This window comes from Octopus sinensis, linkage group LG15 (genome assembly GCF_006345805.1).
Source record: "Octopus sinensis linkage group LG15, ASM634580v1, whole genome shotgun sequence".
Taxonomy (NCBI): domain Eukaryota; kingdom Metazoa; phylum Mollusca; class Cephalopoda; order Octopoda; family Octopodidae; genus Octopus; species Octopus sinensis.
In genome coordinates, this window is record NC_043011.1 from 7,145,660 (window position 1) to 7,207,841 (window position 62,182).

Consider the following 62,182-nt stretch of genomic DNA (forward strand, 5'->3'; position numbering starts at 1 on the left):
ACTCGTGGCCGTGGCACGTAAAATACTCCAATGCGACCGTACGACAGGCACCCATGCCAACCCCCTTTGCTTGTGAAGACATGTTGGGGCAAGCGAAATCGAAATCGAATTGAACCAGCCAGGATCCCTGGTCTGGTGGTACGTAAAAAGCACTATCCGACTCGTGGCCGTGGCACGTAAAATACTGCAATGCGACCGTACGACAGGCACCCATGCCAACCCCCTTTACATGTGAAGACATGTTGGGGAAATCGAAATCGAATTGAACCAGCCAGGATCCCTGGTCTGGTGGTACGTAAAAAGCACTATCTGACTCGTGGCCGATGCCAGCACCGCCTCGACTGGCTTCCGTGCCGGTGGCACATAAAATACACCAATCTGACCGTGGCCGTTGCCAGCCTCGCCTGGCACTTGTGCAGGTGGCACGTAAAAAGCACCCACTACACTCACGGAGTGGTTGGCGTTAGGAAGGGCATCCAGCTGTAGAAACATTGCCAGATTAGACTGGAGCCTGGTGCAGCCTTCTGGCTCCCCAGAACCCCGGTCGAACCGTCCAACCCATGCTAGCATGGAGAACGGACGTTAAACGATGATGATGATGATGATGATATATATATATATATATATGTGGAGGCGCAATGGCCTAGTGGTTAGGGCAGCGGATTCGCGGTCGCAGGATCGCGGATTCGCAGTCGCAGGATCGCGGCTTCGATTCCCAGATCGGGCGTTGTGAGTGTTTATTGAGCGAAAACACCTAAAAGCCCCACGTGGCTCCGGCAGGGGGTGGTGATCCCTGCTGTACTTTTTCACCACAACTTTCTCTCACTCTTTCTTCTGTTGGCCTGCTCGCTTAGCCAGCAGGGTGGCGTCATTCGAAGGCTAAAACAATGCGAACGCATTGTGACCAGCGGTGTGTAACAACATCTGATGGTCTGGTCGGTCACATGATATATATATATATAGGTATGATGATGTAAATGGGAAAACAGAACTCAAAATATGAGTCTATGTATATTTTTATTAATATTTAACAGAATTAACAGAGTCACAAAACTCTCTGACCTTGAGTCACTGTTACTTCTGCTAAATATTAATTATATACTAGACTACTCGTGACCTTTTGGGTCACCTGGAAAGTCAGAGTTTCCCAGCAACAGAGTTTTGTTTCATGGGTCCTTTTTTTTTTCTTTTCCAGGTTATTTCGCATACTTTCAATGAATGTGACATCGAAATCACGTGCAAATGGCTCCTTTCCCCAGAAAAGGAAAGATTTGGCTGCTATTTCTTGCACGCCATGAAATACGTTGAATGCACTCAAAAAAATGTTTATAAGGCTATTCCCTTGGGGTGGTCTTTCGCTTTGACTCTCAGAACTGTCGTCTGGATCAGCTGGTTTTGTTCATTTGTGTACATAAAAATTTTTTATCTACTTTTATTTTAAAGTGAAAAAAAGGAGAAAGTGAAAGATGAACGTGCTCCAGCATGGCCGCAGTCAAATGACTGAAACGAGTAAAAGAGTAAAAGAGTATGTATATGAAATGGACATGTGAGAGAGAGAGAGAGAGAGTGCCACTTACACATACATGAGAACACACATATTCACTCAATCACTCTCCTCCCTCACACACATGCACATACAAGAAAGATGTATGCATATGTATTGATGTATGTACGTATACATGACAACACACCCCTTCATTCACTCACTCTTTCTCTCTCTCTCTCTCACACACACCACACATCCATTTCATATACACGTACATACATCTTTCACTTTCTCCTCTCACATTAAAACAAAAGTAAATAAATAAAATAATTTTATGGAAGTTAATAACCTGAAAAATATTTTTAAAAAAACAAATGTCTGTTTAAAGAAAGCTAAAATATAAGTACTTACTGTACAAACAACTTACATTTTTGAAATCACATTCAATTAAAAATATTGCCTTAATAATTAAAATATTGTGTACATCAAAAAGTTGACATTTTTTTCCTTAGAGAGTGCAAAAACTATGTGTGTGTAAATGTCACAAATAGCAGACGTGTTTGTGTTGACTGAAATGCCATGACATTCATTGTGTGTTGAGATCATGGAAGCCATATTCTTTTTTACACCAAGAAATAACAAACAAAAATTGTGTTTACTCATTTTCATTAAATAGAAGTCCAAATGTCACAAAAATTTGTACTGTACTGCATAAGATAAGTATGAAAATAAATATACAAAAACAATTGAGATAAAATATATTATTTCTGAGATATTTCAGGTACACACAAACATCCCTAGAATTTTAGTATTATTAAGATATATATATTGTTTGTTTCTATGTTTAGTTATAACAAAACCAAATTTACATTAATCTGATCTCTATAATTTTGTAGAGTACAAATTTATCATATGACAATGACTTAGCTGGTTGAAACTTCGAAGTCCCTGTCAACAACATTCATCATCATCATTTAACATCCGTTTTCCATGCTGGCATGGGTTGGACGGTTTGACTGGAGACTGGCAAGCCAGGAGGTCGCACCAGGCTCCAATCTGGTAATGTTTCTACAGCTGGATGCCCTTCCTAACACCAACCACTCTGAGAGTGTAGTGGGTGCATTTTACATGCCACTGGCACAGGAGCCAGTTGAGGCGCAAGAGGCTGGCATCGACCACGTTCGGATGGTGCTTTTTACATGTCACCAGCACAGGGAGCCAGTCGAGTGGCTCTGGCAGCGACCCATGCATGAATGAATGGTGCTTATCGTGTGCCACCAGCACAGGTAACGGCCACAATTACATTTTCCATTGGATTATGATTTGATTAATTTACAAATAATAAATACATGTGTGTTTGTGTGTGTGTGTGTGTGTGTGTGTGTAATCATCATCATTATTCGATGTCCGTCTTCCACGCTGGTATGGGTTTGACGGTATGACAAAAGGCGGTGAGCTGGCAGAATCGTTAGCACGCCGGGCGAAATGCTTAGCAGTATTTCGTCTGCCGTTATGTTCTGAGTTCAAATTCCGCCGAGGCTGACTTTGCTTTTCATCCTTTCGGGGTCGATTAAATAAAGTACTAGTTTCGCACTGGGGTCGATGTAATCGACTTAATACCTATGTCTGTCCTTGTTTGTCCCCTCTATGTCTATCCCCTTGTGGGTAATAAAAGAAATAGGTATTTCGTCTATCCTTACGTTCTGAGTTCAAATTCCACCAAGGCTGACTTTGCCTTTCATCCTTTCGGGGTCGATATATTAAGTACCAGTTACGCACTGGGGTCAATGTAATCGACTTAATCTGTTTGTCTGTCCTTGTTTGTCCCCTCTATGTTTAGCCCCTTGTGGGTAGTAAAGAAACAGGTATATCGTCTGCCGTTACGTTCTGAGTTCAAATTCCGCCGAGGTCGACTTTGCCTTTCATCCTTTCTGGGTCGATAAATTAAGTACCAGTTACGCACTGGGGTCGATGTAATCAACTTAATACCTATGTCTGTCCTTGTTTGTCCCCTCTATGTCTAGCCCCTTGTGGGTACTAAAAGAAATAGGTATGACAAGAGCTAGCAAGCTAGAGGACTACACTAAGCCGCAGTGTCCACTTCGGCATGGTTTCTATGGCTGGACGGTCTTCGTAGCTATTGACTACTCTTACTCTCTTTTACTCTTTTACTTATTTCAGTCATTTGACTGCGGCCATGCTGGAGCACCGCCTTTAATCAAGCGACTTGACCCCGGGACTTATTCTTTTTGTAAGCCCAGTACTTATTCTATCGGTCTCTTTTGCCGAACCACTAAGTAATGGGGACATAAACACACCAGCATCGGTTGTCAAGCAATGCTAGGGGGACAAACACAGACACACAAACAAAGACACATACATATATATACGACAGGCTTCTTTCAGTTTCCGTCTACCAAATCCACTCACAAGGCATTGGTTGGCCCGGGGCTATAGCAGAAAACACTTGCCCAAGATGCCATGCAGTGGGACTGAACCTGGAACCATGTGGCAAGCTACTTACCACACAGCCACTCCTGCGCCTACGTTTCAGAATTTTTAACAATTTTATTCCATGTTTTATAAATGAATTTAGTGAAATCCTAAAACCATTATCTCTTCACTAACGATGTGCCATAAAGCAAACTCAGCCACATGCATAACAGCTTCTAATAAATTGGGTTAAAAGCCTTGAACTGAAGGGGGGGAGGAGAAAACTTCTGGTTGTTAAACAGGAATTTTCCGGATTTGTTGTTTTGAATGTTTAAATAATTCCCTGCCACCAGAATCGCTCAGTTCAATGAGTAATGTCAGAAAAAAAAGTAACAGCTTGTATTTTTTGAAGTTAATTGCATTAATTAATTATAATAGGCCCAGGTGTGGCTGTGTGGTAAGTTAGTTTGCTTCCCAACCACATGGTCCTGGGTTCAGTCCCTCTGTGTGGCACCCTGGGCAAAGGTCTTCTACTATAGCCCTGGGTCAACTAAAGCCTTCTGAATGTATTTGGTAGATGGAAACTGAAAGAAGCCCATCGTGTGTGTGTGTGTGTGTGTGTAATCATCATCATTATTCGATGTCCGTCTTCCACGCTGGTATGGGTTTGACGGTATGACAAAAGGCGGTGAGCTGGCAGAATCGTTAGCACGCCGGGCGAAATGCTTAGCAGTATTTCGTCTGCCGTTATGTTCTGAGTTCAAATTCCACCAAGGCTGACTTTGCCTTTCATCCTTTCGGGGTCGATTAAATAAAGTACTAGTTTCGCACTGGGGTCGATGTAATCGACTTAATCTGTTTGTCTGTCCTTGTTCGTCTCCTTGTTGTCCCCTCTATGTTTAGCCCCTTGTGGGTAGTAAAGAAACAGGTATATCGTCTGCCGTTACGTTCTGAGTTCAAATTCCGCCGAGGTCGACTTTGCCTTTCATCCTTTCTGGGTCGATAAATTAAGTACCAGTTACGCACTGGGGTCGATGTAATCAACTTAATACCTATGTCTGTCCTTGTTTGTCCCCTCTATGTCTAGCCCCTTGTGGGTACTAAAAGAAATAGGTATGACAAGAGCTAGCAAGCTAGAGGACTACACTAAGCCGCAGTGTCCACTTCGGCATGGTTTCTATGGCTGGACGGTCTTCGTAGCTATTGACTACTCTTACTCTCTTTTACTCTTTTACTTATTTCAGTCATTTGACTGCGGCCATGCTGGAGCACCGCCTTTAATCAAGCGACTTGACCCCGGGACTTATTCTTTTTGTAAGCCCAGTACTTATTCTATCGGTCTCTTTTGCCGAACCACTAAGTAATGGGGACATAAACACACCAGCATCGGTTGTCAAGCAATGCTAGGGGGACAAACACAGACACACAAACAAAGACACATACATATATATACGACAGGCTTCTTTCAGTTTCCGTCTACCAAATCCACTCACAAGGCATTGGTTGGCCCGGGGCTATAGCAGAAAACACTTGCCCAAGATGCCATGCAGTGGGACTGAACCTGGAACCATGTGGCAAGCTACTTACCACACAGCCACTCCTGCGCCTACGTTTCAGAATTTTTAACAATTTTATTCCATGTTTTATAAATGAATTTAGTGAAATCCTAAAACCATTATCTCTTCACTAACGATGTGCCATAAAGCAAACTCAGCCACATGCATAACAGCTTCTAATAAATTGGGTTAAAAGCCTTGAACTGAAGGGGGGGAGGAGAAAACTTCTGGTTGTTAAACAGGAATTTTCCGGATTTGTTGTTTTGAATGTTTAAATAATTCCCTGCCACCAGAATCGCTCAGTTCAATGAGTAATGTCAGAAAAAAAAGTAACAGCTTGTATTTTTGAAGTTAATTGCATTAATTAATTATAATAGGCCCAGGTGTGGCTGTGTGGTAAGTTAGTTTGCTTCCCAACCACATGGTCCTGGGTTCAGTCCCTCTGTGTGGCACCCTGGGCAAAGGTCTTCTACTATAGCCCTGGGTCAACTAAAGCCTTCTGAATGTATTTGGTAGATGGAAACTGAAAGAAGCCCATCGTGTGTGTGTGTGTGTATCCATCCGTGTTTGTTCTCTACCATTGCTTGATAACCAGTTTTGGTGTTTACAGTAAAAGAGACCAATGGAATAAGTAAAAGAAATATTGGGATTGATTCTTTTAACAAAAAATTCCACAAGGTGGAGCTGCAGCATGGCCACAGTCTAATGACTGAAACAAGTAAAAGATAAAAGACCGTTTTTGTTAATTTGCTGCAGACCTTGGAATAACCTCCCACCCACACAGCGCCATCTCAAAGAGTGGAGGGGGGGAGTCTAATGGCATTGAATGCAACTGAGCGGCTGTCCACCCCCAGACCAGTTTGTAATAAGGAAGAATGTCTACCTATCAACATAAAAAAAAAGAAACAAACAAAAACGACTAAAAGTCTAACATTCACATAATTCTGTTCTGGGTTCCGGTCCATCTTAACTGGTTTAACTTAGTTGACAAGATCTAAACATAAAAAAAAATTTAATGAAATCACTGCCACTGGTATGGCATACAGTGCCATTCCACATGATGTCGCACAATTCTTCTATGGCACAGCACATCCTGCTACTCCTAATATACACTGGATCTTTGGGACTACCTCAGCCAAGGAGCAGGAATTCATCTCAAATTGCATCATTAAACTTCCACTGAGACACAACAACATCAATAAGAGTGGTAACTGTTTGTAACATCAGCAGGAGGTTACAGTACCAGAGGCAGGAATATACATACACACACATATATATATTCTCATTTTAATATATAAAATTCAAGTTGTGTGTGTGAGACTCTGTCTCCTCCAATTTAGATTCCTAACTACTCCCACATTTTGCGGTGCAGTTTAACCAAAACCGGGTATCTTATAGTCGTCGTTCATATCGAGCCCTTCTGGGTATTAGTGCACGTCTACGATGAGTCTATGATTTAAAAAAAAATTTACCATCACTTTTCTGCATTTTTAATGATTTTTGTTCGGGTTATATAAGGGAAGTAACTCTCTAAAAATGCTTATATAGTTATTTCCCTTACAAACCCGAGCAACGCCGGGTGATACTGCTAGTATTAATATATATACATATGCATTAACACACACCCACATTAACATGTATACTCGCACACATACATTAACATATACACACAGACACACATTTAACATGTATATACAAAGGCAGATATACATTAACATATATATATAGAACAAACTTAGAAATGGATGATTGTGTTCTATCGTGTAATAATAAATTAATAAATAAAACATACGCATATATACATACATGTATGTATGTACCTACCTCTACATGTATATATACATGCATATATGGGTACAGGACACAAAAAAAACGTCGAACACAATGAGAAACGAAAACATAAACACAAACCCAAGGAACTGGACATTTTTCTTAAACAACGAAAAAATAGAGTACAGGACAAATAACACAAGGAAAATTCCCCTTCTTCAGTCGCCATGGTTTCATCTACTCTGCGTTTCAAAGGTGAAGGCGATACGCATCTTCGATAGAAACTTTCCTTCCCACGAAAAGCAAATTAAACAAAATTTGAGATTTTTTTGCAGAGGGGTAAAAATGGTAACAAAACCAGGACAGTAACGACAGTACAAAATATAAGCAGTAAAAGACAGGACAAGGAGAATAACAGTAACACAGACAAGAAGGGCTGTTAAGCCGAACAAGATAAAATATTACGAATGCTATTTTTGAGAATGGCGAAGGAGCCACAGAAAATCCATTTCTAAGTAAGTTTGTTCTTAATATTAATAATGATGCGCACTCTTAACCTTTCTGTCCCCCTCCCTTTCTCAGCCTTCCTTCTTTCTGGTTTCCTTTTCTTCTACCTTACTGTCTCTCCCTCTCTCTCATTCTTCATTCTTTCTGGTTTTCTCTACAACATTCCCTTTTTTTTCTCTTCCCTTCCCTTTCTCTTACTTCTCCTCCCCTGTCCCATCGCTGGTCAGCGATGAGGAAACTACTGTCTTTTCTGACCTTGCTTCACTCGAGTGTAGACAGCATTTTCTGTGGCTCCTTCACCATTCTCAAAAATAGCGTTCGTAATATTTTATATATATATATATACGGCATGTGGAAGACCCTGTGTCTGGCAACAGGACTCTGCACCATGCCACACAAGCAGGAGAATCCAGTCATGGCTGTCAGACAATTTCTACGCCCACATCACCCCTAATATCTGGCCACCTAACTCCCAACACTGCAACCCCCTTGATTATTATGTGTGGGGTGCAGTTGAGCGAGAACCCAACAAAACTTTGTAACACCAAAGATGAACTTCTGAAGGCAAGGATCATTCATACTGCATCATTCACCAACATAAACAAGGAGACTGTCCTGAAGATTTGCAAGAGATTCCAAAGTCATCTGGAAGGCCATGGTTGAAAGCAATGGAGATTTTATTGAATAAATTTACTCTTCAGCATTTCAAGGTATTTTAATGTAATTTTGGAAAATATATCTGTTAAAATGAAATGTCAGAGTTATTTTCAATTTTGCATAATTTAGATGACAATATATTCACCGCACCCGACACACACACACAAACACACGTACATAATTCTTCCTTTGTTTTTGCGGTAGTAAATGGGGGGGGGGCTTGAAAAGAGGAAGAAATGTGCTACTTACTGACTAAATTAGAATTTGGGTTGTCATCAGTGTAGAGGTTCAGTAAATTGATGCAGATCTGTTTGCGGGCTTCCAAACATGGCACCCTCATCAGATAACCTACAACACAAAGAAAGCAAAATAGGGGTTGAGGTCTTCAGCTTCCTTTTTTGTTTTATTGTAGTTTGTGTTCCATTTGTTTTTGTTTTCTTTTTACTGTAAACCTAGATACTTCCTGATCAAACCAAACCGGTTTCAAACAACACTTTATCATCCACAAATCCCACCAGAGCCATCACTCAAGAGAAAGTATAACCTGGTACATGTATCATACTTCGGCTAATCACTTTAGGTACCTACATACTAATGAGCAGATATAGACACCTGGGTATGACTATAAACTGCATCCAGGCTCTGGTTCAGGGGCTCCAGTGAATTAAGGAGTCATCATCATCATCCTCGTTTAATGTCCGCTTTCCATGCTGGCATGGGTTGGACGATTTTGACTGAGGACTGGTGAACCAGATGGCTGCACCAGGCTCCAATCTGATCTTGCAGAGTTTCTACAGCTGGATGCCCTTCCTAACACCAACCACTCTGAGAGTGTAGTTGGGTGCTTTTAAGTGCCACCGGCATGATGGCCAATCAGGTGGTACTGGCAACAACCATGCTCAAAAGGTGTTTTTTACGTGCCACCTGCACGGGAGCCAGTCCGGTGTCACTGGCAACGACATGGAACACTTTCCATAGGCACTAGTGTTTCCAAACCCTGGGTAGTAGCATGTATCAGGGTCCCAGTTATGGGTGAATTAACATGCAAATAGAGATTGGCTGTGAATGTAGGAATAAACAGATCCAGACCAAATTACAGGTGGCCCCTTTTCAAGGCCTAGCATTTGGTAACCACACAAGCCAGAGGTGAAATCATAAAATGCATCATGATTGTGAATTCTTTCAGCAGATGAACTCATTGAGTAAATCTTTTATGTTTTGTCTCTTACTCGTTTGAGTCATTAGACTGCGGCCATGCTGGGGCACCACCTTGAAGAATTTTTAGTCTAACAAATCAACCTAAGTACTGCTAAGCTGATACTTATTCTATCAGTTTGTTTTGCCAAACATCTAAGTTACAGGGACATAAACACACCAACACTGGTTGTCAAGCGATGGTGGGGAGACAAACACAGACACACACATATACAACGGGCTTCTTCCAGTTTCCCTCTACCAAATCTACTCACAAGGCTTTAATCCAAGTATAACCTGGTACACTGGTATAACCAAGTATAACTCTGGCTTGTGTGGTTACCAAATGCTAGGCCTTGCCAAGGGGCCATCTGTAATTTGGTCTGGAGCTGTTTATTCCAACATTCACAGCCAATCTCTATTTGCATGTTAATTCACCCATAACTGGGACCCTGATACATGCTACTACCCAGGGTTTGGAAACACTAGTGGCTATGAAAAGTGTTCCATGTCATTGCCAGTGCCACCGGACTGGCTCCTGTGCAGGTGGCACATAAAAAACACCTTTTGAGCATGGTCGTTGCCAGTACCACCTGATTGGCCATCGTGTGTTGCTAAATGCTTGTAGCGGTCTTATTTCCTCTAAAAGCCACAGAATAATTCAAAGCTAGGTGAAACAAAAATCACACCAGAAACGAACAAGAAGACATACATCAATATTTTGCAGTTTTGCTTCTCATTGGTGTTGTCTAAGTGCAGCTAGATGCGTTTAACCACACACCAACATTAAGTATGTGATACTGGGCATGTTTACAGTATCAAGCTATTTTAACACAAACTTTGAATTTTGTTCTAATTGTGCAGCACTTTTTCACATCAGCAGATAGATTTTTATGCTTCTGGTTGACAATTCAAATTCATTTCAGAAATGAAATAAGACTATGGCACTGATGAGCAGGAAATACCATGAAATATCAATATATGTTGTTCTTGTTCACTTCCAGAGCAGTCTTTTTTTTTTTTGCCTAACTTGAAGTATCCTGTGCGTTTTAACACAATATGTTTTTAAAGGAGCCTCACTGAGACAAAATACTGCAGATACAAGTGTTTAACAACACACATTAAATATATCATTTTGATAAGGCTTACATTATTGAGCTGCTTCTAACACAAAATTTGGAAAATGTTTTCATATTTTTCATCTAAAAAAACAAGGAAGACAATGCAAATGAAAGATGCCAACCACATCAATTTACCAATGGCACCAAGATTGTAAAAGAAAGAACCAAACACAAACACAGGGTATAAGATGATGTTCTCTTACCGATTTGACAAAACGCCATCATAGCTAGATCTTTGTGTGTTATTTCGTCTGATGTTTTCTCCTTCAAGAACGGCAAACCGCACACACTCAAAATTTGCTGCAGTGGTTTTTTATAAACGTCATTTTCTTCGAATCGATCACAGCATATATTCAATATATTGACAACTTCAAGTAAATCTTTGAGGAGCTAAAATGGTTTAAGGTTTCATATCAATGTGCAGTGGAACTCAGTTTACCAATGCCTTGTTCTATCAGTCTCTTTTGCCAAATCGCTAAGTTACAGGGACATAAACACACCAACATCGGTTGTCAAGCAATGGTGGGGAGACAAACACAGATACACAAATACATACATACATATATATATATATATATATATATATATATACATATATATACGACAGGTTTCTTTCAGTTTCCATCCACCAAATCCACTCACAAGGCTTTGGTCGGCTTGATGCCATAGTAAAAGACACTTGCCCAAGGTGTCACGTAGTGGGACTGAACCCGAAACCATGTGGTTGGGAAGCAAGCTTCTTACCACACAGCCACTCCCGTGCCTCCAATTTCAGCAGCACATATTTAGGGAAATGTTTTTGATGCATCAAAGCATGGAATCTAGACCCATCCTCTCATACAGAATCCAGAGGTAATTTTTTTTTCTATTCAGACATTTTCTTAGAGAAAAATATGTATCTTATATGCCATGAAATACAGTAACTGAAAATGACAAGTGTGTAACACCCAGGTGGAATGGCCAAATGATTGACATTTGACTTGGTTCCAGAATATGAAATTATCCAAATTACTAAATAGCTATCCCACACAGCTGATTGGTATCTAGTTTTGAAATGTGGAAAACAGGGTATCCCCATTATATAATAGGACAATGTAATACCCAGGTAGAATATTGAGGCTTGTATGTTTAACAATCTAGAAATAATTACTCATCATTTATTCTTTTAATGGTTTCAGCTATAGGGTTGCAGCCAGTTTTGTTATCCTTTTATGACTGGAGGTTGGTCTACAATCAAGTTTGCAGCAGCTGATCATCCCTGGAGTGTATCCTTGAATGATCAGCTGGTCCAGCATCACCGTTAGGGGTTTATCCTTAAATGTTTCAGGAGAGATTCCTATTTACATTTCTGATTTCTTTAAACGACAAAGTTGAACAATTAAGGAATTCTGAATATCAGACTCATACGATATAATGGGTTTTTTTCCCAAATAATATCAGACAATATTTTTGCTTTGAGTTTTTATCTACCAAATCCACCGACAAAGCTTAGTCAACCCGGGGCTGTAGAAGACATATTCCCCAAGTGACACATAATGGGACTAAACCTAAAACCATGGGGTTATGAAGTAAAAGTCTTAGCTACACCTAGAAACACCAGTACCTTATTGTGTGCATACACACACACACACATTCTCTTTCATTTTATTGGCCACTGTGAGCCCAACACAGAGGGTACGAACAAGGACCTACAACACAAAGTGGGGACATCATCATCATCATCGTTTAACGTCCATTTTCTATGCTGGCATGGGTTGGATGATTTTACTGAGGTCTGACGCCCCAGATGGCTGCACCAGGCTCCAATCTTGATCTGACAGAGTTTCTACAGCTGGATGCTCTTCCTAACGCCAACCACTCAGAGAGTGTAGTGGGTGCTTTTACATGCCACCGGCATGAAGGCCAGTCAGGCGGTACTGGCAATGGCCACGCTCAAGTGGTGTCTTTTATGTGCCACCAACACAAGTGCCAGGAAGGCAATGCAGGTAACGATCACACTCGAATGGTGCTTTTTACGTGCCACCGGCATGGAGGCCAGATTTTTGCTCTGGCAACAATCACGCCTCGTATGGTACTCTTAGTGCTCTACTAGCATGGATGCTGGTCATCGAATTTGATTTTGATTTCGATTTCACTTGCTTCAACAGGTCTTCGTAAGTAGAGCTTAGTGTCCAATAAAGGAAAGGTACGCATATGAGGGCATAGGCCACAAGGTTATGGTCTCACTTGAGCTTGCTGAGTCTTCTCAAGCACAGCATATTTCCAAAGGTCCTGGTCACTAGTCATTACCTCAGTGAGGCCAAATGTTTGACGGTCATGCTTCACCATCTCATCCCAGGTCTTCCTGGGTCTACCTCTTCCACAGGTTCCCTCAACCACTAGGGTGTGGCACTTTTTCACACAGCTATCCACATCCATTCTCTCCACATGGCCATACCAGCACAGTTGTCTCTCTTGCACACCACATCTGATGTTTCTTAGGTCCAACTTTTCTCTCAAGGTATTTACACTCTGTCGAGTATGCACACTGACATTACACATCCATCAGAGCATACTGGCTTCATTCCTTGTGAGCTTACGCATGTCCTCAGCAGTCACGGCCCATGTTTCACTGCCATGTAGCATGGCTGTTCGTACACATACGTCATACAGTCTGCCTTTTACTCTGAGCGAGAGGCCCTTTGTCACCAGCTGGGGTAAGAGCTCTCTGAACTTTGCCCAGGCTATTCTTATTCTAGCAGCCAGACTTAGAGTGCACCCTCCCCACTACTGACTTGGTCACCTAGGTAACGAAAGCTATCAATTACTTCTAGTTTTTCTCCCTGGAACATGGTAGACGTTGGTCTCTGCACATTTTCAGTGTTATTTATTGCTCCCGAGCATCTGCCACATATAAAAACTATCTTCCCAGTTAGCCTTCCTTTGATATTGCTGCACCTTTTATGTGTCCATAGCTTACACTGGGTACATCTTATAGAGTTTCTGCCTATGCCTATTCTACAGATCAAGCAGGGCCATCTACCTGAAGGGATTTGTGGTTTGCGTGCCTTCCTACTTATTAGGATTTGGATTTAGCTAGGTTGACTCTAAGGCCCTTCGATTCTAATCCTTGTTTCCACACTTGAAACTTCTCTTCTAGTTCTGATAGTGACTCAGCAATTAGAACAAGGTCGTCAGCATAGAGTAGCTCCCAGGGGCATCCTGTCTTGAATTCTCCGTTATTGCCTGGAGGGCTATGATAAATAGGAGGGTCTGAGGACTGAACCTTGGTGGACCCTACCTCTACCCGGAATTCTTCACTGTACTTGTTGCCAACCCTCACCTTACACAGCTCTCACTAACCATTCATCTATCCCTAGCTTCCTCATTGACCACCAGATAAGTGATCAGGGGGACCCTATCAAAGGCTTTCTCCATGTCAACAAAAGCCAGGTACAGAGGTTTATCTTTGGTTAGGTATTTCTCCCGCAGCTGTCTTACCAGGAATATAGCATCAGTGGTGCTTTTCCCCGGCACGAACCCAAACTGCATCTCATCTAAACTGACTCTTTCCCTAATTAGTTGGGCTATGACCCTCTCCATGACCTTCATTACCTGATCCAACAACTTGATACCTCCCATGAAACATAAACGAATGAATGAAATGAATTTATATAATATATCAGGGTGTAATGGCTATGCGAGACCCGCTCTCAAGTAGTACCATTTAACTATTTTTTACCCCAATATTTATCAAATTAAAATTACTTTATTAGATCATATATTTCCCAACCTTATACAGTGTCTCCTAGTGAGACACACTGTAGAATTTACAAAACTCTCAATATTCGCCCCTACTTGTTCCGATCTTAGTTCCTGGTGTTTAAAATATGTCCCAATGTTATGACACACCCTGTATAAAAGGTATAACTCTTTTATTGGTCGTTGCCAGTACCGCCTGACTGGCTCCCATACCAGTGGCACATAAAAAGCACCATTTGAGCATGGCTGTTGCCAGTGCCGCCTGACTGGCTCCTGTGCTGGTGGCACGTAAAAAGCACCCACTACACTCTCGGAGTGGTTGGCGTTAGGAAGGACATCCAGATGTAGAAACTCTGCCAGATCAGATTGGAGCCTGACACAGCCTCCTGGCTCGCCAGTCCTCAGTCAAACTGCCAACCCATGACAGCATGGAAAGCGGACATTAAACGATGATGATGATGATGATTAAAACAAAGGAAGTTCTTTCCAGAAATATAATCAAATAAAAACAAAAGATTCCCGTGGAAAGGATACAAATCCATCTTTGTAGTCTCGGACTATTTTCTGTAAAGACCGAGCATGGCGCTGGTAGAGTTCTCTCTAAAAAAAAAAAAGAAAAAAATATTCATCATTTGAACTACATTTCAAATTTAACATTGATTTACTGAACATTTATTTGTATCTAGTCTGGCTGATTGCATATATTTAATTTGGGCACAGGTGTTAAATTAATGAGTCATCGTGCCAACAGCCACCTTGAGCACCTTTCTGAGCTCCATATGGGAACACCTGCTCGTGGACACACCTACAAAGTCAGAAAACAGCACAGCTCCCATGACTTTCAGAAACATTTTTTTCACACCCAGAGTTGCTGAAACATGGAACAAACTACTTGCATCAGTTGTTAGTTGCTGAGACATTGCTTCCTTTAAAACCTCCATGCTTCCTGAAATTCGCCAACACTACACCTGATATCCTCCATACGCATGCACCCATGTATATCACGACTCATACACTGATCACTTTTCTGACTTTTGTACATAATTATATGTACTGTACATGCACCTTTAATGAGTTGTAGTGCACCTGAGCACCATACACAATAATTTCATTCATTATTATTATATCTGAGTCTGATGAGCTAAGTTCTTGTAACAAGCCTACAGAGCTTAAAGTTGCACGAGGCCGAATCAAACTGTTTGAAATAATAATAATAATAATAATAATAATAATAATAATAATAATAATAATAATAAAAAATGAACGAACTAGTGAGTTTAGCTTAATGGCCTACCAATGTATACTATGAGTTTCTTTGCCCTAGGAGTCAGGAAGACACTTGGCAAGAAATGGAAGCAAATTTGAAAGAAGAAGAAAAACCCATAAATAATAATAATAATAATAATAATAATAATAATAATAATAGTAATAATAATAATAATCCTTTCTACTATAAGTACAAGACCTGGAATTTGTGGGGAGGGGATAAGTTGATTTCATCAAACCCAATACTTAACTGGTACTTAATTTATCAACCCCGAAAGGATGAAAGGCAAAGTCGACCACAGTGGAATTTGAACTCATAACAAGCATTTTTCTCCACATGTTAACAGTTCTGCCAGCTTGCTGCCATAATAATAGTATTATTGTTGTTATTATTATTATTATTATTATTATTATAACAACTGGTATAAAAATTGGTTGATTGATTTTCTCCAGTCATGTGTTACATCGTATACGGAGAGAGTAAAAAAGAGATACAGAGTCAAGAGGTGCAGGATGAATGCACATACTAGGCTTGGTGGCAGGCAATGATTAAAAGAACAGTATACACTCACACACGTCACTTATACATGCTTAAAATATGTGCCTGTATGGAACAACAGCCTGGATGCTGACCAAAAAATCTGGAATCCAAGCTAGATGGAACTTACACCCAAATGTTAAAAGCGTTTTTAAATGTATTCTGGAAGAACTCGTCCCACCAAGAAACAGCTGTATGGAAAATTCCTGTCTCTTTCCCCCATCATAAGGGAAATGCACTCGTGTTTTGCAGAACAAGCTAAACAAGAGCTAACAAACGACCTACTGCTATGGATGCCAGAGCATGGCAACCAAGTACAACATATGTAGATGAACTCAGCAGAGACCCTGGATGCCCCTCTGAAAGACCTCCCTCAACTAACGCAGAACTGAAATGGACGGCGTACATGGAAGTCAACATTGTCCGAGCAAGCTCAACCAGATGCTCATTGATTTACTAAGCACCTATACCTAACCTCCTGGCTGTTTGCATATTTCTAACTTGGGCACAGATGTTTAATTTGTTTAATTAATGAGTATCTCTCTCTATATATATATATATATTCTCTTTTACTCTTTTACTTGTTTCAGCCATTTGACTGTGGCCATGCTGGAGCACCGCCTTTAGTTGAGCAAATCGACCCTGGGACTCATTCTTTGTAAGCCCGGTACTTATTCTATCGGTCTCTTTTGCCGAACCGCTAAGTGACGGGGACGTAAACACACCAGCATCGGTTGTCAAGCAATGCTAGGGGGACAAACACAGACACACAAACACACACATGCATATATATACATATATACGACAGGCTTCTTTCAGTTTCCGTCTACCAAATCCACTCACAAGGAATTGGTCGGCCCGGGGCTATAGCAGAAGACACTTGCCCAAGATGCCACGCAGTGGGACTGAACCCGGAACCATGTGGTTGGTAAGCAAGCTACTTACCACACAGCCACTCCTGCGCCTATATATATATTTTTTTAATCTTTTACTTGTTTCAGTCATTAAGACTGCAGTGATTCTGCAGCAATGCCCTGAAGAATTTATGCTTTTAAGTCTGGTACTTCATCGATCCCCTTTGTCAAGCTGCTAAGTTAGAGGGATGTAAACACACCAACACTGGTTGTCGAGTGGTGGGGAAGGAGATAAAACAAAGCTATATATATATATATTCTTTTATTTGTTTCAGTCATTTGACTGCAGCCATGTTGGAGCACTACATTTAGTCGAACAAATCGACCCCAGGACTAATTCTTTGTAAGCCTAGTACTTAATCTATCAGTTTCTTTTGCCAAACCACAAAGTTAGGGGACGGGAACACACCAAGATCGGTTGTCAAGTGATGGTGGGAAGACAAACACACACATATATACGATGGGCTTCTTTCAGTTTCCATCTACCAAATCCACTCACAAGGCTTTGGTCAGCCTGAGGCTACAGTAAAAGACACTTGCCCAAGGTACCATGCAGTAGGACTGAACCCGGAACCATGTGGTTGGTAAGTAAGCTACTTACCACACACCTACATCTATATACTCTTTTACTCTTACTTGTTTCAGTCATTTGACTGCAGCCATGCTGGAGCACCACCTTTAGTCAAGCAAATCGACCAGTATTTATTTTATCGGTCTCTTTTGCTGAACCGCTAATTGATGGGGACATAAACACACCAGCATCGGTTGTCAAGCAATACTAGGGGGACAAACACAGAAACACAAACATACATACACACATATATATACATCTATACGACGGGCTTCTTTGAGTTTTCGCCTAACAAATCCACTCACAAGGCTTTGGTTGGCCAGAGACTATAGTAGAAGACGCTTGCCCAAGATGCCACGCTGTGGGACTGAACCCATAACCATGTGGTTGGTAAGCAAGCTACTTACCACACAGCCATGCTTAGCGGTATTTCGTCTGCCATTACATTCTGAGTTCAAATTCTGCCAAGTCAACTTTGTCTTTCATCCTTTTGGGGGTCGATAAATTAAGTACTAGTTACGCACTGGGGTCGATGTAATCGACTTAATCCCTTTGTTTGTCCCCTCTATGTTTAGCCCCTTGTGGGCAATAAAGAAATATATACATATATATATGTGACCTCGTGCGTACCAAAATGTGAACAAAATGTGTACCAAAATGTGACCTCGTGTGTACCGTTGGCAATTTTATTTCCTCTGTCTTCCCTTCTCTGGATCTTTCCTTCTCCTATGTTTCTGACAAAGAGCTCCGCTCGAAACGTTAAATCCTCCTTCTTTCCTGAGCGTCCAATAATACTATATTTGTTCCACGTCCTTGCGTTGTTGTGTTTTTTTGTGCTTTCTTGTTTGGATTAACTATGTGTATATATATATACTTACATACATATATACATACATACATACATACATACATACACAATGGTTCTTTCACTGCCTGTCCAACAAATCTACTCGCAAGGTTTTGGTCAGCCTGAGGCTATTGTAAAAACACTTGCCCAAGGTGTTGCACAGTGCAATTGAACCTAGAACCATGTGGTTAGGAAGCAAGTTTCCTACCACACAGCCATGCCTGCACCTATTAATTAATGCATGTCTATGTTTATCTATTTTAAAATGTATTTTTAATCTAAATGTTAATATTAAGGGTTGTCCAGAAGTCACCCGACAGTCAATCAAAATTCCATAAATGCTATCTGTAATTCTGTATTGACCGGAATGGAAAAACGTGTCACTCAAGAAGGATTTCAGTTTCAACAATTTTCATAGTGTTTCATATTTAGATGCTTTTATTAAGTTCATTCAGTTCATCATCATCATCATCATCATCGTTTAACATCCGTTTTCCATGCTAGCACCGGTTGGACGGTTCAACCAGGATCTGGGAAGCCCGGAGGCTGCACCAGGCTCCAGTCTGATCTGGCAGTGTTTCTAAAGCTGGATGCCCTTCCTAACGCCAACCACTCCGTGAGTGTAGTGGGTGCTTTTTACGTGCCAGGGGAGTCCGGCATCGGCCACGATCGGTTGGTGCTTTTAACGTGCCAGGCGGCGCTGGCATCGGTCATGTTCGGATGGTGCATTTTATGTGCCACCGGCACAGAAGCCAGTTGAGGCGGTGCTGGCATCTTTAATTCTGTATTGACTCGAATGGGAAAATGTGTCGCTCAAGAAGGACTTCAGTTTGAACAATTTTCATGATGTTTCATATTTAGATGCTTTTTATTAAATTTATTCAGTTGTTAAACATAAATAAATCTTGGAATCAAATGGTTTTGTTTTACTGTCAGGTGAGTTTTGGCCAACCCGATGGCTATCAATGTAATTTATTAAAATAACTTAAAAGAAAATTCAATTAACCAGCAAATTAGTTTCAATTTAATACAGGAATTAATTTCTTGTGTATGAGATTAGTTTCAGAGATTAACACTGAGAGGAGATAAACTTTCTTTAATCTGAGAGAAGAAGTTGACTACAATCCAGAGAAGAGATCAAATAATTTAACCCAGATGAAGATTATAATAATAATAATAATAATAATAATAATAATAACTGTGTACAGTGCTCAGGTGCACTACAACTCATCTGTGTAGTTTCAGCAGATTTCGGAAAGCATGAGGGCCTTAAAGGATGCAGTGTCATGGCAGTCAACAACTGACGCAGGCAGTTTATTCCATGTTTCAGCAACTCTGAGCGTGAAAAATGTTTCCGAAAGTCATGGGAGCTGTGTTGTTTTCTGACTTTGTAGGCATGTCCACGTGTGTTAGACACATGGAGATCAAAAAGGTGTTCAGTGTTGTTGTTGGTGAGGTGGTTGATAACTTTGTGGGTGTTTACCAAGTCCGTCGCCAGATGCCGGAGCTTCAGTGAATCCATGCCCAGGGAAACAAGGCGCTCAGAATATGGTAGGTGTCTGATGGAGGGTATGCGTTTGGTTGCACGTCTCTGGACAGATTCCAGGAGGTCAATGTTATGAAGATAAAAGATAATGAATAGCTGATACTCACTGAATAAGGATCCTTTAAAAGCGTTATCACTTTCTTTAGGTTGACTGGTCCCAAAAGGGCACTCTGAAAGAGACAAAGGGTATGTATATAATGTGTATGTATAATGTATTTGTGCATAATGTACACATGTACACATTTGTATATGTATGTATGCATGCATGTATATATATATATACATGTATGCAGTGGTGAACTGGGGCTAAAAATATTGGTTGCCAGGAGACTAAGGGGGCTCCACCCACAAATACAATGCTATCATTTTGATTTACTCTCTCTCTCTCTCTTTTACTTGTTTCAGTCATTTGACTGCGGCCATACTGGAGCACCGCCTTTAGTCGAGAAAATCAACCCCGGGAATTATTCTTTTTGTAAGCCAAGTACTTATTCTATCGGTCTCTTTTGCCGAACCGCTAAGTAACGGGGACGTAAACACACCAGCATCAATTGTCAAGCAATGCTAAGGGGGACAAACACAGACACACAAACATATACACACACATCATCATCATCATCATCATCGTTTAGCGTCCGTTTTCCATGCTAGCATGGGTTAGACGGGTCAACTGGGGTCTGTGAAGCTGGAAGGCTTCGTCAGGCCCAGTCAGATCTGGCAGTGTTTCTACGGCTGGATGCCCTTCCTAACGCCAACCACTCCGCGAGTGTAGTGGGTGTTTTTTACGTGCCACCTGCACAGGTGCCAGACAGAGCTGGTGAACGGCCACGAACGGATGGTGCTTTTACGTGTCACCGGCACGGGGCCAGGCGATGCTGGCAACGGACACGAACGGATGGTGCTTTTACGTGCCACCAACACGGGACCAGACAGAGCTGGCAACCGGCCACGAACGGACGGTGCTTTTACGTGTCACCGGCACTGGGGTCAGCCGAGGCTGGCAACGGACGCGAACGGATGGTGCTTTTACGTGCCACCGACACGGTTGCCAGACAGAGCTGGCAAACGGCCACGAGCGGACGGTGCATACATATATATATACATATATATGACAGGCTTCTTTCAGTTTCCATCTACGAAATCCACTCACAAGGCATCGGTTGGCCCAGGGCTATAGCAGAAGATATTTGCCCAAGATGCCACGCAGTGGGACTGAACCCGGAACCATGTGGTTGGTTAGCAAGCTACTTACCACACAGCCACTCTTTTTTTTTCTTTTTTTTTTGTTAAAAGTATTCTTTTCGACTGTCTACAAACATAGTCAGGCTGAAATAATTAATGCATTCTTCAAGGAGTGAAGAAAAAATTCTCAAACTTGAGGGGATGGGCCCCACCATACATGGATTCTAATGGTGCAGGGGCCAACTTGCCAACGAACAAGCTGGCAACTCCATCATTGCATGTATGAGTGTATACACAAATGTATACACCACACATACACGTATGTACATGTGATGAAGGTGCATGGCTCATGAGGTAGTGAGTTCAATTCCTGGGACTGGGCAGTGTGTTGTGTTCTTAAGCAAGATCCCCATTTCATGTTATTCCATGTCACTGGTTCCAAGCTGTATCGGCCCCTTTGCTTTTCCCTTGGATAACATCAGTGGCATGGAGAGGCGAGGCTGGTATGCATGAGTGACTGCTGGTCTTCCATAAACCACCTAGACTGGACTTGTGCCTCGGAGGGTAACCTTCTAGGTGCAATCCCATGGTCAGTCATGACTGAAGGTGTTTTTTTACCCTTTATGCAAATGTGTATGTCTATATCACCGTGATCACCGTGACTGACCAGGCTATCAGATGTTGCTACACATCGCTGGTCACAATGCACTTCGCATTGCTTTAGCCTTCAAATGACGCCACCCTACTGGCTAAGCAGGTAGGCCAACAGAAGAAAGAGTGAGAGAAAGTTGTGGCAAAAGAGTACAGCAGGGATCACCACCATCCCCTGCCAAAGCCTCGTGGAGCTTTAGGTGTTTTCACTCAATAAACACTCACAATGCCCGGCCTGGGAATCGAAACCGCAATCCTACGACCGCGAGTCCGCTGCCCTAACCACTGGGCCATTGCGCCTCCACGTATGTCTATATATATGTGTGTAAATGCATATGTATATATGTATGCGTGTATCAAACAAAGACTCAAAGCCAAAACGTCACATTTGGAATACATGGAAAGTTCTAGAAAGAAAGTTTCAGGAGTTTTGCTTCAATAAAATTTAATCAAGATGTTGTTGTTGTTGTTGTTTGTTCCATCCAAGCCATGCCTGGCTCATAAGGGCCAGTTTCCTGGATTGACATAGATATTCCCCACCTGGATGGGACCCTGGTCAGTTGCAGATGAGCTGTGAGATGCAGGAGGAAAGAGTGAGGGAAAGTTGTGGTGAAAGAGTCAGCAGAGGTTTGCCATTACCTTCTGCCAGAGCCACGGGGAGCTTAGGTGTTTCACTCATAAACAAACACAACGCCAGGTCTGGGATTCGAACTCACAATGTAATGTTTAGTTAATCACATTGTTATAAATTAATTGAGCATTATCCTGTAGTTTCAAGATTTCAATGGTATGATTGTATATACAAAGCGTAGGAGTGGCTGTGTGGTAAGTAGCTTGCTTCCCAACCATATGGTTCCAGGTTCAGTCCTACTGCAGGGCACCTTAGGCAAGTGCCTTCTACTATAGCCTCGGGCTGACCAAAGCCTTGCGAGTGGACTTGGTAGATGGAAAGTGAAAGAAGCCCATTGTGTATGTGTGTATATGTATGTATATGTGTGTGTGTGTGTGTGTGTTTGTGTTTCTGTTTTTGTCCCCCCCCCCAACATCGCTTGACAACTGATTCTGGTGTGTTTACGTTCCCGTAACTTGGCAGTTCGACAAAAGAGACCGATAGAATATAGTACTAGGCTTACAAACTGCCATTTTCTCTAGCGGTGTCATATGAAATTGTCACCCATAATTATGACCCTAGTATCGATCTATTGCATTTCAATCTATTTTAGATTTAGAGTTGGTTAGGGGTGGGGGAAGGGTATCTTTTTTTCTTCACAAATGTAAATAAACCCAATCTGTTTCTCAAACGAGGGACATATTCATACGGCACAGAATGCTTTTTAACTCAATAGACGCCAGTGATTGGTTAAAATTGCCGAAATTCAAGAAATTAAAGACGAAATATGTTACAAACTACAGAATTTTCTCAAGAAAGCCAAGAGTATACGAAGTTTAAAATGTTTTAGTTACCTAGAAATGATGTTAAAAACTGCCGTTCAAACCGAAAAGATCCTAGTCCTTAGCTAAACAATGCTTTTTGAATGGTACACGAAATGTGTGGAAGCTCAGTGTGTGTGTGTGTGTGAGAGAGAGAGAGAGAGAGAGAGAGAGAGAGAGAGAGAGAGAGAGAGAGAGAGAGAGAGAGAGAGAGAGAGAGAGAGAGTGAGAGAGAGAGTGAGAGAGAGACCTCGACAACAGACAGTGTTGATCTGTTTTCGTCCCAGTAACTAAGCGGTTCGACAAAAGTATCGGACTTAAAGAAAAATAAGTTTTGGAGTTTGATCTGTTTGACTAAAACCCTTCAAGGCAAATGCCCCAGCATGGTGGCTACCCAACAAGTAAACGAAGGTAAAAGCTAGAAAAGCTATCACCAGATTCAGGCCTTAGAAACATGAACTAGGCCCGAAGAGAATAAAATGGAAACAAGAGTTAATTGTAATTAGGTTAAACGAAGCAATAATGACAACACAGTGGCTTCAATGAGTCATCGTTGGAGCATCTTTCTAAAGTTGTGAAAAGTTCAAAATTAAGGACACATAAGTCTTATGACTGCCAATAACACTCACACGTTCGTTCATTCATTCAGTTTTGATCTTCCATAGTTTGAACAAAGACACATGATGTGTCCTGTAAACGTTTCTATTGTGGAAAGCCAATGGCTTAGTGGATAGGGGTATTCGGTTCGCAAACGTGATGTCGCTAGTTCGATTCCTGGCGGCGCGTTGTGTCCTTCAACATGACATTTTTTTATTTCATTTTGTTCCAGTTCGCTCAGCTGGTAAAAATTGAGATGTAACTGTATTTCAAAGGGCAAATCTTGTCACATTCCCTGAATTTCCCTGGCAGCTACGTTAATGGTAACGCGTTTGTGGAATACTCATACACTAGCACGTTAATTTCATGAGTATGCTCATAGGATCAATTGGAGGTTCTCGTTATCGTAACCAAGGAAAAGCCAGTTGGGTTATGTCGGATGAATGAGAGAAGGGTGCTCGGCATAACTACAGACTTGTACCCCTGCCAACTTTGTTGCTCTATAACTTCCAGAAAAATGGATACTTTTTAACGAAATCTTCAACAAATAACGCTTAGATGCCTTGGATTCAGATTATATAAGGATTTAGAGGAAAGAATTTTTTTCGAGGGGATAGGGAGGGGAGTTTCGGAAAATTCACACGATCCGGATTTTTTCCCCTCATTACTTTCAGGAGAATGGTTATCTTTTAATGAAATTTTATACAAATACTTTTCAAACGGTATAGATTACGATTATAAAGAAATTTGTGGGGTAAATTTTTTCCGAAGGTATGGGGAGAGGAAATTCGAAAAAACGGAGTCTCGGATCAAGAAGACCAAATAAGTTGGAACAATTCCGTTTTGAAGACGATTCCCACTCCCTTTTTTTTTAACCACAGCCTTTGTCTTTTAATGACAAAAAAAGTTTTGAAAATTTTTTGTAGAACCCCACCCACCTCTTCTCCCATCATCCCATTTCGGACCGATTTTGACCATTTTTTTTGCACTTCCAAACCACTTGAGGAGCCTTTTGGGTAAAAAAAATAAATAAATAATTGTTAATATTTTCAGAGGAAAAAGTGTGATTTAAGAGAGATTTGGCTGTTATTTCTAGTACATCCGAAGGCAACCCTCCTCGTTTCATTCTCACTCTCGAATGTATTAGACGTGTGAGAGTGAGAAGGGAGGGTGGTTTGGGATGTGTTAGAAACAACAGCGAAATCTCCCTTGAATCGTACACCAATTGACAATTTTTTTTTTTCTTTTTACCGCAAAGGCTCCTCCCATGGGTTTTAAGTTGGAAAAAAAATTGGCGAAAATCAGTCCAGAGTGGGATGGTGAGGAATGAGGAGGGGGGATTAAAATTTTCAAAACTTTTTTTCATAAACAGATGCACACACCCACCCCGGCCACCATTTCGAAGGCAGTGGTGAAATTTTAAAAAATGGGAAAAATTTCCGTCAAAACAGAGTTCCAACTTATTTGGTCTTCCTGATCCGAAACTCCGTTTTTCGAAATTCCTCTCCCCACACTTTCGGAAAAAATTTTCTCCACAGATTTCTTTATAATCGTAATCTTTACCGTTTGAAAGGTATTTCTATAAAATTTCATTAAAAGATAACCATTCTCCTGAAAGTTATGATGGAAAAAAAATTCGGATCGTGTGGATTTTTTTAAACTCTTCTCCCTACCTCTTTAGAAAAATTCTTTCCCATAAATCCCTATATATTTCTTTATTGCCCACAAGGGGCTAAACATAGAGGGGACAAACAAGGACTGACAAAGGGATTAAGTCAATTACATCAACCCCAGTGCGTAACTGGTATTTAATTTATCGACCCCGAAAGGATGAAAGCAAAGTCGACCTCGACAGACGAAATACCGCTAAGCATTTCGCCCAGCGTGCTACCGTTTCTGCCAGCTCGCCGCCTTTGTACATCCCTATATAATCTGAAAATTTCGTTCAAAAAGCATCTATTTTTCTCGAAGTTATAAGGCAACAAAGTCTGTATTTACATCGAGTGCTCAATATATCTTGTAGAACAGAGGTCCTCTAACTTTATTGCACAGAGTAACTTGTTTCGTATCGTATGATGTGAGATGCCATAGGGACATTTTCCTAAGTGTGTTAGATAGTGAAATCCTTCATGTGAGACCCCTTACAGCCTCATGTGGGTCAGATGTGACGAAGAACTGTAAATATTGGCGAATTAACCAACTAGTACCGTTTCTAACTTCTCTACTTTTAGACCAGGCACACGCAACCTTTCTTGAGAAGCAGGCCGCATGAGATACGGTTCATCATTTGGCGGGCTGCAAGACTAAAAAAAAAATCAAGTTAATTTTCCGTTCAGAAAGTGCCGCGGGCTGCAGTTTGCTTCAGACTTTAACATACACAGTCCTTCAACTGTTGTTTACTTAAAAATAACAGAGTCGATGCCTCTTTCACATGTGCAACGATAAAAGCGAGCGAAAACTTGCTGAGAAATCCTCAGAGGAAGAACTTTCGTCAAATGTTTGGTTCGTTAGTTCCGGACACTCTAAAGGGAACTGTGACCCACATAGGTAGGGAGACTCCGGCTCTCTTAGAGCGCATCCTTTGCAATTGTAATGATAAAAAAAACGCTCCAATAAACTTATTATTATCACACCCGTGTCCAAACTGAAAGGCGGACTTTCGGAATAGCCATTCAGGACAAGGAACTGTGAAAGAATTTTTTGTCAAAAACGTAATTTCATTCATTTCTGTACCCATCCCACAATTCACAAGATAGGTATAATAGTAAAAAAAAATGGTAAAATTACCAATTTTAATTAGAATTGTATGTGGAAATACCTCCAGTGTTATGGCTTGACCTTTCTGTTACTGAGGAGGGAATGGCAGCACCCATGACCCATTATGGCCTCCGAGAGTGATGGGAAGGAGAGATGAAGGGATCTTTAACCGTAGGCCTTGTTCGAATGTAGCAAACAGTGGACACTGCTAAAAGAACAAAGTGTGAAGTGGTTAGGGCGACGGGCTGAGCCTACAACCTAAGTAAGTCGCGAAGGTATTTCAACGCAAAAAGCCGGAATACGGCAAAGATCACCTAATTAAAATTCGGGCGAAAGTAAAGAATACGTACACCCGGGGTTTAGGGTTACGGAATGGTTTTTGTAACGCCGAAAACGGGTGGTGTACGTATTCTTTACCTCCGCCAAAATTCGTACAATTTCGCCAATCCACCGCCCTAAATTGGTTCATTTACCCATTTTTTTAATCGACTTCGAAAGGATAAAAAGCAGTTTCCCATAGCAGGCGTGGGGTTACTTAAGACCTGATGTTTAACAAGTCAAATCCCGCCAGGGTCATAACAAGTGGACCCAGCTTAAACTAATGGGACCCATGACCGATAAAATATCTATATAGAAAAGAATGCCAACTAATGCTTCTCATTAAGGTCTCCGCTTACTGTGTTCCCTCTAAGTTACGCAGTTTTGTGTGCGGGTGCTCCCATGTGCTTTACAACTGGGAAAGGGAATAAAAATTGTGCCCACGCAAGATTTTCGGAATAAAACGGGATGTTTTGAATTGAAGACATTTGACTTTATGTTTACTCGCATGGAAGCACGTATTTTGCAAGGAATTACAAAATCTACACATGCAAATTTCTGCGTACACCAACAGCTAAAACTTAGAGACTAGACCAAGAGCCCCAAACGACACAAAGATAAATGTTTACGTTTAGGAATAGTTGTCTTTCGAGGTCTTCGCATACCTTGTGGGAAACGAAAACAGATATTACCATGACCAAAAAAACAAAACGAAATTGGTTCTCTGCACACTTACTTCATCATAGGTAACACTTCTAATAAGAGGTATTTGACTTCTCCTTTGAATTGACGACTCTGAAATCTTCCTGTCCGTTGTTGAAGTCACTGCCATGTTGCCTGTCTCCAAGGACCTCTCTTTATTCATACAGGTAAAAAAAATATATATATATATTTACAAAAATTGCCGCAAAAGAAATTTACTGTTTTGAAAGGGCTGGCATTATTTCGAATTATTGAACACACAATTATTCATCCTTCTGTTAGTGCTGCAGGCTTGAGATAGTTTTTTGTTCCATTTCATACATATACATACATACACACATATATACGTATCTGCATATATATATGTATGTATATATATATATATTGTTATAAGGCTTTCGTGTTCTCTACTAAAGTTGGTAAAAATACCTTCTCTTCGCTACAAACAGCTTTAATTATGCCGTTGCTAGGCAACACACCTACCGCATTTACCTTTATTTTCTCGCGCGCAATTTTCCCTCCCACTTCCACGAGCTTTTGTTCTCCCTCTCTCTCTGTCTTTTATACGCTCTTTCTCTCACTCTATCTCTCTCTCTCTCACACACACACACATTCTTTCTTTCAATCTTCATTTCTCTCTTTTACTCTTTGTTTCTCTCATTCACTCATTTACTCTTTCAATCTCTCTCCGTCTCACTCTCTGACAGTTTTTTCTTTATTAGTCTCTCTCTCTCTATCTCTGTCACTCTTTTTCTTTCACTCTCTCTATCTCAATAACCTGATCTCTCTTTTGCACACCTGGGGCCGAGAGTTACAAATAAAGGTACCAATGCCTAGAAGAGCTGGAGTTGCTGAAGAAATGCGATAACATCTAAGAAGACGTCTACAAAGGCTTTGGTCTGGACCCATTAACGGTGTCTGCCTTGAAGAAGCAAAGAAGGATTTGAAAGTTTAAATTGGAAAAGAATAAATTTCTTCTATTAAACCCGTTTTCTTCCGTCACTCGTTCATTATTCCTAATTAGTGGAGGCGCAATGGCCCAGTGGTCAGGGCAGCGGACTCGCGGTCGTAGGATCGCGGTTTCGATTCCCAGACCGGGCGTTGTGAGTGTTTATTGAGCGAAAACACCTAAAAAGCTCCACGAGGCTCCGGCAGGGGATGGTGGTGATCCCTGCTGTACTCTTTCACCACAACTTTCTCTCACTCTTACTTTCTGTTTCTGTTGTACCTGTATTTCAAGGGGCCGGCCTTGTCACTCTCTGTGTCACGCTGCCCCGAGAACTACGTTAAGGGTACACGTGTCTGTGGAGTGCTCGGCCACTTACACGTTAATTTCACGAGCAGGCTGTTCCGTTGATTCGGATCAACCGGAACCCTCATCGTCGTAACCGACGGAGTGATTCCATTCCTAATTAACATGAAATGTACAAAAAAATCATGAGTATGTAACCGGTTTTAATTAAAAAGACTTGCCAGCCTCTTTCATGGGTCAAAGGAATATTGGTGGAACTTAAAGATTAATACAGCCTCCAAGTTAAAACACAACTGGCCAAATATTGATGTGCGGGAATACAAAAAAGGGATCTTTTCCTTTTGAACGGCGTATGTCAACACAATTTCTAGTTAACTAAACACTTTTAAACTTCGTATACTGGTAGAATGTGTTTATAAAACATCATTTTTTCTTGGCTTTATTGAGAAAATTCTATAGTTTGTAAGATATTTCGTCTGAAATTTCGAGCATTTCGGTAATTTTAACCAATCGCTGACCTCCATTTGGGGTGAAAACATTCCGTGCTGTATGAATATGTCCCTCGTTTAAGAAACAGATTGGGTTTATTTACATTTGCGAAGAAAAAAAAATACCCTTCCCCCACCCCTAACTCTAAAATAGATTGAAATGCAATAGATCGATACTAGGGTTATAATTATGGGTGACATTTTCATTTGACACCGCTAGAGAAAATGGCAGTATTTTCTAGCGGTGTCGTATGAAATTGTCACCCATAATTATAACCCTAGTATCGATCTATTGCATTTCAATCTATTTTAGATTTAGGGTTAGAGTTAGGGTTTGAGGTGGGGGAAGGGTATCTTTTTTTCTTCGCAAATGTAAATAAACCCAATCTGTTTCTTAAACGAGGGACATATTCATACAGAACGGAATGTTTTCGCCCCAAATGGAGGTCAGCGATTGGTTAAAATTGCCGAAATGCTCGAAATTTCAGACGAAATATCTTACAAACTATAGAATTTTCTCAATAAAGCCAAGAAAAAAATGATGTTTCATAAACACATTCTACCAGTATACGAAGTTTAAAAGTGTTTAGTTAACTAGAAATTGTGTTGACATGTGCCGTTCAAAAGGAAAAGATCCCAAATAGGAAATATCAGCTGGTCAGAAAAATACGGGGGAAAGAAAACATCAAAGGATCATTGATAAGGAGTTTGTAAATCCAATATCCCGCGATACACTTTCAGCCTCATATCTATTATTACTGGGGCAACGGGATATCTATTAATCCTTCTGGATCAAATCTTAGCCGAACTTGGGTTCTCAGGGAAAGAACGCAACTCCTTAATTCATATGCTGCAAATGATCACAATATCATCATCATCATCATGGATTGGACAGTTTACCCAGGGCTGGTAAATTACTGAGGGGCTGCACCAGATTCCAGTCTGATTTGGCATGGTCTCTACGGCTGGATGCTCTTCCTGACGCCAACAACTCCGAGGGTTTAGCGGCTGCTTTTACGTGCCACCGGCACAGGTGTCATTTGTGTGACACCAGTATCTGCCATGACTATGATTTCACTCGGCTTGATGGACCTTCCTTCTCAAGCACAGCATATTGCCAAGGGTCTCAGTCATTTGTCATTGTCTCCACAGGGCCCAGCACTCGAAAGGTGTTTTTTTACGTGCCACCAGCACGCAAGCCCTTCTTAAGGTGTAAAAGATGATGAACAAAACAAGGCTTTTTCTTTCGCAACCTTGCTAACTCATACCAGTTATGTCTTGGTGTAAAAGATGGGCTACAACAAATATTCTGCTCAATACCACAGATTTGCTTGTCAGTTGTTTGACCATAACCAGTTGAGCATGTAACTCAATGGCTGACGATATGTGCATCTCTGATCACGAGCAGAAGTAGTGGGGGAGCATCATAGCCATGTGTTGAGAGGGAATTTCTTCAAGGCGGTGCCCCAACGTCGCCGCTGTCTAATCACTGGAACAAATAATAGATAAAACATACATACATTTAGATTAACACAAAGATAGATAGATAGATAGAGAGAGAGAGAGAGACAGAGACAGAGAGAGAGAGACAGAGACAGACAGACAGACAGACAGAAAGAAAGACAGAAAGACAGACAGATAGATAGATAGATAGATAGATAGAGAGAGAGACAGACAGACAGACAGACAGACAGACAGACAGACAGACAGATAGATAGATAGATAGAAAGAAAGATAGATAGACAGATAAACAGATAGACAGATAGATAGATAGATAGATAGATGATAGATAGATAGATAGATAGATAGATAGATAGAGAGAGAGAGAGACAGAGAGACAGACAGACAGAAAGACAGACAGATAGATAGATAGATAGATAGAAAGAAAAAAAGAAAGAAAGAAAGATAGATAGAAAGATAGATAGAACAAAAAAATAATTTTGGCAACTAGGGGTAGGTAACCGAAAAGTAACCGACAGCGTTGCGCCGCCGCCGAACGAGGGCGCTAGTTGTCAGAACAGGAAGTTTACAGACTTCATTCTTCCTCTTGCCTTGTTTACATCTCCGTCTTTTGTCTCTGTTTCCTCCGTTCCTCCCTCTTTTGTCTCGTCTCTTGTTTACATAACAAGCGACATTGCCGTTGTGGTCGTTCCCTGCCAAGGCACTCATCAAACATGACTGCTTACAGGAAGCTCAATTCCTCCGTCGTCAAGCCCAACAGACGTTACGGCTTCAAAAGACGCTGTCTCTCCCTCTTCGGACGATTCATCTTCCTCTCCGTCATCGCCATAACGCTGATCTTGACCGTCGGCCTCCTCTACATCTACGCCACTTATCCACCGCACGCTTCTTGCACAATCAAATGGTGAGTAAACTTCTTTATTTATCTAGTCTTTCTTCCGTCTCCTTCTCCGTTCAAATCCTGCCCAGGTCGGTACAACTAGCAGCGAACAGTGGTCCCGGTGCGCGCACTCGCGCTAGCTAGTCGTAAGTAGTCGATCCTACAACGACATTTTAACCCTAACCCTGGTACTACTTGAGAACAGTGGTTCCGGTGCGTGCACTCGCGTAGTCGCGCATCCGCGCTCCTACAACGACTACCGAGCAAAGTAAATAAAAACCCTAACCCTGAACCTAATTTTTTAACCCTGACCCTAGTTTTGTTTATGAAAATAATTTATTTACTTAGTTTAAAAAATTATTTACTTTGTTCGAAAAATATTATTTAATTTCCTTTGATCTGTATTCAGCCTTGAAATACAAACATACGCGCAAGTCGTTGTAGGATCGACTACTTACGACTAGCTAGCGCGAGTGCGCGCACCGAGACCACTGTTCGCTAGTAGTACCCCGAGGTCATCTTCGCTTTCCAGGGTCAATAAAATAAAGTACCAGATATAATCAACCAGTTCCCCCCACTCTCCCTACCTCATAGTGTCGTAGTTCGCTAAACTATCCATCGTGGGGCAAAGTAATGCACTGAGGTCCCAACATACGCAGTGACACCCCGTATAGATTAGATCGAAACCACTAAACTCGTGGGGCCCTTCTGGGCTACTTCCCTGTCTGATTATGTCTTAACTTGGCCCTGTCTCTCAACTTAAAATTCTTAGCCTTATACCTAATTAAAAATTGCTATTTGGTGCTGTTCTACCATATTAAATTCCCTTCCATCGCAGTCTCCCCGATTTTCATTGTTTGTACGCTCCTCCCCGTTATCCTCTCCCTCATCTCGAACCCCGATCCGCGAGTACCCGATCTGCCGCCTCTCACCCATCCGCAAACTATGTTCCTTACTGGGTTTGTTTTTGTTTTTGCTTCGTGTGTACTTTTACAAGCAGACAGAAAGCATTGGTTGTATTCTCATCTGCAACTTTGTCTGAATTAGAAGTAAAGAAACGAAAAAGCTAAACCGGGTTAGTCACAACTGGAACGTCTTATGATCCTACCAGGTCCACTTGTTTAGAACTGACCTGGAGATAAAAAACACGTTATCGTCCCCTCCCCTTGTGCAAGGTTCCCTAAGGGGTCAAATACCAGCCAAGCCCGAAGAAAAAGATAAAATGTTAAGCTCCCACCCCGATATTACCGAAAATTCCCCACACCCCCTATTAATGAAAGGACAAAAAAGGAGTTCGATTCCATATAATGCTTTTATTCTATCTTGGTGTCAGATTTGAAAAGTTTAACAGGGGTAATTTACCTGTTCCCTATTTTGACCAACAAAGCTTTACCAGTTTACACTCACCCACCCCTCTTACGAGAAACACTACCTTAGCGTGCATTTGACTTCATATCGGGACAGACCTGGGCCTATACTGGATAATACTTAAGAAATTGATAATATTGGTAATTCATTCATACATTTAAGAGATACTCGCAGTCATGTTATCTGTGACAGATCAGTAAAATTAGACACTTGTATATGTGTGGGTATATTAATCAAATTAATATTACTCGTTTGGTAAGATTGGCTGTAATGATGTGTGTGTGTGGTTATATATATATATCTCTATTTATAAATCTATATATATATAAAATAGTGTACATTTACACACAAGAGAAAACTACCTTTAACGGGTAACTTTTACACGCTAGAAGAAGCAGTCAAAACGACCAAAACCTTCTAGCGTATAAAAATTACCTGTTAAAGGTAGTTTTCTCCTGTGTTTAAATGTACACTATTTTATATTTAGAATATGTTGTCTATTGACTTTCTATACATGCTAGGCCACTGGTGGTGAAATTTCTAAAAGTATTCGCCATCCTATTTATATATATATATATATATATATATATATATATATATATATACATGAAGTCTCCTGAGGAACTCGTATACACAAAAATTACTAATGTTTCTAGGTTTTTCTCTCAAAAGAAAACTTTAGAATTGGACTTCCCAGAATACGCATCTCTCTTGTTTAGTTTCAGCATCCGTTTTATATACAATATTTTGTTGTGTATACACAAAGCTTTGTGCGTATATGTACAAATATATACATAATCAGTAGATGGAACGTAACGCTATATAAGCATATATACAGCAATGTTCTCTCTCTCTCTCTCTCTCTCTCTCTCTCTATATATATATTATATATATATATATATATATATATATATATATTATATATATATATGTATGTATATATTTGTTTGTTTATGTGAGTTTGTATCTGTATGTGTATATTATGATTGCATCATTACAGTGTGTTCATATGTGTGTATGTGTACGTGTCGTGTGTGTGTGTTTACTTATGTATATGTGTTAGTTTTTTCCTGTCAGTAAATCTTCCAGTTACCCCCATAAATTCAAAGCTTTGTAAAATACGAAATCCCTTGAAAAAAAAAAAAAAAAACAGGTGAGGGTTAACAACATTTTGCTGTAAAACAATGCCTTCGATATCATATTCGTCCAACCCATGCAAGTACGGAAAAACGAACGTAAAACGAACGAACAAATACTTGCAGAAATAAAGGTTTTGTTATTGTTTTTATTATTAATTTTGGCTGTGTTCTCCATTAATAATACCCTATTAGCATTGCATGTAAGAGTACACTATCATTCTCATTAAGTCCCTGTGGCAACCCCCCATCCACACAACCTGTCATGAAAATCTTAAACATGTGACTCGATTCTGTGTCACGTTGTAGAACTAGGGATAGGCACCAGACATTTTGGAATGTTAGCGAAATTATTTCTGACCTACATTCACTGGTTTATGTAATCTATGGAACATTATTGTCTTTTATTCTGGCATAGTGTATCTGGGACTGTATTAACCAATGTGTTCCTTGTATTTATATTTTCATTTTTTTTTTAAAGATTAGGGTGTGAAATGACAGATTTAGTTGCTATTTCTAGCATGGTGAGTAACCATACAGGAGCTCTGTATTGCTGTGCTATATAGAGCTTCTGTTGTTGAGCTATTTGGTATTTGTATAGCAGTATGCATACATTCAGGAGTGGCTGTGTGGTAAGTAGCTTGCTTACCAACCACATGGTTCCGGGTTCAGTCCCATGCGTGGCACCTTGGGCAAGTGTCTTCCACTATAGCCTCGGGCCGACCAAAGCCTTGTGAGTGGATTTGGTAGATGGAAACTGAAAGAAGCCCGTCGTATATATGTATATGTATATATATATATATATATATATATATGTTTGTGTGTCTGTGTTTGTCCCCCTAGCATTGCTTGACAACCGATGCTGGTGTGTTTATGTCCCCGTTACTTAGCGGTTCGGCAAAAGAGACCGATAGAATAAGTACTGGGCTTACAAAAGAATAAGTCCCAGGGTCAAGTTGCTCGATTAAAGGCGTTGCTCCAGCATGGCCGCAGTCAAATGACTGAAACAAGTAAAAGAGAGTATACATATATACATACATACACACGTATAGGCATGTATTTATATATTTTAAAGAGGTCTTAGGCCATCAGGCAATGGGGTCTGCCGACACACCATAAAGTTGAACCTTTTATGGACAGGAAACCCAGGGAAGCCCCATAAACCAGCCTTCGCCAGATGATAATATGGACTGCTCTTTCTTAGAGTGTACTTCTTCTCCAGATTTACGTTTTTCTAATGATGATGTGGGGTGTAACCAGCCCTCATTCACTGGACAATAAACCTTGCTTGGGAAGACCTATTGAGGCAAGTGAAATCGAATCAAAATTGCTGTTTATGTAATCTATGGAACATTATTGAACAGGGTGTCTTTTATTCTGGCATAGGTGTATCTGGGACTGTATTAACTGATGTGTTCCTTGTATTTACATAAATCGCTGATGTGGCCGATGACAGTACTGCCCAATTGGCGCTCGTGCCAGTGAAATGTTAGAAGCACTATTTGAGTGTGATTGTTGCCGGGGCACAGATTGGTCCCATCCCAGTGGCACTTAAAAAGCACCATTCGACCGTGATCGGTGCCAGCGTCACCTTAATGGTACATTCGCCGGTGGCACATGAAAAACAACATTCAAGCATGGCCGTTGCTATTGCCACCAGACTGGCTCCCATGCAGGTAGCACTTAAAAAAAACACCTTTTGAGTGTTGTCGGTGACATGTAAAAAGCACCCACTACACTCTCGGAGTGGTTAGCATTAGGAAGGGCATCCAGCTGTAGAAACTTTGCCAGATCAGATTGAGCCTGGTGCTTTAGTCTTATATTTATGGACTACCATATTAGCTTGGCAATAACTATTAATATCCAGTACCGCTGCCGTAGTCTCCTTTAGAGAAACTTAGAAATTTTAATATTTATATATATATATATATATATATATATATCGAACTGCCATGCTACATGGCAGTGAAACATGGGCCGTGACTGCTGAGGACATGCGTAAGCTCATGAGGAATGAAGCCAGTATGCTTTGATGGATGTGTAATGTCTGTGTACTTACTCGACAGAGTGTTAGTTCCCTAAGAGAAATGTTGTACCTAAGAAGCATCAGTTGTTGCGTGCAAGAGAGACGATTGCGATGGTATGGTCATGTGGCGAGAATGGATGAAGATAGGTGTGTGAGAAAGTGCCAATCCCTAGCAGTTGAGGGAACCCGTGGAAGAGGTAGACCCAGGAAAACCTGGGACGAGGTGGTGAAGCACGACCTTCGAACATTAGGTCTCACCATGGAAATGACCAGAGACCGAGACCTATGGAAGTATGCTGTGCGTGAGAAGACCCGGCAAGACTAGTGAAGCCATAACCCGTGGCCCCTACCTGGGACGTAGTCAGTCCGCCTGTGCATACCTTCCTGCTTGTGACACTTGTGAAGACCTGTTGAGGCAAGTCAAATCAAAGTCAAATCGAATCAAAATAGATGAACATCAATGGAATTTGTATCCTTGTGGTACCAGTGCCGGTGGCACATAAGAAAACCATCCGAACGGGACCGTAGCCAGTACCGCATCGACTGGCCTCCGTGCTGTGGGCACGTAACAAACACCGTCCGAGCGTGGCCGTCTGCCAGCCTCGTCTGGCACCTGTGTCGGTGGCACATAAAAACACCATCCGAGCGTGGCCGTTTGCCAGCCTCGTCTGGCACCTGTGTCGGTGGCACATAAAATCACCCACTACACTCTCGGAGTGGTTGGCGTTAGGAAGGGCATCCAGCTGTAGAAACACTGCCAGATCTGACTGGCCTGGTACAGCCTTCGGGCTCCCCAGACCCCAGTTGAACCGTCCAACCCATGCTAGCATGGAAAGCGGACGTTAAACGATGATGATGATGATGATATATATATATATATATATATACATATAGCACGAACATTTGATCATCACTATAAACAAGTCATTTGTACAAGGGCTGTGGAGTCAAAACAAAAAAACTTTGACTCCGACTCCTCTATTAATGGCACCTCTGACTCTTCTTGTGGTCTACATCACTCATAAACGCATATGCATATGCTTGTACTCTGAGTAGGCCTACATGTTATAACTGGTTTATATTAAAGAATAAAGATGTTGTGAGTCGGAGTCAGTCAGTATAGTTTTACTGACTCCAACTCCAGCTACCCCTTAACTATTTCCGACTCCAAGACTCTGACTCCACAGCCCTGATTTGTACAGATTATTGAACAAGAATTTGCTGGACCTTCTTTCTCTGTCTACAAGTGACTCCCACCATATATGTATGTATGTGTGTGTGTTTATATATATATACATATGGTGGTTGTTTACTCCTTATGCAGAGTCTGACCACCTTAGAACCATCATGGTACCTGATGTGGCATTTTAAACCAGACAATGTTTTGCAAAGACACCCACATAGATTGCGTATCCAATTTGAACCAGCAAAAGCTGCAGTTAAATTCTGATCTTTATGGATCTAGCCGTAGAAACATTGCCAGATCAAACTGGGCCTGGTGCAGCCTTCTGGCTTCCCAGACCCCAGTTGAACCGTCCAACCCATGCTAGCATGGAAAGCAGACGCTAAACGATGATGATGATATGTATGTATGTATCTACGTAGAGTACATGGCTTAATGGTTAAGGCATTGCATTCATGACCGCAAGATCGTGGTTGAAATTCCTGGACCCCTAGGCTATGCATCTTCGTTTACATGTGTGTAAAGGGTGCATGGCGTAGTGGTTAAGTTGTTGCATTCACAACCATGGGATTGTGATTTCAATTCCAGGACTGGGTGAGGCATTGTGCTCTTGAGCGAAACACTTCATTTCTTATTGCTCTGCAATCACTTTGACACCTAACATGTGGGGTACACCATGGCCCCTGTTCAGGAAACATCGATTTGATGGAGAGAGAGTGAGGTTTATGTACAACACAAACGTTTGATCGCTGTAAGCGAATCATTTGTGGAGATTGTTCAGCAAGAAACTGCAGCACCGTCTACCTTGGACTACAAGAGACAACCACCATCCACTGCTTCCATTCCTGATATCTGTGACATTCAACAGTTTTTAGATGTGACCATCCCTGTCTGCTCTTGGGCCCTCCTCCCCCCTTGACTGGCACAACTTCAGACAAACAATTGACATGAATATGCAATAATTATATAAAACAGACAATATGTCATATCTCATTGACTGAGGATATTCTATCAACATGCTGTTGTTAGTATTGCCATTGTTATTGTCAGTCAAAGCGTATTCCAAGTGGCCTCCTCCAAAGAGAAGTGGAATATCAATTTTTGGTGAGAAATACAAGTTGCCTTATCCTCTTTCCCGACTCTGATCCAGCTGACGTTTTCCCACAGGAAACGGGCCGCACGTGAAATGGTAATGAGCTCCAAATAACCAGTGGACGACATGGCATGCACAACGACAAACAATATGGCTGACTGACGTAAATGCTACAGGGTGGGGGTGGGAGGTAAGATGTAGTGGCGGCAGTGAAGGAGGAGGAGGAAGGAAAGCAGAAGAACATCATCATCATCATCATCATCATTATTATTATTATTATTATTTATGTTTATGTTTTCCAGTTTCAGCTCTTGAGCTGTGACCATGCTGGGGCACCGCCATTTATTGTTATTATTGTTATTATTATTATTATCATTATTATTATTATTGTTATTATTATTATTATCATTATTATTATTATTATTATTATTATTATTATTATTATCATTATTATTATTATTGTTATTATTATTATTATCATTATTATTATTATTATTATCATTATTATTATTTCAGACTGCTGCCAGCTACATAGTTTATTTCTCAGAGCAGCAACTCAGATCTGTTAGAATCATTTGGTTCCATTTTCTAAGACAAGCTTTGAATTTTAATTCATTTAACTTCAGTGATGGTTACCAGTTTGTGTGTGTGTGTGATGATGATGATGATAGCATTATATATATTATGCTTGTCTAATTATAGGACTGTCAGATAAATTCGTTTGTTTTCTTTTCCTCCTCTCTTGACACACCATAATCATCATCATCATCATCATTGTTTAACGTCCATCTTCCATTCATGGAAGCCGACCAAGTAGAAAAAGTACCCTAGGCTACTGTGTCATCATTGAGTATCTGAAAAGTGGGGAAATTTATTTGAGTTTCAAAAACGATAGATGAAAGCTAAGGAGGAAGAATAAAACTACCAAAACAAAACAAAAAAAAAAACAACAGAAAAATACATAAAACAGTATGATAAAATATAATTTTCTCGTATTAATTAAAATATTGGCATTAGGAAGGTTATCCAGCTGTAGAAACCTTGCCAGATCAGACTGGAGCCTGGTGCAGCCTCCTGGCTTGCCAGTCCCCTGTCGAACCGTCCAACCCATGCCAGCATGGAAAACGGACGTTAAACGATGATGATGATGATGATGATGAACATTTCAAAGAATTGAAATAAATCAAAGGGAATTTTTCCTGTCTTAAAATTTCTCTGAGTCTATCCTTGGAGCCATTCATCTTTTATTCAAATGTTTTGTTGTTGTTTTTTTCTAATGTCAACCACTGATATTGGTCAATGTCTTAATATCATTTACCTGGCAAAGACAGGTGTTTTTACTAACGACTCCGAAGCTTGTTTTGAATCCTTTAAAAGCTGTTGGGTGTCTTCATTAACAAGTCTAACCGGTTCGTTTAAGTTTTAAGGAATTGTGGTTTTTCTTGTAGATTTTGTTTTTGTTTCATTCTGTTGGTTTCTCATGTCATTTGAGTTTGGGTGTGGTGGATTACATCAACTCACCTTCTCCTGTATTTATTTTATGAACCTAGGATGGGTGAAATGGGAAATGTAACTGGACGGAATTTGAACTCTGAACATGAAGATGATATCATCATCACTACCATCATCATTATCCCCATCGTTTGGTGTCTGTATTCCATGCTCAGATGGGTCTGATGGTTCAGCAAGATCCAGCAAGCCAGAGGGCAGTGTTCAGTGTCAATGCCTATTAACACAACGTTTCTATGGCTGCATGCCCTTCCTAACACCAGCCACTGTGTGTGTGTGTATGTGTGTAAGTTATCAACTACATATACTTAATGTATAGGTTCCACATACTTGCTGGTAGGTTGCGATTTGCCAGCTTGCCTGATGGCAAGTGGGCCCTGCGACGCCATTAGAATCCATATATGGGGGCCCATGTTAGTATCTAAGGGGCCCATCCCCCTTTCTTTTTTGGAATTTTTTATTCACTCCTGGAAGAATGCATTATTTCAACCTGGCTGTGTTTGTAGACGGATGAAAAGAATACTTTTAACAAAAAAACAAAATTAAATGATAGCTTTGTATTTGCGGGTGGGCCCCTTTGTAGTTGCAGGTGGGCCCCCTTAGTCTCTTGGCAACCAATATTTTTTAATCCAGTCTGCCTCTGACACGAACCATATACATTAAGGGTATATGTGATTGTTAGCCACTACACACACTTTTTTTCTCTCCTTGTTTTTTCTGTGTCCCTTCTGTAGAAGAGCGTAGGCTCGAAACGTAAAAGACTTTTTCTATTCCTGAGCGTTATAGTAATACATCTGTTCATTTTGTACACCACCTGTCTTCGTCTTTGTTTTTTTTCTTGAACTCTACCTATATATATATATATATATATATATATATATATATAGGCTTCTGCTACTCTAGACCGATGATGGGCAAAGACCCTGAAACATGCGTGTCTCTAGATGCAGGCCTAGCTGTTGGGGGTATTTGTCTCCCCTTCGTAAATATATAAGGACACAGGAAATGTGTTGAAGCCAACAGGAAGCGTCGATGCTTCCTAGGGCTAAACAGCGGTGGTGTAATTCCCTACTGTCACGTTAAGTTGACAGTATACAACCACTATATATATATATATATGTGTGTGTGTGTGTAATATACTGGGGTCCTGGTTCGGGAGTTCCAAGTTTATGAGGAGTGTGCAACGACCTCTCAGCTACTATTGTCCCCAGTTCTACTCAGACTCCTAGTAGTGTTACCTGTTAGGATTCCAGCTATGGGGTTAAGTAGTGTATTAGGACCAGACTATGCATTCGGGGACTGTGCAGAAAAAACCTCCGTGATTCAACGGAGGTGGTGGGGGAGGGGCAGCTGCAGGAATGCATTGTGGAGTGCAAGAGAGAGCTAGTAAGATGTCTTGGCCATCTCCTGCATCCGTCTCCAAAGTTGACTTTGATCGGATTTGAACTCAGAACATAAAGACGGACGAAATGTTGCTAAGCATTTCGCCCATCGCGTTAACGATTCTGTCAGCTCGCTGTCTCCCTTTATTAAATATATTAACATTAATTCAATTATCCCCATCTAATTTGTGTATCCGTGTAATTTACGCCCACGGAAGGCTATTTGGCCTAAATTGGCTTGCAACTTGTTTAAACTATTTCGTTTTCGTATTTGGTTAGAAAAATAGAGCAGTCAGTGAAAATTGAATTAGATGGCTATCAATTTCAGCAAGGTAAATAAATAATAGTGCATGCTGTCAAACAAGTTTATTTCAATATTTAAATTTACATTTTGCTTTCGTAAAATTATCAAGCGTCACACAACGACACTTGTTGTAGGGTGTTATCAGAGTAGTGTCCCTTCAATTCAATGTGGGGCCTTCAGCTGCTTTGTCTTTCGGTTTTGGTGTTTCGTAACAGCAGATCGGCAGACGATGATAGGATTTTTAGGTACTTCGAAACCCACCAAGCTGAGTGTTCGTTTCCTGTTAGTTTTTCTCTGTCTTGTGATGTTGCCAATTACGTGGCTCATAAGTCTCAAGGCTGGGCGTGTCATGTGATAGGAAGTTACTCTCTTAGAAATGTGTATACAGCACAGTGTTTTTGCCTATGATAATAATAATAATAATAATAATAGTAATAATAATAAATGGCTTCTGATTTTATCTGTTTGAAAGTGTTATCGTGTACATTGTTTTGTCTTGATATAAAAAAAAATTAGCTACAGCAAATATTCTGCTCAATACCACAGATTTGCTTGTCAGTTGTTTGACCATAACCAGCTGAGCATGTCCCTTAGTGGCTGACAATATGTGCATCTCTGATCATGAGCAGAAGTAGTGGGGGAGCATCATAGCCGTGTGTTGAGAGGGATTCTTTGGGGTTTGAATAATTCACCTCTGGGAACATGGGTGTTTCGTTCAACATCCGTACACAATCCTTATTCGGGGACCTTTTGAGCGGGATGGGTTACTCAACCTGAAGAAAATTCTAACTGGGCCCCACCTGCAAGGTCAGGTGCTGTTTATCTTGATATGAGATCACCATGTAGCGCACATATGGTTGTGATGCATGTGCCTGGTGTACCCTTATCAGATGGGTATACTGGACTTTGTATATTTTACGCCAGTGTCACTTTGATGGCATGCACTGATCTCTCACTCAATAATGATAATAATCATCATCGTTTAACGTCCGTTCTCCATGCTAGCATGGGTTGGACGGTTCGACCGGGGGTCTGGGAAGCCAGAAGGCTGCACTAGGCTCCAGTCTGATCTGGCAGTGTTTCTACAGCTGGATGCCCTTCCTAACGCCAACCACTCCGTGAGTGTAGTGGGTGCTTTTTACATGCCACCTGCACCGGTGCCAGGCGAGGCTGGCAATGGCCACAATCGGATTGGTGCATTTTACGTGCCTCCGGCACGGAAGCCAGTAATAATAATAATAACAGCCCTTTCTACTAAAGACACAAGGCCTGAAATTTGTGCAGAGGGGACTAGTCGATTACAGTGTCGATTACTAGTCGATTACATAATTTATTGACCCCAAAAGGATGAAAGGCAAAGTCGACACTGGCAGAATTTGAACCCAGAACATAAACATGCCAACGATTCTGCCAGCTTGCTGCCTTATAATAATTCTTTCTACTATAGAAACAAGGTCTGAAATTTTTGTCTGAGGAGGTTGGTCAATTACATCGACTCCAAGTTTCCAGCTAGCAAGTTATTTTATCAACCCCAAAAGAATGAAAAACAAAGGCGACCTCAGCGGAATTTGAACTCAGAATGTAAACATGGAAGGAAATGCCACGAAGCATTTTCTTCAGTGTGCAAATGATTCTATCTGCTCACCATATTTTTTTCTTATAGCTTTTAGTAATAATTCCTCCTACAGTAGGTACAAGGTCTGAAATTTTGTAGGAAGAGGCGACTCGGTTACATCGACCCCATTATTCAACTGGTATTAAGTTTATCAATCAACCTTGCCGGAATCTGAACTCAGAACTTAAGGAAGACAGAATATAAAAAAATATATTAAAATGTTTGTTTATGTACAATCTGTTTACAAATCGTATACATTTCTGCCGTGACCTCTATTGTTTGTTTACTGCTACTCATTCGAGAGATAAACACCAGCTTTGCAATCTCACGCATACAAGGAAGTTATGTGTAATAATAAAATATATTTAGCTTCACTATCAGAAAATAGATCCAAGGCCATTGGTACCGAGAATCAAAATTGGTCGAACGTTGTGTATTATGGATGAGGTTTTCAGTTAATTAGTTAATTGCTAGTAATCACTTTGTGCCGGTCATGAGGGCCAAACATCCCTGAAAGTTTCATCCGAATCCATCCAGTGGTTCTTGAGACAAATTGTCCACGGACAAACAAACAAACATGACTGAAAACAATACCTTCGTTAAGGTGGAGGTACTAATAGTACTCTTACTAGTATTACTCCACAACAGCTGGGCTTACAAAGAATAAGAATACTGAGCTTACAAAGAATAAGTCCCGGGGTTGATTTGCTCGACTAAAGGCGGTGCTCCAGCATGGCCGCAGTCAAATGACTGAAACAAGTAAAAGAGTAAATTGTGGGGAACATAAATTTCTGTTCCTTTAACACAGGTTAGGGAAAAGCAGGAGAGGGCTGATATTTCAATAGAACATGGCCAAAATGTTGGCCTGGATCAGGGTGCAACAGTTGTTGTAAGGGGTCGGTTTGCAGATCCTTTACTCTAACACTAACGAAATGCTTTGATTGACCCTTTCTATTTGCAGGACTTTTGACAGCAATTGTACCTACATCAACTACAAGATAGCAAACCAGATCATATCTTGGAATACTGCAGACTGCGGAACCGGAATGAAATGCTTGTATTCCGTAAGTAATTGCTTCAATTTTTATTTTCATTTTTAGGGGTCAGTACTGATGACCCTTGCAGGCCATCTATGGGTGGTGAGATTTATGTTAATGTTATATCTAAACTGTTGTAGATGAACAACTGCAGGGTGGACATATCAGAGGGGATGGGCTTGACAGGACTGGTGAAGGTTGGATAACTGGCTCCCTATCGGTCATGCCAAGGATTCCAGTTGACCCAATCAACAGAACAGCCGGCACGTGAAATTAACATGCAAGTGACTGAGTACTCCACAGAATGTGACATGGCTGGCCCCCTTTGAATTACTGGTACAACTCGTTTTTGCCAGCTGAGTGCACTGGAGCAACGTGAAATAAAGAGTCTTGCTCAAGGACACAACACACGGCTGGGTATCGAACTCAGAACTCTACAACCGTGGGGCAACACTAAGCCACACATTGAGGGTTGAATACGACAAGGATGCCAAAAGTTGGTGGGACCAGTGGGCTGGAAGGAAAGGGCACAGGTCCAGGTAGGTCTGAGTGGGGAGACATGTTGCTTATAGGGCAGAACCTGGAACGTGTGTGAGAGTGATTCAAAGCTAATGAGTCAATCAGTGGCCGTTTTCTAATATAAAAGAACCACAGAATGTCTGAGTCACAAAGCATCCGGACGAGAGACCAGACAGCGATGGGTTGTGTCAGGACTGCGGAGTTGGTGCACAAATGCTTCGAATCTGACTCCTCCATTTCTAATTATGCTATTGATAAATTTAATCATCAGCATCATCATCATCATTCATCATCTGTTTTCCATATTGACATGGATTGGATGGTTTGACAGGAGCTGGCAAGGCCAGGGGCCCACACCAGGTTCCACTGCATGTTCTGGCATGGTTTCTGCAGAGTGCACTGGGTGTCTTAGAACAATATGGAAGTCAACCCCACCAGATAAATTGAAGAGCAGTTGTTGAATCTGTGCTTGTCTATGGATCTCCAACTTGGACTCTCACCAAGAGACTCTGGTGCATGCTGGACAGTGCCTGCACTAGACTGTCACGTGCAGTGCTCAACATCTCTTGCAAGGAGAACCCAACAAAGCAACGGTTATATGGGAATAGGAATAAACCAACTTTCTCATCAAACATCCAAGAGCAGAGATTGAGGTTTGCTGGTCACTGCTGGAGAAGTAAAGAAGAATTTGTGAGTAACGTGTGGCTGTGGACACCAAATCGTGGTACCACAGCGGCCGGAAGACCACAGAAGACGTATATACAACAGCTTGCAGAAGATGTTGGATGCCAAGTTTGAAGACCTAGAAACACTAATGGAAGATCAAGAGGGATGGAGAGAGGTAATCAAGCTGGTCCGGGCAATCAGCTTGACTGGATGATGCCTCGATAATCGGGGGCATTTTATGTGGCACCAGCACTGAGTGATTTGCAAGATAAAAACCTTTAAAATTTAATATCCTCTAAAAGAAAAAAAAATCAATCACTGACTTTATGTCTACCTAGAGAAGACAACCAGGAGTTGCTGCAGTTATTGTATAACTCTGAGCATCTCACCTTTTTTTTTATATTCTTTAAAATAATACCCTTTATGATTTAGGTGAGATTTGGCTGCTAGTTCTAGTATATTAAGTAACCACATAGAGGCTCCCTGTTTGGCTCAAGACAAACATGCCTCCACTTTTCATCTCTGATAATGCTCTGATTGTATTATGTCTTAAATTTTCACCTTTATTCATATTCTGTATTTATTTTTCATTTCAGCTCACGTCTCATAACGCCAGCCTCATTTTAGGTTCCCATAAAACACCAAAATGGCATTTTACTGATTCTTTCTATTTTGCCTTTAATTCTGACAACTCAACATGTTACGTGGAGGTAAGTGGCACCAAACTATTCATACATCATTTACGTTTGACGGATATTTGTCTTCATCTTGTTTGTTATTAACACCTTTAACTCTGAGCACCTTTTCAAACTCCACCCATCTAACACCCGTGGACATATTTACAAAGTAAGAAAACAGCACAGCTCCCATGACTTTAGGAAACATTTTTTCACGCTGAGAGTTGCTGAAGCATGGAACAAGATGCCAGCATCAGTTGTTAGTTGTCGGAGCACTGCATCCTTCAAAACTTCCATGCTTCCTGAGATTCGCCAACACTACACCTGATTTTCTCCCCTCCATACACACGTGAGCATGTATCTGACTCATGCATTGTTTGCTTTCCAGACATTTGTACATTACTGCATGTGCTTTATACGCACTTTTGACAAGTTGTGGTGCACCTGAGCACTGTATACAATAATTTCATTATTATTATAACACGTTTCGGCTGATATACCCTCCAGCCTTCATTTCAAACCTGGGTTCTCATTCCTAAGGTATTTTTTGATGTTTGGTTTGGTTTCTACAGCTGGATGCCCTTCCTTTACAGTGTGTGCCAGCTGCTCCTTCTGTGCCACTGGCATGGGTGCATTTATGTGGCACAGACACACGTGGCACCAGTATGAATGCATTTTACATGAAGACTGGTCAGCCCCTACCAGCTGCAGATCAAGCGGACTCTAGTATGGGAACAGATAGCTACTGAAAAAAAGATGATGCATGTATGCATGTGTGTATGTGTCAGTGTCTTGACATCACATGTTAGTCGTAAAGGAGTGCCACTGTCATACCAGCAGTGTCATTCATTTCTATTTTTCTGCAAAACGTGTCTGGCAATAGAGAAATATTACCTTATTTGGTGACAGTGGGGCCATCTAGCCATAGGAAACCTACTTCAGTAAACTTAGTCTGAGACATGTAAGAATGGAAAAGTGAAAAATTAAAACCATGATGATGACTTAGAGCAATGCTTTTCAAACTTTTTGCTGGAGCGGAACCCCAAGGAAACATTCCACTGGCTCAGGGAACCCCTGTGCAATAATTTAATAGTCTTATGCACACATATCTGCACAGGAGAATTAAAAATTACTGCTGATTTTAGCAGTTTTGTAACTTCTTGCGGAACCCCTGGACTGTACTGACGGAACCCTAAGGTTCCGCGAAACCCTGGTTGAAAACTTAGAGGATCTTCTATAGCCATCCCCACCTTGGCTAATATTTTTCTATGTTTTGCTGCCATATGGAACCATCAGCAGAATTACTGCAACATGTCCCCAGATGTTTCTTCCAGTTCTGATTCTTGTCATTGCTTCCTTATAGAAAATTTTGTTGTAAGCATTTTTGCCGTTGGAAAATTTGCTCTAAAAAAATAAAAGTTACAGCAAAAAGTACATTATTTGTGCAGCATTTCTTGGAATTTTCGTATATTTTATTTTTAAAAATGCTGATATAATAAACGTTATCATTGTCCATACAGCGAATTTTCCCATGGTAAGTGTCTACCAAGAATTTTCTGGTCACAGTTTTTGCTCAGATTTGGCTCAAATGTCAGAATACGACCCCCCCCCCCGTAACTGCTTTACCAATTCTGTGATTCCGTTCTTCACATCACTCTGCTTCTACTTCTTCCATCTCCTCTTTCTGATGATATGACATACTCATCCTCTGTTTTTACCATTTCTAGGGAGTTTCATCTTCTGATTCTTGGTTTGCTCTGCTGGATTTTGGCGTCAACTACTGTAATCTCCATAATATAATAACAGGTATGAATTGCTTTGATTTTCTTCAGAAATATTGGTTTCAGATTTTGGCACAAGGCCAGCAATTTGTGGGGGGGGGGCAGTCAATCACATCAATGCCAGTGCTCAGCTGGTGCTTATTTCATCAACCCCAAAAGGATGAAAGGCAAAGTCAACCTTGGCAGGGTTTGAACACAGGGCCTAAAAAGACCTACCGAATGCCTCATCATTTTCTCTCTGGCATTCTCACAGTTCTTCCAACTTGCTGCTCTTTTCTCTTCAGAAATATAATTTTTGTGTGATTTTAAAAATTATGTGTTGTGTTTTTGTTATATTTTTGTTTATATTTTCGTAATTTTGTTGTGTTATACCAATATATCATTATACAGTGTCAGTCAACTATCAGAGATCTTTGGAGTGCCACGTAGAACAGATTGCAATATTTAACCCCTTGCCTGCCATGAGCCCCATTTGGGGATCAGCTAAAAATAGCCTCACTGCCGGTTCTTCGTTGTATTTAAAGTGTATTTGCTTATGAACATTTCATTTGCAGAGATGTGTTGAACAATATTTAGTAATTAAAGTTTGTCATTATTAGCTCTGGCTAATTCTAGAGGACATTTTATGTCATAAATCGCTATTTTTGAACTACAAAAATATTGACTCTCTTTACTCTTTTACTCTTTTACATGTTTCAGTCATTTGACTGTGGCCATGCTGGAGCACCGCCTTTAGTCGAGCAACTTGACCCCGGGATTTATTCTTTGTAAGCCCAGTACTTATTGTATCGGTATCTTTTGCCGAACCGCTAAGTGACGGGGACATAAACACACCAGCATTGGTTGTCAAGCAATGCTAGGGGGACAAACACAGACACACAGACACACACGCACAAACACATATATATATATATATATACATATATACGACGGGCTTCTTTCAGTTTCCGTTTACCAAATCCACTCACAAGGCGTTGGTCGGCCCGGAGCTATAGCAGAAGACACTTGCCCAAGATGCCACGCAGTGGGACTGAACCCGGAACCATGTGGTTGGTTAGCAAGCTACTTACCACAGAGCCACTCCTGTGCCTATTTGTTAATAATTCAAATATTTGTTCTGACTCACTGAGTTGAGTTAAAAGCTTGTCACGACCATTCCACCTTCAGGATTACTCTCATCATCACCGTTTAACGTCCGCTTTCCATGCTAGCATGGGTTGGACGGTTCAACCGGGGATCTGGGAAGCCAGGAGGCTGCACCAGGCTCCAGTCTGATCTGGCAGTGTTTCTACAGCTGGATGCCCTTCCTAACGCCAACCCCTCCATGAGTGTAGTGGGTGCTTTTCACGTGCCACCTGCTCAGTGCCACTCTGTTAAACATAAAGCTTATTCATTTGCATTGTTTTAAATCGTATCATGCATTGTCTTGTACATTTGAGATTTTGATGATTCAACGAAGAATATCTTGTGGTATTTGTTGTGGTTTCAAATTCTGCTGAGGTCAAACTTTGCTTTTCGCTCTTCTGAAGTAAAGTCCCAATCAAGACGTTGATGAAGGTTGAAGGTAAGGAGGGGATCGATTTATCCACCAACGCTGCTCCCTGGAAACGATGGACAGCCCCGTGCTGACTTTAGCAATCATTGTAGTTGAGTGACAAGCGGCAGGCAAAATGTTTCATGTTGTTTGGGTGTTCAAATTCCACCGCAGCCGACTTTCTTCTTCATGCTTCCAGGATCATTAATGTTTCATACTGGACATAGATTGGAATTGGTAAGCTTCTGGTTTTCCTTTCATAAGTGGATGTAGGTCGACCCCGGGACTTATTCTTTGTAAGCCCAGTATTTATTCTATCGGTCTCTTTTGCCGAACTGCTAAGTGACAGGGAGGTAAACACACCAGCATCGGTTGTCAAGCAATGCTAGGGGGACAAACACAGGCACACAAACACACATATATATATATATATACATATATACGACAGGCTTCTTTCAGTTTCCATCTACCAAATCCACTCACAAGGCTTTGGTCGGTTCGGGGCTATAGCAGAAGACACTTGCCCAAGGTGCCACGCAGTGGGACTGAACCCGGTTCTTGACCAGTTCTTATCCAAAATAAACCTTCTGTTAGCAACTAATTATTAAGTGTTGTCTCAAGTCTGAGGCGTCATTGGGCTGGTTACCTGGTCCCCTTGGCATATAAGTGATGTGGCCAAAATCATAAAAACTACCCCTGGATGGGGCGCTAGACTGTCGCATGGTTGATTGAACAGGCACAACAGGAAATGAAGTGTTTTACCCAAGAACGCAATGCACCGCCCAGTCTGTAAATTGAAACCATCATCGTACAATCATGAATGCGACACCCCTGTCCAATAGGCCATGTGCCCTCACAATGTTAAACGCTATAGATTTATTCAGTTCTGTATTTAAGAGATGAGGAATTATTTACATTTGATGGATATTTGTCCTCATCTTGTTTGTTGTTAACACCACGTTTCGGCTTATATACCCTCCAGCCTTCATCAGGTGTCTTCGGAAAATTTCGAACCTGGGTTCTCATTCCTAAGGTATTTTTTGATATTATTATTATTTAGGTCACTGCCTGGAATCAAACTCAGAATCTTGGGGTTAGTAGCCCACGGGCATATGGTGTAGTGGTTAAGAGTGCGGGCTAACTCTAAAATTCCGAGTTAGATTCCAGGCAGCGACCTGAATAATAATAATATTGAAATATATCTTACGAATGAGAACCCAGGTTCGAAATTTCCCCAAGACACCTGATGAAGGCTGGAGGGTATATCAGCCGAAACGTGTTAACAACAAACAAGATGAGGACAGATATCCGTCAAATGTAAATAATGTACAGATTTATTACTTTTTTCTTCCACTTGTATTATATATTTAAAAAATTTTTTCTTCTGTTCATGTATTTATTTATTTCCAATTTTTCTTGCAGGGAGTGACATTGACACTTTAGATGGTTACACAGAATTCACCGAGAACAGTGTCTGCACGTTGTATACTTCCAGAAATTGTGCTAAATATTGATATTCTAGTAACCAGTGGTGTTTATATGAATGTGTTTAAATACTCACTCACACCTATATATGTGTGTGTGTGTGCATATCTATAATATACATAATGTGAGATTAATAAATGTATACATATATATATCTGTATATGTATATATGATTTTTTTCTATGAGTTTTTTTTACAAAGAATGCTGTATGTATGTCGAAAATAAAAGCAATAAAGTATTTGTATGTTATTTTATAAAGTTTGTTTTGTTTAATGAAATTAATTTGATTTGAATACAAAGTTGTATTCAAATTCTGTTCTCAAATTCCCCAAGACACCTGATGAAAACTGGAGGGTATAGCAGCTGAAATGTTGTGTTAACATACGTATATGTATATATGATTTTTTTTCTATGAGTTTTTTTACAAAGAATCAGAATTTGCTTTATTACCGGTCTTGAGTTCAATTGAGACCTTGAGCAAGTGTCTTCTACAGCAGCTTTGAGCTAACCAAAACTTAACAAATGGAATTGGTAGACAGAAACTGAAAGTATCCAATTGTGTGTAATCATCACCTTTGTTTTGTAAGGTCCACTGTTCCCTGCCTGCATGGGTCAGGCAGAGTTACTTAGACTAGATTTTCTATGGTTGGGTGCCCTTCCTGCGGCTAACCCTTACCTGTTTCTGAACACAGCAATATCCCCCATACACGCACACACACCATGGCCAGACAGAAGGTTGGAAATGAATGACACTGCTTGTATGACAGTGAAACTCATCTACGACAATCATGTGATGTCAACTGAAGGAGATACAAACGTACTACTCATACAAGATGGCCCCTTCTTTCAGTTTCCATCAATGAAATCCACTTGCAAAGCTTTGGTTGGCCTGTGGCTATAGTGGAAGACACTTGACCGAGGTGCCATGCAGTGGGACTGAACCTAGAACCATGTGATTGGGAAGCAACCATCTTAATCCCACAGCCAGTGCACATACTCTCTTTACTCTTTTATTTGTTTCAGTCATTTGACTGCGGCCATGCTGGAGCACCGCCTTTAGTCGAGCAACTCGACCCCAGGACTTATTCTTTGTAAGCCCAGTACTTATTCTATCGGTCTATTTTGCCGAACCGCTAAGTGACAGGGACATAAACACACCAGCATCGGTTGTCAAGCAATGCTAGGGGGACAAACACAAACATACACGCACACACATATATACGACAGGCTTCTTTCAGTTTCCGTCTACCAAATCCACTCACAAGGCTTTGGTTGGCCCGAGGCTATAGTAGAAGACACTTGCCCAAGGTGCCACGCAGTGGGACTGAACCCGGAACCATGTGGTTGGTAAACAAGCTACTTACCACACAGCCACTCCTGCGCCTATGTTAATAAGCACTGTGCATCACTTCTCCCATCAGGGCCTTGACTGGTTCTGCCCTTTCAAAGACATGACATTGAATATTCCTTCTTCAAAAACAAGGGTCAGGTAAGTGTTGGAAGCTGGAAGAGCATCCAATCATAAAACAATGCCTTAATATATACTAACATGGGAAAAATGGATGTAAAAACAAATTGATATATTTGTGTGTGTGTTTTTATGTGACTATATTCTGTGTCCTCACATAAGTGTTGGAAGAGAAGTCTGATGTTGTTTGGACATTCATTATCATCATCATCATCATCATCATTTAACATCCATTCTCCATGCTGGCTAGGGTCAGGTGATTTGACAGAAGCTGGCAAGGCCAGGAGCCACACCAGATTCCACAGTCTTTTGGTTTGGTTTCTATAGCTGGATGCCCCCCCCCTTCCGATGCCAACTATTTTACAGAGTGTACCGGGTGCTTTTTACGTGGCACCAGCACCATTGTTTTCTACATGGTCCCTGTAACAGTGCTTTGTATAGCACCAGCTAGTTACTTATTCAAATCTACTAAAAGCAGACCTTGTTCTTACAGTTTATACCATGTAATGCTGATGAGGACCCAATAACACTGAAACACGTCCGAAGTTGTCCTGCTAAACCCGACACATGCTCTTTACAACATATTCACGAAATTAGTCTTAATCAAAATTTCAGAGTTATCTCCCCTGCATTTCTTGAATTCGTTTGGTCAGAAAATGACTTATTAAACCGGATATAATTTTAATACTCTCTTTTACTTGTTTCAGTCATTTGACTGCGGCCATGCTGGAGCAGCGCCTTTAATCGAGCAACTTGACCCCGGGACTTATTCTTTTGTAAGCCCAGTATTTATTGTATCGGTCTCTTTTGCCAAACCGCTAAGTAACGGGGACATAAACAGACCAGCATCGGTTGTGAAGCAATGCTAGGGGGACAAACACAGACACACAAACACACACACACATATATATATATATACATATATACGACGGGCTTCTTTCAGTTTCCATCTACCAGATCCACTCACAAGGCTTTGGTCGGCCCGAGGCTATAGTAGAAGACACTTGCCCAAGGTGCCGCGCAGTGGGACTGAACCCGGAACCATGTGGTTGGTAAACAAGCTACTTACCACACAGCCACTCCTGCGCCTATATGAATTAAAGAGTTTATTAACAGGTTACATTAATTATGCTAATGCTCATTTTATTATAAATTTGCATTTGTTCCCTTACCACCTGTGTACCCATGGCTTTAATGGGAAATTGATTGTTATGCAGGATTTCAAAGGCCAAAATATAGCTGTGTGGTTAAGAAGTTCAGTGACCAACCGCATGGTTTTTGGTTCAGTCCCACTTTGTGGCACCTTGGGCAAGTATCATCTATTATAGCCCTAACCAACCAAAGCCTTGTAAGTGGATTTAGAGGATGGAAACTGAAAGAAGCTCATCACTTTTTTATATATCTGTGCCACATAAGGCAGTGAGCTGGCAGAATTGTTGGCACGGTGGGCAGGATACTTAGAGGCAGTTCATCCAGCTTTACGTTCTGAGTTCAAATACCACCGATGCCAACTTTGTCTTTCATCCTTTCAGGGTCGATGAAAACGAGTACCAGTTATACATTGAGGTCAATGTAGTTGACTAGTTCACTCCCTGCTAAATTTCAGGCCTTGTGCCTATGGAGGAAAGGATATATCTGTGTCACTTAAAAAGCACCCTGTACGCTCTAAAGAGGTCAATGTCAGGAAGAGCATCCAGCCATAGAAACCACACTAAATCAGATAATTGGAGCCCTGTGCAGCCCTCCAGTTTTGCCAGCTCTTGTCAAACCATCCAACCCATGCCAGCATGATGCCCAGGATATCAATCGCATGGAAGCCGTTCAGCGACGTGCAACCAAAAGAATACCCTCCATCAGGCATTTGCCATATTCTGAACGCCTTACTTCCCTGGGCATGGATACATTGAAACTCCGACGTCTGGCAGCTGACTTGGCAGACACCCATAAAATTATCAACCATCGTACAAACAATAACTCTGAGCACCTTTTCAAACTCCACCCATCTAACACCCGTGGACATATTTACAAAGTCAGAAAACAGCACAGCTCCCATGACTTCAGGAAACATTTTTTCACGCTGAGAGTTGCTGAAGCATGGAACAAACTGCCGGCATCGGTTGTTAATTGTTGGAGCACTGCATCCTTCAAAACTTCCATGCTTCCTGAGATTTGCCAATACTACACCTGATTTTCTCCCCTCCATACACACGCAAGCATGTATCTGACTCATGCACTGTTCGCTTCACAGACATTTGTACATTACTGCATATGCTTTATACGCACTTTCTGACAAGTTGTGGTGCACCTGAGCACTGTATACAATAATTTCGTTATATATATGAAAAACGGACGTTAAATGATGGTGATGGTTTGCAGGTGTGTTGTTTTGACACTGAGAGATAGTTGCAAGCGTTGTCATACAAGCAATGTTATGTGTTTGCACCATATGTTTAGATTTCATACAGATATGAGGGAGAGATTGGGTGGGGAAGGGTTTCCTTGCCTCAGCATTAATTAATAGTTGTGAGTATCAATATCATACAAGTGGTGTCGTATGTTTCTAGTTTCCCATGACCATGGGGAAATATTACCTTATTTGGAAATAGGTGAGGATTAGGGACAGGAAGGGCATACAACTGAAGAACATCTGCCTCAACAAATTCAATCTGATTCAAGAAAGCATGGAAAAATGAATATTAAAACAATGATGATGATGATGCTAACCCTCACCTGTTTATTTTTTGTTTTTTGCAGGTAAGGAATCGTTATATTCCACAGGTCTTTGCAAGCATACAGTGATTGGTCATACTGTTAACAAGGAATATCAACATCATCACAGATGTCAGGCTTCGTGCAGTTTCCACTGACACAGAATATATCACGATGTCACAGTATTGATAGGACAATCAGATGTTTGTTATACATCACTGGTCACAATGCACTTTCCATCATTTTAGCTTTCAAATGATGCCACCTTGCTGGTTTGAGCAAGCAGGTCAGCATTCTCCCTGATCAGGGGGCTATTCTGTCACAGAGTGACCCATTTACAGCTGGGTGGACTGGGGCAATGTCAGATGAAGTACATTCTCTCTTTACTCTTTTACTTGTTTCAGTCATTTGACTGAGGCCATGCTGGAGCACCGCCTTTAGTTGAGAAAATCGACCCCGGGACTTATTCTTTGTAAGCCCAGTACTTATTCTATCGGTCTCTTTTGCCGAACCGCTAAGTGACGGGGAGGTAAACACACCAGCATCGGTTGTCAAGCAATGCTAGGGGGACAAACACACACACATACACATATATATATATATATATATACATATACGACAGGCTTCTTTCAGTTTCCGTCTACCAAATCCACTCACAAGGGATTGGTCAGCCCAGGGCTATAGCAAAAGATACTTGCCCAAGATGCCACACAGTGGGACTGAACCCGGAACCATGTGGTTGATTAGCAAGCTACTTACCACACAGCCATTCCTGCGCTTATCACATTATTTACAATTGATTGACAGATGTCCTCATCTTCTTTGTTGTTATCACAACTTTTCAGCTGATGTATTCTACAGCCTTCATCAGGTGTTCTGATGGAATTTCAAACCCAACCCTTTACTTGACTTTTGGGGTTCACTGTTCCCATTCCTAAGGTATGTTGTTTGGTGCTGTTTTTCTGCTACTATTAGTTTTCAAGTCCCTGACTGGGATTGAACTCAGAATCCAAGGGTTAGTAGCCCGCACTCTTATCCACCAGAACACCTGATGAAGGCTGGAGAGTATATCAGTCCGAAACATTGTGATAACAACAAACAAGATGGGGACATCCATCCGTCAACTGTAAATGATTTACATAACTCATCATCCTAAAAATATAGAATAGTGAAATGAACACAAGAACACAATGCACCGCCCAGACCAGGAATCGAACCCATGACCCATCAACCGTGTGTGCAATATTCTAGCTGGCAGAAACGTTTGCATGCCGGGCGAAATGTGTAGCCGTATTTCGTCTGTCGTTACGTTCCGAGTTCAAATTCTGCAGAGGTCGACTTTGCCTTTCATCCTCTCGGGGTCGATAACTTAAGTACCAGTTACGCACTGGGGTCGATATAATCGACTTAATCCCTTTGTCTGTCCTTGTTTGTCCCCTCCATGTTTAGCCCCTTGTGGGTAGTAAAGAAATAGGTATTCTAACCACTAGGCCACACACACACGCACATGTAGCAGAAATAAAAAAGAACAAGGAAGTCACATGATGTAATCAAAAGAACAATTTTCAAGCAACTTAGAGATTCATAACATGTTTCGTTTCTTCTTTTGATATAAGATGAAAATAATTAAATCAAATAAGTGAGAGAGAGAGAGAGGAAAGAGAAGCGGCATTTTTTGTATTTTGCAATATATATGGGTCTTATACAATGAGAAAAAAGAGCAAGAATGGCAACAGCAGCAACAACAATATAATTGATAATAAAAAGGGGAGCAGAAATATTGCTTAAAACATTGGTGGCCAAATGGAGATGACAAGATTAAAAAAACACCAAAAAAAAAACAAAAGAGAAAATAAATGCAATATTAACACTAATTTCAAAAGATAATCATCATCATCATCATCATCATCGTTTAATATCCGCTTTCCATGCTAGCATGGGTTGGACGGTTCAACTGGGGTCTGGGAAGCCAGAAGGCTGCCCCAAGGCCCAGTCTGATCTGGCGGTGTTTCTACAGCTGGATGCCCTTCCTAATGCCAACCACTCCGCGAGTGTAGTGGGTGCTTTTTACGTGCCACAGACACAGGTGCCAGACGAGGCTGGCAAACGGCCACGCTCGGATGGTGCTTTTTACGTACCACCGGCACAGGTGCCAGACGATGCTGGCAAACAGCCACGATCGGATGGTGCTTTTTTAAGTGCCACCGGCACGGAGGCCAGGCGAGGCTGGCACGGCCACGATCAGATGGTGTTTGTTACGTGCCACCAGCACAGAGGCCAGTCGATGCAATAATAATAATAATGATGGTGGTGGTGGTGATAATCCTTTCTACTAAAGGTACAAGGACTGAAATTGGTGGGCAGAAATTAGTTGATTACATTAACCCCAGTAATCAACAGGTGTTTTATTGATCCCAAAGATATGAACAGTAAAGTCGACCTCAGCAGAAATTGAACTCAGAACATAGTCGGATGAAATGGTGCTAAACATTTTACCCAGCCCGCTAATGATTCTACCAGCTTGCTGTTCTCTTTACTCTTTTACTTGTTTCAGTCATTTGACTGCGGCCATGCTGGAGCACCGCCTTTAATCGAGCAAATCAACCCCGGGACTTATTCTTTGTAAGCCCAGTACTTATTCTATCGGTCTCTTTTGCCAAACCGCTAAGTGATGGGGACGTAAACACACCAGCATCAGTTGTCAAGCAATACTAGGGGGACAAACACAGACACACAAACATATACACACACACTTATATATATATACACATATATACGACAGGCTTCTTTCAGTTTCCGTCTACCAAATCCACTCACAAGGCATTGGTCGGCCCGGGGCTATAGCAGTAGACACTTGCCCAAGATGCCACGCAGTGGGACTGAACCCGGAACCATGTGGTTGGTTAGAAAGCTACTTACCACACGGCCACTCCTGCTGCCTTGAGATAATAATAATAATAATAATAATAATAATAACAACAACAACAAGAACACCCAGAGAGTGTAAATCTCTGCCAAGGCAACACTAATGTTCTCTCAACGATTAACTGGAGATGATTTTTAAAATGAGAATATCTCGAATAAACTCGACTGCTCTCACAAACGAGAATATTAAAAATGAACCTGACTGCTCTCAAGAATTAAGTGAAAAATACAATGGGAAAATAATGCAGAATTCTTGTTTTGTACTGGATTGATCCCAAAATCAAATCAGTTTGTTAGACACGAGACGAAACATGCCTGAAAGTTTCATCTGAATCCATCCTGCGGTTCTTGAGATATCTTCTCCATGGTCAAACAAACAAACACGACTGAAAACAATACCTGCACCTTCACTGAGGCAGAGGTAATAATAATAATAATAATAATCATCATCATCATCGTTTAACGTCCACTTTCCATGCTGGCATGGGTTGGACGGTTCAACCGGGGTCTGGGAAGCCAGGAGGCTGCGCCAAGCCCAGTCTGATCTGGCAGTGTTTCTATGGCTGGATGCCCTTCCTAACACCAACCACTCCGTGAGTGTAGTGGGTGCTTTTTACGTGCCACAGGCACAGGTGCCAGACGGGGCTGGCAAACGGCCACGGACGGATGGTGCTTTTTAAATAATAATAATAATAATAATAATAATAATAAAGAAAATAATAATAAAGAAAATAATAATAATAATAATAATAATAATAATAATAATAATAATAAAGAAAAATAATATAATAATAATAATAATAGTAATAATAATAATAATAATAATAATAAAGAAAATAATAATAAAGAAAAATAATATAATAATAATAATAATAATATAATAATAATAAAGAAAATAATAATAATAATAATAATAATAATAGTAATAATAATAATAATAATAATAATAAAGAAAATAATAATAAAGAAAATAATAATAATAATAATAATAATAATAATAATAATAAAGAAAATAATAATAGTAATAATAATAATAATAATAATAAAGAAAATAATAATAAAGAAAATAATAATAATAATAATAATAATAATAAAGAAAATAAGAATAATATTGTGATAATATTTATTTAATTATTATTTTGTCAGCTGATAAGTCGTATATATATATATGTATATATATATATATATGTATATATGGCTATGTTGTGATGTGTCTGTTCTTTGACAGAAAGGCAAAAAAAAATAAAATACAGGTGTTAAGACATGAATATATTTAAAATAAAATATTAAAGAAATAAAGAAATGTCTGTTCAGTCAGTTGACATAAACGTTTCTGGAGGTCTTCTTTCTGGTGTAAACTGCTGCATCATATATTTCGTATTAGATTACATAGATTTATATTATGTTGTATATGTTACACAAAAACTTCTGTATGTTTGAACAGGTCCGTAAGCTGAGGTGGGGGAACGGTAATTGTAACACTGCAAGCAAAGCTTGTCTTCTTTGGAATGCAGAAGATATTTACAGTTTTCAACGTAACCCTGACCATTCCTTTCCGTATTTTTCTAATGAAGTTTGTTTTCTGAAAAACCTGAACTAACTTCTCTATGTAGCTTACAAACTTATTGAAATTCTCAAATGTCATCAAACGATTTTGGCTGTTAAATACCAAAAAACATCTCTTGTAATCACAGGTTTTGATTGTTATTCATGATACGACATACACACCTTGTAAGAACAGTTGAGCTGAAGGATTAGGAAGTTCGCTTTGCAAACTTGAGGCCCCAGGTTCAATCCCCCTGTATGGCATTTTGCCCAAATGTAATTTTCTATGTGTCAGGTAAACACATAGCTTATGAGTAAAATTGGGTTGACAGAAACTGCATGGAAGCCTGCAAGGTGAATTATACCTGGAATTCACAGAATACTCCCTTGTCCATTTAATGTTTCGTGCTGATTTTACCTGAGAATTACATGAAGAGTATACATGTCCATAGATTACTCAGCCATTTATGCATTAATTCACAAGCAGGTAACTCTGTTAAGATCAAACAACTGAATTCTCTTTGCTGAGTGATGCTGATCTGCTACTCAAACATAAGCCAACACAAGGTAAAAAGGCAAATGTCATTATGACACCCAAAAATCTTATAATACATCAGAGTAAACTTAATGTGCCACCCAGTGTGACACCACTCCATGGCCATTTGCAAAGTAAACTGTGTGGAAAACACCCAAGACAAATTCCCAGTCAAAGGTTTGCCTCTCCTCAAGAAGGGCCCACAAAAGATCAAAAAGGTCATATGTGTTGGCTGTTCTTTATCCTTTAAGTCAGAGATTCCCAAACGTTTTCAGGTTGCTGCTCCCTAGACACTCAGGTCACATTCCTAACGCCCACCCTCACCCCAATTGCTACCATGAACATAGATCACTTTCTGCCACAAATTCAAGACAACTGCATTACACGAATAAAACTTAATTTAATCAACCCATTATTTGGGGTTTTTTTTAACATCAGAGCATGATTGTTGCCAGGGTCACGGAGTGGTGCCTGTGCAGGTAGCACGTAAAAACACCTTTTGAGCATGGTCATTGCCAGAACCACCTGACTGGCCCTCGTGCCAGTGGCAGGAAAAGCACCCACTACACTCTCGGAGTAGTTGGCGTTAAAAAGGGCACCCAGCTGTAGAAATTTTGCCAGATTGGAGCCTGGTGCAGCCTTCTGGTTCGCTAGTCCTCAGTCAAACCATCCAACCCATGCCAGCATGGAAAGTGGATGTTAAATGACGATGATGATGATGATGATCGCCCGCTCCCTTTTGGCCACCCCATTCTGATCCCACTTTTCTTCAATGTCTACCTGCACCTTACCCCTGTGCCTAAGGGGGACAGTACCACCCACTTTGGGAACCACTGCTTTAAGTCATGTAGCTAAAAGTAAACGGAGAAACCAATGACACATTAAAAGCATGCTTTTTATGTGGCACCAGCACCAGTGGGGTTGCCAAGTAACTTGCAAGACACAGACATCTTAGGTGAGAGACACACACACATATGCAAATACACAAACATACACATGTACACGTACACCTATATGTAAATAAATGTGTGTATGTATATGTGTGTGTGTGTGTGTGCATGTATGTGCATACACACACACTGGTGGAGGTGCATGGCCTAGTGATTAAAGCAACGGACTCATGGTCGAGGGATTGTGGGTTCAAATCTCAGACCAGGCGGTGTATGTGTTTATGAGCGAAACACCTAAGCTCCACGCAGCTCCGGCAGAAGGTAATGGTGAACTTCTGATGACTCTTTTGCCACAACTTTCTCTCACTCTTTCCTCCTGCATCTTGCAGCCCACCTGCGACGGACCGGCGTCCCATCCAGGTGGGGAACCTATACGCCAAGGAAACCGGGAAACCGGCCCTTATGAGCCAGGAATGGCTCGAGAAGGAACAAACACACACACTACATACATTTTCAGCTACAATACAAGCAGGACAAACAGACAGATATTGCTATGCAGGCCATGTTAACATTTCTTTTGCACTGAATATCTTTTATCTACATCTGGGTTTTTTTTTATTTATTTTCTTTTATTTATTTTACATTTTTGGTTTAAAAAAAAAATGAAAGAAAATAACTAAAGAATACATATTTACACAAGAATTTTTGTCAAAAGAAAAAAACCTTTTCTTTTTTTGATTTTTGGGTTATTTTATTTTCTGCTAAAAAAATATGAGCTTTTCTTTTTTATTTTCAGCCTACTTATATTCGTGTTTTATTATTTTTTAATTTTTCCCTTTTATTTCAGATTTTGTGATTATTTAGCAAATATCGTTCTAAATTTTCAAAGGTTTGTGGGGAGGAGTGGGGAGGATAAAACTTTTTCCTA

The 62,182-nt window shown here is 40.8% G+C and overlaps 2 protein-coding genes across 2 annotated transcripts in view; one reads left to right on the top strand and one right to left on the bottom strand.

Annotated features, from left to right (window-relative positions):
* The window catches only part of LOC115219873 (cilia- and flagella-associated protein 69-like), a 103,907-nt gene extending 75,635 nt beyond the window's left edge, over positions 1 to 28,272 (bottom strand). The window contains exons 1-5 of the mRNA XM_029790171.2: positions 27,820 to 28,272; positions 20,255 to 20,317; positions 15,000 to 15,065; positions 10,928 to 11,114; positions 8,659 to 8,757 (exon numbers count right to left, since the gene is read on the bottom strand). Coding sequence (XP_029646031.1) covers positions 8,659 to 8,757; positions 10,928 to 11,114; positions 15,000 to 15,065; positions 20,255 to 20,317; positions 27,820 to 27,948 — 544 coding nt within the window. The 5' untranslated portion in view covers positions 27,949 to 28,272. The remainder of the gene's footprint in view (positions 1 to 8,658; positions 8,758 to 10,927; positions 11,115 to 14,999; positions 15,066 to 20,254; positions 20,318 to 27,819) is intronic.
* Positions 28,273 to 31,539: 3,267 nt separating this feature from the next.
* On the top strand, positions 31,540 to 51,329 carry LOC115219780. The gene is made up of 5 exons (XM_029790035.2): positions 31,540 to 31,890; positions 44,444 to 44,546; positions 46,301 to 46,414; positions 48,109 to 48,187; positions 51,119 to 51,329. The coding sequence occupies exons 1-5, from the start codon at positions 31,700 to 31,702 to the stop codon at positions 51,208 to 51,210; spliced, it is 579 nt and encodes a 192-aa protein (XP_029645895.1). The 5' UTR covers positions 31,540 to 31,699; the 3' UTR covers positions 51,211 to 51,329.
* The last annotated feature ends 10,853 nt before the right edge of the window (positions 51,330 to 62,182 follow it).

Bases quoted from the DNA above. Each gene is read 5' to 3' on its own strand.
- LOC115219780 (XM_029790035.2), top strand. From the start codon at position 31,700: ATGACTGCTTACAGGAAGCTCAATTCCTCCGTCGTCAAGCCCAACAGA. The intron at 44,547-46,300 runs GTAAGTAATTGC...TTTTCATTTCAG, and splicing joins GAATGAAATGCTTGTATTCC to CTCACGTCTCATAACGCCAG. The intron at 46,415-48,108 runs GTAAGTGGCACC...TACCATTTCTAG, and splicing joins ACTCAACATGTTACGTGGAG to GGAGTTTCATCTTCTGATTC.